Raw genomic sequence first — 72089 nt, 5'->3', positions numbered from 1 at the left:
AGAGCTTCAGCCCCCTGATTCAACTCAGTTCTAGATCAAAGAAACCCTTTTCATTATCACTAATTTGTCAAAAATCACATGAGAATAACAGTCACAATATCTTACCTTGAAATTGCCTCTTGGATACAATAAAAAGTTGAATCCTAATGATTCCCTAGGCCTTCTTATTTATACAACTGAAGCTACCAATAACTTCCTTAAAATTAGGGAAACTTGGCTCCCAAACTCGAGATTGACTTGTCTTCAACTATCACTGACTTGGCTGCCAATGAACTCGGTGGGCATGGCTTCTTGTAACTCCAAGATGATGAGATCTGGTGGATGAATCTTCGAGTGATTGAGGAGTTAAGGGTAGAGACCCAATCTCCTAAAATCCCTCTTGATTTTCTACTTCAAGTCTCTACACTTAAATTAGCCCAAAACTGCTCCAAATCCTGAAATTTGTGCACATTAGGCCACATGACATAACATCTCACCTTTACCCTTCTCACTAAGCAAAATATAATAAAATATGTAAATAAATGTGAGAAAATTTGATTTTAATAAACTAGAGAGTGGCATTAGGGCCCATATAATTTTCCTATTTATGAGCCTCATCACCAGGAATTGATTTTGGTGATATTTTTTCTCTTGTTGCCAAGGTAGCTTCTATTAAATTACTTTTATCTATTGTTGTTGCTTTTTATTTTGAGGTAGAACAAATGGATGTGAAGACAATATTTCTTCAAGGGGATCTGGAAGAAGAGATCTACATGAAGCAACCTAAAATCTTTATGGTGAAGGGTAAGAAAGAATTGGTATGTAGGTTAAAAAAAGTATCTATATGGGTTAAAACAGTCACCAACGATGTGATATCAGAAATTTGATACATGTATATGGGGACTTGGCTTCACTAGAAATAAACGAAATCACTGTGTATATTTTAAATTAATTGATGACTGTGTTATTTATTTGGTCTTGTATGTGGATGATATGTTACTAATTGGAAATAACAAAGAAATTATCCAAGATCTGAAGACCTAATTGTCCTCAAAATTCGACATGAAAGATCTTGGTGTTGCAAACTATAGTTTAGGCATGGAAATTAAATGAGATTGGGCAAAGAGGAAAATCTGGTTAAACCAGAGGAAGTATGTGAAGACACTACTACAGAGGTTTAATATGCAGGATAGTAAACTAGTGAAGGTTCCTATTCCTGTAGATATAAATTTATCTGTTGAACAGTGTCCCAAGACACAAGAAGAGGAAGAGGACATGTCTCGTGTTCCATATGCAAGTGCATTCGATAGCTTGATGTATGCAATGGTCTGTACTAGACCAGGCATTGCACATGCAATGGGAGTATTGAGCAGTTTTATGTCAAAACCATGGAAGGAGCATTGGACAGTAGTGAAGCAGGTTTTCAGGTATTTGCGTGGCACTAGTGATTATGGTTTGTGCTACCAAGGAAGACTAATATTGGATAGATTTTTGGACATTCATGGCTTTGCTAGTGTAGACTGGGCTAGAGATTTGGATCTGAGAAGATATACAAGTGGGTATGTGTTTAACGTATTTGGAGGTGCAGTTAGTTGGATGAGTAAGAGATAGTTTGTAGTGGCATGTTCAACTACAAAGGCATAATACATTACAGCCACTCATGCAAGCAAGGAAGCAGTTTGGTTGCAGAGATTGTGTTCAAGTATGGGGTTAGTACAATGAGCTATAAGGATATACTGTAAAAACCAAAGTGCAATTTCATTGGCAAAGAACCCTGCTTATCATTCAAATTCAAAGCACATTGATTTTCATTATCACTTTGTAAGGGATATGGTTTAGGACAAAAAGATATTGCTCGTAAAGGAGGAAACTTTGAAGAATACTACAAATGTATTGACAAAGTCTGTGAGCACTGAGAAGTTCTCTTGGTGTAGAGAAACAATGGACATTGCAGGGCTAGACCAATGACTAAGCTCTCTTGTGGCCCCCTGTGGAAAGAAACAAGAAGTGGGAGTAGTTGGGTGTGTGTTATATTCTTTTCATGACTAGCCCTAGGGAGAATCTTGGACCCTATATTAGGTGGGTGGACCTACCTATGGTTTTGTGCATGGATTTTGCACATGGGTTTGGGCATGATGGTTTTCTTCCCATCGTATTTTGTAGATCTGGTCAAGAGAACTACAGTTATGTTCTAATCCAGGGTTAATTAATTGGGGTTTATAGATGCTTTGGCATGTATTTATATTTATTGTAACATTGAAAGGAATATAATAATAAATCAATATGGTATTCCCGGTTTTGGGATCCAAGGGAAAATATTTATGTATATATGTTTATTTTTTATGCTCTCGCCATTATTTATTTTCTGTTTTTAAGAATTCATTTGCAGGTAATTTTTGCATAGGGTTAAAACCTACAGGTGGAGAGTGTTAAAATTCAAATTGAAACCATTAACTACAGATTTGATAATATCGCGAGAGTTACTCAACATTACCTAAGAAGAAAAAACTTGTTTACCTATTGAAGAGTGCGATGAGAGTCCCTGGATAATTAGTTCTCATTGACCCATCATCTTTGTGAGCTCAAAGATTGAAATGTTGGCCCGAGCTCTTTTAATATCATTGACAATGTTGTAATCGATACTTTCCATTTTAATGGATTGTGTTGATGGATCAGGTGGTGTAGCTTGATTCAACACTTCAAGAGTGGTGAACTTGTTCTAATTGTTGGTGGAAGTGTTCTTGGAAGAAGGAGCACTTACAAATTTGTTATGTAATTTTGATCTAGATTGGAAGGTTGTTAGCTTGTTGGGACCTGACCCAGGTTCAGAAGTGATTTATCCAAACAAATCCCGAAACTACCGGCCCTTTCGGCAATAGTCCACGGTGCGCGGACTGAGGTCTCACCCGAGGTAGTATGGGAGGGTGTTGGAACCAGGTTTTTGCACCTTAGGGATGTCTTGATGAAGACCGGGAAGTTCGCGAACCGATCTTGTGTGCTTGCGCTACTTTGCGCAACTGTCTGACCTTCGTGTAGCTCTATAAAGAGTGCAAAGAGCCACAGTATATATCCCTTGTTCTTTCTGCATTATTATTATAGATCTTAACTCAATTTTGTGGGCCCAATATTCTTATCAATCATTCAACGTTCATAACAGGTGCACGCAATCATAAACTGTAAAGAGATGCATAAGACTATAACAGAAGCATAAACATACAGATCTATGAATAGATGCACAATATTCCAAAATCAACTTAGCTTTTATTAAACTTCTATTCCGTTATAATCCCAACTCCACCCTGCGCACTCAGCTGTAGGGGTCCACGCACACAGCTGCGGACTCTTCCAGGCCTCTGCGCATACAGCTGTAAAGCCTCTTCCTACTACTACAACCCAAGACTCGGACTTATAGACTTAGAGCGAATATCACATTCAACAACCCATATCACTTAATATCAATCCGAAAAACTGCCTTCTACACTTTGAACCTTGCTCTATTTATACATTCCATCGTCCGCGGACCATGGGTAGGCTGACATATTCTGTATTAAATTACAATATTTTAGGGCGGATAACCCTAAACACTCACGCTCCGCGCCCACATTTTGCGGGGTCTTACATTACATTTGACCAAAATTCGGGCTACAAGCCCCAAAAACCCACTATGGGGGATCCGCTACCCAAAAGGCCCCCAACACAATCATCGTGACTCGTCCCTAATCACTCGGCTGGTGCGGTGATCTTCGCGCGATGTTCATCCAGCAACCTCTGCGCTTCGCTTACGTCCGCAGCACATTCTTTCGTTTTCCGCTGTACTCGTTGTGCGCGTATCTCTGATGCATCGTTGTCAGGTGCAATTCCTTTACCTGAGTGCATACACACCCTGCATCTATGCCAGCTTTCCCTCGATCTTGGCGGTGACCGTGAATGCTTCCTCGAGCCAAGGCTGTATGAATTCTTTAAGCACTGCTGCTTTCTTATTTGCGGCGTCCACCTGTGCCTTGAGAGCTTGGGCCTCCATCATCTTGGCCAGTCACTGAGCAAGGGCAACCATCTACGCTGTCCCCCAAACATTGTCATAGGCCTACTGCAACTCTCGCGCTTCTGTCTCTAACCGTTGTAACGTTGGGTCTTCCTGCAGGGAAGTGAGGGTGATGAGTGACTGATCTAACAAGCCTATGCAATCTTGTATGGCACGCTCTATTGCTTCCAATCCTAATTGGATGGCGCAGTGCCGCTGCTCTCTGACCTCCAGCGGTGTAGAGGGCTATGCCTTCAGCCTCAACTCTGCGATCTACAAGTTGAGTTCCAACTAGATCCTTGTTTCTTCCTCCTTTGCCTCATGGAATCCACTAGCCAATTTGTGGATCCGTATACCTACAAGTAAGTCTGTTGCACTCTCTAGCTCAGGGACACGACGACATGCTTCCTCGATGATTTTCTCCAATTGCTGAGTCTGTGTTATCGCTTCATCGCATTGGAGGATCAGCTGCTCGATGTTGATTCACTGTTCACTGAGCATCTATACTACGCGTCCTTTCCTAGTGCGGAGCTCTGTCATTGATCCATCCTACAGCTGGTATAATATCTCTCACGGAAGGGCAGCCAAGTTTAGGCCAAGTCCCTTAAGTCATCCTACCGCGGCTCTGTCCTCCGTGTTGTCCGCTATCAGTGCTCCTTCTGGCAGCGCGACGGTATTTTCTATTTTGGCCTACAACAATTTCTCATTTGCTGAAGTACCTGTAGCCCCGTAGGCGACTACCATTCCCTGCTGTGGGGGGCGCACCTGAAGTTCTTGAAGTTGCTTCCTGAGTGCCCCCAACACATTCTGCTACTTCGTCATTGCTTCCTGGAGTGCCTCCCTGGTGACTTCGTGAACTATGTTGCCGATGTCATATAGGTCACCCTCGGTCAGTGTAATAGGCTCCCCATCCAACTTAGAAGCCTTGGTCTTCTTCCGTGGCCTTGCTCATTCCATCCTGCGCGGCTGTTTTAATTGTGTAAAGGTGATACTTAGGGCTGCACCTTCTGTCGTATCATCTGTCCCATGCCCTGTGGTCAAGTTTGGGCCTCTTTCTTCCTATTTCGTAGAGGTCCCTTCCTGCTGCTACCTTTTCTGCGGTGGCCTTTGTTACCTCCCGGGATGCCCATACTTCTTCAGCTAGCTGTTTGTTCCGCTTCTGTTGTGCTAGCAGCTTAGCAAAAGCCTTCTATCTTTGAATCTCCGTCTCATTGTGCACCACCAAATCTGGTGCGTGCCATTTTGGTGGCCATGTGTCGAGCACCGCGAAAACAACGTCATCTATTGCGATGAAGGGGAGTGTGGTCCACTTCTACTCTGGATCCTTTCGTGCCCTGATATACACATTGTGCATATCTGCTTTAAAGTCTGCAAAGTTCTTCAGACTGTCGTATACCGAGGTAGATAGGTGTGGCTGTTTGTTGATCCACAGTCGTATGCTCACCTCCATCGGTACCCAGAAGATCTTGGTTTCTCGGATTCACATGGCATCCTTCGTCACCCATAGCGACACGTATTTTTCTACCTCTGGCCATTCCTAGTCAAGGGGAGGAAACTGACTATCCTCAGGCAATTCACCTTTAACCAACAGTATGGATAAGAGCAACCACACGTAGTGGAAGGTCTTACCCTGCTCTTGGGCCTCCCTACAGTTCATCAGGAACTCGTCACAGAGGAACTGCGCCCAGTTGAACCGTACCCCTTCTGCGCATTGCTCGGCCAGCGTGATGACCGTTACTGGTACCTCATTGCCCCAGCATTTTCTCATCACTTTTCCTGCCAACAACTGGGTAACAACGCGGACCCCTTTGTTATGAATACTAGTAATAATGTAACCCCTCTACTTTTTCTCCAACTTATATTTCTTTTTCATGGCCTCCGCAATCGCCAAGTCTCCACTTGTGTTAGCTATTTCCGTGGGGTCCCTTCCCGTACAAGGAAGCCGAGAAATATTATGAATGAGCTCCGTCGTGATGGGAATGGGCTCCTCCAGTGACAAGTACCCATCGTGCACCAAGTAAAGCAGTTTCCTGATGACAATATTTTGATTTGGGCCCGGTGAATGTGTGGAATCAATAGGAGGTGGAGTAGCCCGGCCTCCTCCACCCTGCGCAGCCATGTTCGTGGTTGCAGTGTTGTAACTGCCCCCTCTGTGCTTTGTTCCATCAGCTGGCTAGTTTCAAAATGAGGGAACTTCTCGCTATCCACGAGGTCCCAGTCTTCAAACTTCATAGTGGGTACGTGGCCCAAAACTGAACCTTCAAACAGAACCCCCTCAGGGAGGAACGAGGTGTTGAGTGTGCTTTTAACGGCATCCAAATCTTTAGATACCTTTACCCTCCCTTTCTACAGAGGGACATACTTGGGCAGCTTTGTCGTGGCGTGTATTGGCTGGATGTCTTCTTCCATCTCTTCCTCTGGTTCCATCTCTTCTACAAAGGTCTGAGGATCCTCCTCCTCATCATCGCTCTCAATATTAACCATTTTGCCCTTTTCTTCCATCGATAGTTTGCCAAACCGCGGATTTCGCGGAGACATACGGACCGATCCTGCTGCCTGTGGGTCCTTTTTGGGCCTTAGCATCTGGGGAGATTTAGGGATTTCTGGTGCATCCCCTACTAGTGGCGTAGAACTCTACATGGATCCCTTGGTTGTTGACATTATTCTAATCAGGGAATCCTATGTCTCCTTTGGTAATGCTTCAAACCACAAACTTGCTCTAACAACCTCCAAACTCGTCAGGTTCATGCCCACTTGATAACGCAACAACTGAATTCGCAAAATGCCAAGGGTTGTTCAGTGGAGGGCCACCTGTGATTTATAGGCCCTTTTGAATTCAAATTCGACCATTCCCCCAGATTCGGCTCATTAATGCAAGGCTGGCGGCAGATAGTCCCAAATCTAGTTCTGACTTTGTGTCTTAATTACCCGTCGTCCACTCCTCGTTGTCTTAAATTGGCCATCTTGTCATGAACAGTGACACCAACGGTCACTTTCCAGCCTGTCTGCACGGCAGCGTAGTCCCTTGTGCGCAACCACGATCCCTGTGACATACTGGCCCTGCCCGGAACCTCCTTCCCATGCAGCTCTCCTGCAGACTCATTTATAGTCTCGTGCCTTCTTTCAACTGCTTGGAGTGTTGAGACTGTGCTTCCTATAGATAGTCAGGTGGTTGCACCCCCAGTGTGAGGCTTCACTTTTCCTGCTAGCCTGGGCCTCAGGCACCCTTCAAATACCCTTGCATCGCATTCTTCTTTGTATACGCTCCCCTGTTTAGTAAGATGTGGTCGCAGCCATGGTATCAGGCTCGAAACTCCTTCTAATGCAGTAGTAGGGCTGGCTAGACTTGGTCCCATCATGCTTAGTTTCTCATGGCCTGCTTGCACGACCTCGGTTTCCAGTTCGTTGATTTCTTCGTCCAATGTAACGCTTTTCTTCCTCAGCCGTGCCCAATATTCATCGAGTTCATGATGTTTCAAGCTCCCTCATTGAATGGTTTCCTGTAACTGCCTAATTCCTTTACCCAGGTCCTCGTGTCATGTCCCAACTGTGGGAGCTTTGGTCCAGGGATTCTTCTCTGTTCTCCTAGTTTCATCTCTTCTTGTCAATATTGGGGTCATTTCCGCGCTCTAATTTTTGCTTATGGTCCTATAGGCCCATCGAACCGCTGGTATGTGTAGGTCCCAATCAATTTGTCTCGCCTGGTGAGCTTTGTTCATGACTCTACATAGCTTCTTGAATGCTCCATCGCGGACTGTTTGTGGAGTGCGTCGCCTGCCCTGCTGCCGCATCGGGTTTCGATTCTCGATCCTTAGTCTAGGAGGTGTTTGCACAGCACACATCTACACCCATCAACACCGGTGGGCACACAAACTGCTTCGTTCTAGCTACCCAGCTCGCATTTGTCGCTGTGGACTTCCAAATCGTAAGCGCATATGTCTTCTACATTCGCGCCAGTTTCCAATATTCTTCTGGTGTGTATTCCACCATCGTGCGGGTGTCACGCGCAACGCCCATTCCAGCGCACCGTACCATTGCTATTCCGGTACTGTACTTTCAAATTTGTCTAAGAATTCATCTACTCCTGTTACCCCATCATATGTTGGCAGTTCCCTTGCTTCGGTCATCACGCACTGCAGTGATCTAATCATCATGTTGCAATTCAGCATTGTCACTTCGTGCAACCGGTTCTGCCAGCATTTTATCTCTTCATTTGAATCTGAAGTACAGGAACTGTTGCACTCCCATGAGATTCTCCCATCTGTAGTCGGGTTCACCCGATCCTGGTTTTGCACCGCTATCTGCTAAATGAAATCCAGCTCATCGTGGTTGTCATCGTCATGCATAGGTTCCGTGTAGTGCGCTCCTTTGTCTGGGTCTAGCGAAACTACTACGTGTAGGGACTTTTTTTTCGAATATCATCTTCTGCTTCTTTAGATTGATGACTCCATTCATATCAGTGGCCCAGTCTATTCCTAGCAATGCATGGTAGGGGTTATTGTCATCCATAATCTCTATCACCTCAAAGTCCATCTGGGTGCTCGCGCCTTCAATGTCCACTGTTACCCCTTGCAACCTTCCCATGGGCAAGATCTTTTGTTGGTTCGCCATCCGTAATTGAATCGGGGACCACTGTAATGCAGGTCTTCCCATGCGTTCCCATGTCTGCTTTGGTAACACATTTGTGTCCAAACCTAGGTCTAGGATTACATGATCCATTTCATATTCACCAATCTATGTCATTAATCTCATTTCCCTCCCTGTGTGTAATGTATGCTTTCCTAATTTCTGGACTATGCGTGGTTCACCTGACCCTGCGCACCTAGTTATCAGCTCCTATAGTCCTTTAACTGCCTTATTATCACGCAACAGTTTCATGCATGTCTCTAAAAAGGTAGTTAGCATAGAAGGATCCATCCCTGTCTCTGGTTGATCCTTACTACCTGAAGTAGAGACCTCCACGAAGCTCTTCTTAGCTTCCATAAACGTCTCCTTTGCGCGTTCCAAGTCAAACTCAGGTTCCTTTGTAGGAGCCTTGCGAACCCATGTATCTTCCTTGGGCTACTTCCCTTTGTATTCCCCTGTGGTTGCACCACTTCTAAGCACCATATTCACATTTGGGTCTTCTTCGCGCGGTTCGAACGTCATCATTTGGATATTCTGAGTCGGAGTAGGCTGTAGTACCCCTTTCTCATGCATTTGTGCGATCAGCGTAGGACAATCTATCATTTCATGATCAAACTGCTCATAGTACGAACAAGATATTCTCTTTGGGTTGGTACAATCGCAAGCATAATGCCCTGGTCCTCCACAACTGTAACAGATTAGCTGTCTGCGGCCTCTTCCGGCCCCATTCCTCCTCGTCCTCGACCTCACCCTTGAAATCCAGCACGCGCCATCCCCGCAGCTGGGTCAAGGCCTCGCGTTTTCATCTGCATTCTATATGCTGGGGTCCGCTCCATCATTAACTCGTAGCTGCGACAAGTACGCTCATCATTGGCCACCAATCTACAAAAATTGCAAAACAGCTGCTGGGGAGTCTGTGTATACTTCTGCAACAAATGATAGTTGTCCATCATGTGCTTTCCTCCCACTTGACAAATCACGCACCAGAGCACAGGTGCTGCACTTGGCCCTGCCTATGCCTCTGGTCTCAATGGCATTGGTCCTCCCCCCTGCCAAGTAGTTCGCGAATACTGGACAGTGGTCTTTGTCATGGCCCTAGCCTTTTCATTTTATGCACCACACTTCTTCGCGCACCTCTGGTCGTGGCACCCTATCCTGCTTCAAACTTTACACCTCCAAGCATAGGTTCTGTAGTTTCACGTGGATTTGTTGGACTCCCAACCCCGGATCCTGTATCAGTGTTTCATGCAACCTCATCGCCATTTCCAATGCTTCGGCCTGGGTTGAAAGCTTCTATTGTGACAGCGTCGTCCTCAGGTGTGGTGTCAAAGACACCACAAACCACGCACGGTGTTGCACATCCGTTAGCATCATATTAGCCTCGCGGATCGTACTCTTCAGTCTCTGATCCAGATCCTAGGGGGTCTCACCTGGAAGCATCACGATCTCTTTAAATCCGATGATTGACTGTGTCTCTGATTTTGGCTGGCTAAATTCTCTGTTTAGCGCATTCTGGATCTCCGCTATTCCTGCATTTGGGTGATCATTCGAGTGCTTGATATACCATGTCAACGCGCGATCCTGCAGTGCACTTACCAATGTGGCCTTCTTAATGTTGTCATCTGTGACCCCTTGTGATTCCCACACTGCTCTCACCACGAACCAGAACTAGCCTGGATCCTCATTCCCTACTCCTCTGAATACAAGTAGCTTGATCGTGCTCACCATGCTGAACTGTGGGGGTGGTGGAGGTGGGGTGGATGAAGATGGACATGAAATAGGTGAAACGAGTGAAGGTGTAAGTGGAGGTGATAACTGCGGAATGCGCTGCCTTATCAAACTGACCGCACTTCTCAGGGAAACCCGAGCGCGCTCTTCCTCGCCCACTCGCGAAGGTGAAATTAAAAGACAATTTCCTAACTCTTCGATCCCTTTGTAGATCTTTCCGCTCCGCGTCGTTCCAATCATTAATGTATTTGCATAACCCGCTTTTCACATAACAGCATATTAATACATGTATTCATGGATTTGATGTACCTACCTCATGGTCCCTTGAGAAAACGTCGTTCTGCTTCACTATAGCTCATGGTTGTGTCTATCACGAACTCAGTGATAAACCCCCCTATTATCCGGTCGAGCCAATGGTCCACGACCCGCGCGATCTTATCTTCTGATGCCTCTAGTCTACGCACTAATTCCAGAGTCCACACTATCAGTTGATCGAGCTTGTACCTTCCCTGGCTGTCGGCTAACCTCGCAATCCAATCATACAGCTCTGAAGAGAAGGACGCGAAGAAGATCTCGTGGATTTTCGTATATACGTAGCGATCTAGCCACCTCTTCTCAGATATCTGCGGAGTTCTGTTTTCCTGTGTCACGAACTCGTGAAGCTTCTGATCCAACCAATCTTCAATTTCCTTCTTCGTAGGGTTCCAGTGTTCCGACATCAGACATCCCTTAGGCAGATCCCAGTCCCGGCAATGGAACCATTTGTTGGCTTGTTGGGGCCTAACCCAGGTTCAGAAGTGATTTAGCCAAACAAATCTCGAAACTATCGGCCCTTTCGGCAACAGTCCGTGGTGTGTGAACTGAGGTCTCAACCAAGGTAGTATGGGAGGGTGCTGGAACCAGGTTTCCACACCCTAGGGATGTCTTGATGAAGGCTGGGAAGTTCATAAACCGATCCTGTGCGCTTGCGCTGCTCCGTGCAGCTGTCTGACCTTCGTGTAGCTCTGTAAAGAGCGCAAAGAGGCACAGTCTAGATCCCTTGTTCTTACTACGTTATTATTATAGATCTTAACTTAATTTTGTGGGCCCAATATTCTTATCAATCATTCAACATTCATAACAAGTGCGCGCAATCATAAACTATAAAGAGATGCATAAGACTATAACAGAAGCATAAACATACAGATCTACAAATAGATGCACAATATTCCAAAATCAACTTAGCTTTTATTAAACTTCTGTTCCATTACAATCCCAACTCTGCCCTGCGCACTCAGCTGCAGGGGTCTGCACACACAACTGCGGACTCTTCCAGGCCTCTGCGCACACAGCTGCAAAGCCTCTTCCTACTACTACGACCTAAGACTTGGACTTGCAGACTCAGAGCGAATATCGCATTCAACAACCCATATCACTTAAGATCAATCCGAAAAACTACCTTCTACACTTAGAGCCTCACTCTATTTATACATTCCCATGGTCCGCGGACCATGGGTAGGCTGACACATTGTATATTAAATTACAATATTTTAGGGCGTACAACCCTAGACTCTCGTGCTCCGCGCCCGCATTTTGCAGGGTCTTACAGTACATTTGACCAAAATTCGGGCTACAAGCCCCAAAAACCCGCTATGGGGGGATCCGCTGCCCAACAAAGGTGGTAGAATTCTACACAATAACTGCTTCTTAAGTTCCTACTCAAGAATAGGTCCCTTTCTCCTCTAATTGTAATGGCTAGCTAGCTATTGGGGAGAATCTTCACTCACTAATGGTTCATCAGCACTCTCCTTATCAACATTGTATATAACATTAAACATATTCACTAAGTGTCCAACACCCAAACTTTCCTCAATCACAGCAGGTTCATTTTCTTCTTCACTCTGCCCAAGTTGTTATTTTCCTAACAAGGTATCAACCACGTTAGCCATCACTGTGTTCATATTTTGATTTCACTATGGGAATGACTTTTTTGAATGTTTCCCTTGCTGAAAAGTGAAAAAGTTATTCGTGCCCAAACTTTCAGCTTTGAGTATATTTTTTCAGTTAAGAGTTATTTTTCTTTTTAAAGAACAACAACCTAAAATACTTCTTGTTGGTAGTGGATTCCTCACTTGACCTTCTCTTTAACTCTAACACTCCATTTGTGAGCAGCTTCAAAGACTTGGTCAAACTTTTCATATCGAAAGAGTCTTTCTCCTTAGCTTTGCTGGAAGTGGCTTGGGTTTTCTTACCAATTTCCTTGGAGTGTTTAGGATCATCAGTGTCTTCAATGAATCCAATAGAACACAAATATTTTTCAATAGCAAGAGCTTCTGCAAAGTTTAAGGAAAAATTACTTTGTATCTCTTTTGACAAACACAGAAATGTTAGTTGGAAATGAAACTATATAATAATCTTTAGTAATGTCATCATGCAGTTATACATCAGTGGGGAAATTGTTCAACAAACGAGTAAATCTTTGGTTAAAATATTTAACCCTTTCTTTGTCCCACATTTTTAGGTTGCCAAATTCTTTTAATAACATGGCAGGAGTTTTATTGTCAGCAAATTTTTCCAAAAATAACATCTTAAACTCCCTTCATCTATGGATTGAATTGCCTGAAAGAATATGATACCATACAAATTCTCTACCTTCTAAAGTGTATGAAAAGAGTCTACAAGAAACATTGTCAAATACCTCAAGCATCTGTAAATAGAAGTAGATATCTTCAATATGGTCTAATTTGGTCTTCTTATCGGGATCAAAATTTGACAACAACTTTTCCAGATGTTTTGGCATCTTATGAAGATTATCTGGAAGAGTGAGTGGGCCATCCAATCCAAGTCTGCATCATCCATGTCTCTGTCTCCTTCCTCCTCCTCTTCCTCTGAGTTTAAAGAGGCTTCTCCTTCACCATTAAATTATGTGTTATAATGAGAATGTTCCTTGCCAGAAAACTAAAAAATATTCCCCTTCACTATCCAAATTCTCCTCAACATGTGGAAGTTCCCTTTGGTGATTCGTTCTTTTTGTAGGATCAACTAACTCCTCAAGGGTTGCAATAACCAAATCTTCCATGGAAGAAACCAATATGTCTTTGGGATTTGTTTCCTTATTTACATGCTTATGAGGTAGAATAACAACAACATGGAGTAAACCAATATCTCTCACAAACTAACGAGTAATGGGTCGGATGGTCCAGAGCTGATCGTAAGTAACCTCAAATGCATGTCTTGGAATAGGTTGAGAAATCTCCTCTTTCTCATGAGTATGATTTGGAGTGGAAATGGGAATGTTACTGCCATGTGTGGAAGTCTACTTGTTAGGATGTGGTGAGTTATCAGCCATAAAATGGTGGTTTCCCTCCTTCTAGCACAAAAATGTTGACGATTCTAGATACCACCAACATGCAAGGTGGTCTCCCCGATGAAAAGTCCCAATTAGACTTCACATTGTTTGGTGTAGGAGCTCTTCCATAAATAAGGTCTGATTTACATTTTCCTTAGAGATTTTCCTTCTCTATGATGGTCATCACAAGAGAGTACTATATGAGTACTTTTGAATGAACAAGTGACTATGCCTTGTGGAATGTTGAGTTGCAGAATGTATCAAGGTTCTTTTATCGATGGGGAAATAAAAGTGGGTCTTTAAAAGAAGAGTAATAGTACTAATCTAATAAAGACACATGTATATATATATATATATATATATATAATCAACTAGAGAAATAGTTCATATAGAAGTAACGATCATTAAAACGAATACAACACACCTTCAAAAAGATAAGCACCAAAGCCACAAAAATAGTTCAATTTCTTTAGTACAGATGAAAATAAAATATATCACAAACATTCAAAGAATAGTCTTACAACATTTACAACACATGCACGAAAGTGTGTTGTATCAATGAGATTCAAGTATGAAGAAAACTTTCCAATATACATCAGTAAAATGAACACCACTAGCTCCAATAGTGGAGCGTTAGAGCTACCACTAGCTCCAATAGTGGAGCGTTAGAGCTTCCACTTGATTCTCCAAAAGAAGTATCTTACTCTCTGATGCCTAGTGGGAGGAGCCAAGGTGAAAATTCCCTTGCTTGAGTATGAGGGTGTATATATAACAAATGAGGTGACTCTCCACCCCCCTTGTGACTCTTGGATTTCCCTGATGACTCTTTGACTTCCATATAACCTCTTGACTTGTTCATGACTTTTCAAATTCTATAGGTGACTCTTGGACTTCCACTTTACATTACATTTCTCGCATACTAAAAATGACATAATCATATACACAAATTATGTGGAAAATGATGGCTCATATGATACCTTGACATAACACCTTGATAAGACAGGACATGAGATTGACAACATGGACTCAATGATGATGTGGAAATTTCAAGCCATTATTTCTATTGTTGTCTTCGTGTCTTCTTGAAAGATGATACATGCTCTTCTTCTTTCTCCTCCATAAGTCTTGAAGGTAGGGAGTCTTCACTATGTCTTTTTCTTCAGCTACTGTCGCAATCTAGTGTCCCTTCATCTTCTCATTTAATGAGCAACTTGTCTTTGCAGCTTCATAAGTGTCTTCTAATATAGTTTCCTTCTCCTTCTTTTCAATAATCATCTTGTCATGTGAAAATATAGTACCTGCAACTAGAAAACACTCATGACAAGACAACATCAGTTTGAAAATATCGTAGCCTAACATGCTTCATGAAAATCACTAGTTGAGATGGAACTGGGTGTTCGACTGAGAAGCAGATTCAGGGATTACATAGTGCATAGTTCTAGAGGTCAGGAGTGATGGACTGAAGCTTGAGACTATGCACTGCATGGGCAAGATGACTTTGTAGTTGGGGAGCTTAGTAAGGAAGTCTTAAGCCTTGAATTTTTCCAATGCACATTACAGGAGAGAGAGGCCTAGGGATTGCACAATTGCACAACTTAGGGAGGAAAGATGATAGCTTGAGGCTTGCCACTAAGAAATGTGCAGAAGGAGGTTGACTGGGAGGATGAATTGCATAGTTGTGGACGTCAAGGGGCCAGGATTAAGCAATGAGACTACAAAATACGTAGTCCTTGGAGGCAAGAACTGCACATTGTGCAATTCTAGGATGCAAGAGACCGGCTTGAGGGTTGACACTGCACAGTGCCTAGTTCCAGGGTACCTAGTGAGGTCAAGTTGATCGGGTAAGAAATTTCCAGAATTCGACTAAGTGTGGGATTAGTGAGGTAGAAGTGAAACTAGGATTGAACTTATGAATGATCACACACACTCAGAACATTTCACAACACAAGATTGAACACTCAGTACACAAGAAAAACATGATCCCCGGCAATGCGACAACAATACAACAACCTCCTCCAATTGCGACACGACAGTGATGACACTTGTGTGACAATGCACAAAACTTTGGAAATAGGTCTAATACATGTTTATATAATAAATATGACCCATCGACATCAAATTTTCCTCTTGAAATAGACCAAAACATTGCTTTTGTGATGTGTAACACTTCCCAAGCCAAAAAGACGACACTTGAGTTTTCTTCCAAGAGGAACTAGAAAACTTAGAGAATATACATGGAATGGCTCTTACTACTAGAAACAAAATCATGTAAGGTGAAAGTAGGCTCCAAAATTTGAATGTAAGCCAAAATTTTGGAGAATGTTGTAGCGATGACAACGCACTCATAGATCTTTAGGTACACTTCGTTGAATTTTCGATCTCCCAAAATTCTTTTTATACAACCAAATACTTTTTTTAATCCATATAATACTTTATTATATTAATAAAAATCATTTACTAAAGCTTAAAAAACAAAAACGAAAAAGATATATTATATACTTTATTTTCATTTGCATTGAAAACATTATGGTCATTTCAAATTGGAATCATTTGAAATGATTTTGTGCCACATTGTTTATAAATATTAACTTGTTATGAATCCAAACGAATGTCACACAAGAGGAAATTTACCAATGTCACTAGAGGATAAATTTTTTTAGCTGCAAGATGATAGAGTATGAAGTTACGATGGATTACGATTCCTTACCAAAAATTAATTTTCTTTTCATCTTTTAACATATAAATAGTTTAAAGAATTAAAATTATTTTAATGAAAATTCATTTAGAAGGTAAGCTAGATTATTTTAGTTAATGGGAAGTGTTACCAGAAATATTAATGTTTTTAATTTAAAAGGAGTATCATAAGGATAAGTAAATTTTATAAAATAAAAAACTTTCACATTGATTGAGAAGTACGGTATTAGTAATTTTTAATTAACTTAATTTGGGATGAGAAATAAAGTTGAAATTTAAAGAAGATGATGAATATGGTTTTGAAGATTAAATTTCCTTTTTTTTCCCCAAAATTTTTTTAGGAAAAGACTTAGAAGGATGAAATTTCTTATAATTTTTTAATTCTAGATTTTTTTAATTTTTTTGGGATAAAAATTGATAATTTATTCAAAAAAAATCATGAAAAAATATTTATAATTAAATGAAACAATTGAATTTAATGAAAAAAAGATAATATCGTAAACAACTTTGTCATGAAAATCCTCTTCTCATAGAATATGTCAAAGACATAATACATTAAAACATCCTCTTTAGTGAAACAGAACGAAGAAGATCAACCCAATAAAAACAATTTCATAATTTTAAATCCAATTCATATGATTAATAGAGTGATTTGAGAAAGTGATAAAAACTATTTCATTTAATCCAATCCAATTTATATGATTAAGAAAGTAATTTAAGAAAACATTACGAAATATATTGAAAAGGGAGAGGGCATGTACCAACAAGGAAAAAAAATTATAGACATTAGATTTTATTTATATTAATATATTTTTTTCATGAATAATATTATATTCTAATATAAAATTGTCACTTTTATATACAAAATTCATTATTTTATTGATATAAATAGATTTTTTCACACTCTCATATATATTCCAGAAGGGTTTCGAGTCCTGGTCAGAGAACTGAACCTCGAACAGGGTTTGGGTAGGCAGCCGGGACCTGACGCCATGCACAGATGCCGACGCGGGAGAATACCTTTCAGCTATTGCAACTGGCAGATGGAGGTTAAACCGTGTTTTGGCATATACTTTTGTTTGGTAATGTAAAACCTTATCATTGACATCAGTTTGTTTTTCCGTTCACTTGGTCTGTCGGTTGTCGTGTTACATTGGAAAGGCTCAACCATGGTTAAACCCGCCGAGTTTTTAGCCCTGGACCCAGATGTTGAAGATATTCTCTCCATGTGGGGGAAGGATATCACTTCTCAGAACGTGGATTACTATTTTGGGTCTGTAGAAATACCAAGTCCGGAGGCTGTATCGCAGGTGGAAACCCCTCAGGTTTTATTCCAAGGCAAGGGGTTGGACAGAGTGGTTCAGAATGTTGGTTCAGCGGACGGCCATAAACAATCAGAGAAAGGGTCTGAACCGAGAGGGGTGAGTGTGGCCAGTTTACCCACGGACCCAAAAGGCAAAACACAGAAAACTCGGTTTACAAACCCTAAGGGGCTAGAAGAAATAACCCATTTAGGGTTTCCTGCAGGCATTGAACAGCCTTGGACACCAGGAGTTACGACCTCGCTTACGAGGATTACACTTCCAAGAGAACCCCAAGTCCAACTTGGGTCTTCAGCAAGCGAGCTCGGAGTTTCTTTAGCAGGGGGACAGGCAGGTAATGATGGACTGGAGGCTGATTTCTTGTTCTCTGGGAATGACGATATGGGACTTTCAGGTCAGATCCCGCCATTGTTGGAATCAGAAACCCTATTGGGCTCAGCACAGATAACCTCAGAAAATAACGAGGATCGTGAAGGTATAAGACCGGCGGTGGAAAGTTTAAGGAATAAAGGAGCGACAAGGAAACAGAAAAGACCCATTGGAACACAGGTGATAGCAGACAATCTGATCCTGGGGATGGAGGTGTCCATGATAGAAGCCCTAGCGGTTGCGGACTGTACTTTGGTCGGCAGGGTTAGAGGTAAGCTATATACATCAGATTTTCTTCAAGGCTGGGGTGAAAAATGTTTCACGGCAGATAGACCTTTACAGTTCGAAGCCCTAGTATTAGCTAAAGGTTGGTTCAAGCTCAGATTTGCAGACAGAGAATCGGCGGATTGGGTCCTTCAGCGAATCTGGCACATTGATAACATACCAGTGCTGTTAAAGAAATGGTCTCCTTTATTTGATGCTATCAAGGAGCGCACGGATGTGTTTCCTGTTTGGGTGCGTGCTCCGGGTTTACCTTCATTCCTATGGACCGAGGAAGTTTTCAAAACCATCGGTAATAGGTTGGGGGTGTACATGGATGCGGATATGACTTTCTTGACTACGAAAAATAGGGCAATTGCGCGCATTCTGGTCATGCTCAAACCGAGTGGGGGCCTGGCACAAAAGATTAATCTACAATTCAATGAATATGTATATGAGCAGATACTAGACTACGAACATCTGCCATTTAGATGCCATTGGTGCCACGAGTATGGGCACATGGCAAAAGATTGTCCACATAAGAGAAGAAGGAGACATTTCCGAAGGACAACAGCTCACAGAGAAAATGCTCAAGAAGATGTTCAGATGACGATGGAGCAGGATTTGCCGGAGTCGCAAGAACCAATGAATCTGGTGGCTGAGGAGACAGAGAAGGGACCAGCGGATGAAAGCGAACAATCTAAGGAGACGGCGGTGGAAAATGCCAAAGAACCGGAAGATGTGGAAGGGTTCGTCGAGGAAGTAGCTAAAGAACCAGAAGCCGTGGAAGGGTTCGTAGAGGAAAAAAATGCAAATCAAGCCCAAATCGACGAATCGGAGAAGGGTAAGAGCTCAGGGACTCCTACTTCCTCTTTTATTTCTCATGAGCATCCTTATGTAAAACATAATATTGCTTCCTCATCATATAAAGAGCAAGAAAATAATAATGTTGAAAATTTGGATCACTTAATGTTAAATCCGGATGTGGAAACATTAGCTGAAACCTTACCGCTACTGGACATAAATTGTGAAGAAAAATGGCCTCCTCTCTCTCTCCCTGTGACCCGGCCTCCCTGCCCCTACAACCTGAGATCTTTGGGTGGGAATCAAGAGACTCAGGGGTCTTTAGGCGGTCTGGGAATGATACATTCACAGAACAAATCCAAAAACAAACGAGGACGGAAATCTGATCTGTCCAAGGCGAAACTAAAAGCAAAGATAGATGTTGCAGACGGTAAACAATATTCCATCACGGGGGTTCTTAGAGCAGCTCATCCCCCTGAGGGTGTTATCAAATGATTCTGACATCCTGGAATTGCAGAGGTTTGGCCAGCAAACCTAAAAAACTGGCCTTGAAAGAATGGATATCCAACTCTAAAGCAGATGTTATTTTTCTGCAAGAAACTCTGGGGAAGGCTTATGAGATTGAATCTATGCTAAAGTCCCTTCTGCCTGGGTGGGCATTCAGTGCTATGGATGTCTTTGGACATTCGGGGGGCATTGCAATTGGGTACAAAGAAGGGAGGGTAAAAGTCCTCAATAACTGGGGGATGAAGAATGTTATGGGAATGGAGTTAATATCCCCAGACTTTACTTTTCCCATCACCATAGTAAATATCTATGGGCCATGCCAAGGCAGGGAATCCTTCTGGGATGAATTGATGTCAAAATCTGTTATGAAAGCACCAATGATGATAATGGGAGGTGATTTAAATTTTACTATGGGCAGAGCGGAAGCTTGGGGACCATCGGCGAGAGAAGATCCTCTTACAGATTTTTTCCATAATCTCATCACAGAGAATAATTTTATAGACCCTTCCCCGATCAAGATAAAGCCTACTTGGAGGAATCGAAGGATAGGAGAAGACAGGATTGCCAAAAGATTAGATCGGTTCTTGCTATCGGACTCTTTATCCACCAATGCTCCTTTGATCAGACAGTGGGTTGAGGAAATAGGGAATTCGGATCATTTCCCGATTTTCTTAGATATATCTATTCCTCCTCACAAACCCCCAGCCCCTTACAAATTTAATCCTGCTTGGCTCCATGATCCAACTTTCAGCAACCTGTTTAAAGAAACTTGGATTCACCCTGATCACAATGCAGGCGAGGAGAAAAGCTTTTTGTTCATGGAAAATTTAAAAAGATTGAAATCAGCTACAATTTCCTGGGCAAAGGACAGAAAACTGAAACAAAATGAGGAGTTGATCAGTATAAGGGAGGAGCTGAAACAGATGGAGGACTTGGATTCAGATGGATACTCATCACAAGACTCTAAGGATAGAATTCTTCTCTTGGAGAAGCAGCAAAACAAAATTCTTTTGGAAAGGGAAGAAGAATGGAGAATTAAGAGCAGGGCAATTTGGCTAAAATCTGGGGATGAGAACACTAGATTCTTCCATAATTTTGCAAAAGGAAGGAAATCAATAAATACTATATGGCACCTTAAAGATGAAGAAGGGAGAGATGTTAGGTCCTTTCCAGAGCTTTCTGGTTTAGGGAAAAGACATTTTCAAAACATTTTTGCAGATCAGGGAGAGGCTACTATTGTAGAAGTCTTTAAAACAGTGCAATGTTTTCCTAGATTCATTGAGGAAGACAAAGGTGAAGATCTTATAATTCCGGTCACTAAGGAGGAGATTGAAGCAGCTATGAAGCTTATGGGCAAAGACAAAAGTCCAGGCCCTGATGGTTGGACAATAGAATTCTTTCTCCATTTTTTTGAACAAATTGGAGCCGAGATAACTGAAGTAGTTGAAGAGTCTAGGCTGAAAGGAGAAGTCTATAGACCATTTAACTCAACATTTATTGCTCTCATTCCAAAGAAGGATGAGCCAGAAAGTTTTGAAGACTTCAGACCAATTTCATTGTGTAACTGCATTTACAAGATTATTTCAAAGGTTATTGCTCTCAGATTAGCACCAATCTTGTCAAGAAACATCTCAATGGAACAATTTGGGTTCTTGGATGGCAGACAAATCCATGAAGCCATAGGTGTCGCACAGGAGGTAATCCATAGTGTCAAGCTGAAGAAAAAGAAGGGAGCTGTTATCAAAATTGACCTCTCCAAAGCATATGATAGGATCAGCTGGCTCTATCTACGAATGCTTCTAACTCATGTGGGCTTCAGCTATCCTTTTGTCAGCTGGATCATGGGGTGCATTTCAAATGTCAGCTTTGCAGTTTTGGTCAATGGAGCTGCCTCTTCTTTCTTTAATAGCCAGAGAGGCCTCAGACAAGGGTGTCCTTTGTCCCCTCTCCTGTTCCTCCTTGTGGCTGAAGGGCTTAGTAGACTGATACATAAAGCCAGAAGGGAGGATAAGGTAAAAGGTATTGAGGTAGCAATCAATCTCTACATCACCCACCTTCTTTTCGTTGATGATATATTGATTTTCACTAATGGTAATTACAGCGAATTAAAGGAGATAAAATGTATTTTTGATCTTTTTCTAAAAGCTACTGGAATGCAGATAAATTCTGGGAAATCACAAGTTTGTTTGGCAGATATTGACAGAAGGGAAAGAAATCAAATGTCTGATCTTTTTCCTTTCCCTAGCCAACCTCTGGATGTTCCATTCAAATATCTGGGTTTTTGGTTAAAGCCAGATGCTTACAGAAAAGAAGACTGGAACTGGCTCATAGCAAAAATTGAAGCCAAAATATCTCATTGGAGTTATAGATGGTTGTCCAGAGCTGGTAGGTTGACACTTATTAAATCAGTCTTGTTAGCCATCCCAGTTTACTGGGCTGCCCTAACTTGGATTCCTAAAGGTGTAATGGAGAAAATCAGAAGAATCTGTTGCAGATTTTTATGGGCTGGCTCAAAGGAATCCTCGGGTTTACCATGGGTGGCATGGGACAAAGTGGCCAGACCAAAAGAGTGGGGAGGTTGGGGGATTAAAAGACTCCCTGAGTTCAGCACCTCGTTAGCAGCAAAGTCAGGTTGGCGACTTATAACTATAGAAAACCTGTGGACGAGGGTGGTAAAAAGGAAGTATATAGATCCAATGCCTTTGGAAGATTGGATTCGGAGTCAGAATAAGAAGGCAAAAAACTCTTCAGTTATTTGGAAGGCCACGGTGGATGCTTTCTCAGTGATCGAGCAAGGGTTAGCATGGAAAGTGGGAGATGGCAGACAGATCAGGATTGGAAGAGACCCTTGGGTTGGGTGTAATGAAGCTTTTGCTTTATCACCAGGGCTTCTTCGACATCTTGATTCTAAAGGTATTACATCAATAAATCAGGTGGAAAGAGTTGGACAGTCCACTATCTGGGGACAGGCTTGGAAGGACGATGAAGAGTTAGGGTTAAATGCTAGATGGAAGAATGAATGGGCAGGCTTCATCAAAGAACTAAAACGATCCAATGTCAGGATAAAACAGGAACCTGACCGTTTAATGTGGGCTCACAGCAAAACTGGGGGGTATTCACCAAAAGAGGGATACTCTTTTCTATTAGGAAAGATAGGATGGGGAGCCCCGGATTGGTGGGCCAAAGATATATGGAAACTCAAAAGCCCTGCCAAATCCAAGCTCTTTCTATGGTGTATTCTAAGAAGGAAGGCTCCAACTTGGGAAACACTACAATCTAGGTTTTTAGCTGGTCCAGGGCGATGTCCCTTGTGCAAATCTGATGAGGAAACCACAGATCACCTTTTCACCACCTGCTCTTACTCAAGGAAGATATGGGAGGAGGTCACTGGTTTTCTCAAGGTAAATGCACAGTGGGGACATGATCCGCTGGGAGATGCTTGGAGGAAATGGTGGCAAACTTATTCGGAAGGGAATATGAGGAACCTGCCTATTATCTTCTGTTGGGGCGTGTGGCTTGCTAGAAATAAGAGTTTGTTCCAAGATCAAAACACACCGACTTCTGTTATTGCTACTAATATCACAGCCATTTATTCTGCTCTGCCTCCTCCTGAGGAAAAAAAAAAATCCAGAACCAAACAAAATAATATCATTATACAGGAGGATATCCCTTGTGGTTTCTTTGATGGGGCCTCACAAAACAATAGGGCTGGTGCAGGCTTGTGCATACATTTCAATTCCGAACATTCTCTAAGAGCTTCGGTTGGGTTGGGTGCTGGAACAAATAATTATGCAGAACTTTCTTCCTTACGATTCCTATTATGCTGGCTACATCACAAAAACATCAACTCTATTCAGATATTTGGGGATTCTCTTAATGTTATAAATTGGATCAATGGTTTAGATGCTTGTCAAAATCAAATTTTGATGACAATTGTTGAAGAAATTTTATTCCTGAAGACATTCTTTTACAGGTTCTCACTTTGCCATATCTACAGGGAAAGGAATGAAGAAGCAGATCAGCTATCTAAGGCTGGTCTACAACAGGATCCGGGCAGCTGGGAGATAGAAGAGATTCGTCAGGGGCAGTCTTACAGATCAGATCAGCCCCCATATGATCAGCCATAGTGATCTCAGTATATAGCTTCATTTTTGTCGGCACCATTCACAGATTATCTTTCCACTGTTACACTTTTTGTATATATTTTTCCTTAGTAGTATACTCTTTCGGCAAGTAGATCACAGTTTACAGTCTTCTTATTATAATTTTTGTTACATTACAAAACATTGGAGGTCATACCTTTTTTGACTGTAAGGGGTTGTTTTTCCTTCTCTGAAGGAGACCCCGGGTTTCACATGATACTTTGCTTTTTGGATTTTAATCATCCTCCCGGGAGGAAGACTACTACAGGTTTACAATACAGCAGAAAAGCTCCCTTATGGTTGAGCAGTGAATGAACACATGAGCCCAGCATGGCTTTAGAACAAATGTATGAAAACTTTTTATAAGATCATAATAAAAAGTTTTGCTTTTTTCCCCGGAAAAAAAATATATATTCCATATTTTATTAATAAGAAAATTAATAAAATTATTATTATTAAAGATGTATACATCTATAAGGGTGATAGGAGGGGAGGAATTATTTGTAATTTTGAAAAAAAAATTGTTTCCAAATGCTCTTGGGGCTTAGTACAAAATCCAATGATCAAGTATAAATGTATGGTCTCTTGATGAGTCTATCTCTGGCCCATGAAATGAGAATTTCTAATTTAACAATCTTGGTCAACTCTCTTATCATTATTCAACATCTGATCAATGGTTCTTATCCTAAGTATAATCTCCTTAATCTTCTCCTCAAAAGGATAAATTGTGCTTTGGGTCTCTTTTCCTCTAAATCCCTCTACCATATCCTTAGAAACCGAAAAACAGAGGCTAACTGTTAAGTCAATCTATCATGCCTTCTAGAAATGAGTCAAAAGGGTGTTAATGGTCATAAGGACAGACACATTATTCCCTAATTCCCCTTATGATATCTCCCTATCCTATGTTACCCCTCCCGCACATCCCTTATGTGAATAAGCCAAGACATAATGTACAAATAAAAATCAAACTTTTAAATGCCACTTAGGTTGGCTTTGAGACACATGATGAGAAATTGAAGCATTCATGGTAGGTTATATTAAACCCCCCATGCTTCTCTTGGTCCAATAAAAAGGAATACACCTTGTTATGATCCACCACCCACACTATGATGATTTTAGCAAGCCTGAACATGCATCACCTTAATTATGATTCAATGGGTTCCATGTGGGAGAACAATTCCTCCAAGGTTAAATTGCAAGTTTGGCTCGGATCTTCATCCATCTTCGTTGGCATAGTTTCTCAGCAATCCCCTCTGCCATCTTGCTTCTCTCGAATTTTTGATCTTTGCCTCACTAAGTTTGTCATGGCATTAGTTTCTATGAGTACCAAGAAATTATATAATGAGCCCTAGGTGAATTCAAGCTTCCTTTTCATTCTAGGGACCAGGCCTTGGCTCCAGCATCCCTGTTGTTTAGTCAAGTGGAGGAGATTGCTCACGAGGTCCCTCTCTGAGAAGACCATCAACAAGGCCAACACCAACAATAGCGGAATCAACAACAGTGGCTTGGGTTTCAACTGGGTTAAGTATCTCCAGGTTTTCCTTGAGTTCTTGTGCTCTGGTTTTATTCAACCTCTCTTTCCATATGTTAGGATTCGCTCTGTTCTAGATACCTTCAACGATTTTGGGTCATGTTGGAATCACAACTGACCAACCAAGACCACCCTTTTTTTCTCCCTCCTCTCAGTGGGTCCCTACTACCTAGTTTTCAAATTCTCTGGCATCTCCCTGCTTACTCCTGTCTCCCTGAGCTTGGCTCTTTAGTCCTCTACCAACAAATTCACCACAATTTTATTCCTAGTACCATTATTTTGTCTTTGGCCACCTTTCAGTCCTTTATTGTATCTTGGATCCCTTGTGAAACCTCGGGCATCCTCTCCTTGTGCATTATCTTTGTTTCCCCTTCGACCCCCCCCCCCCCCCCCCCCTCAACGTGTCAATTATGTTGTCGAGTACCGAAAGCTCAGCCTCATTTGAGAGCTCCACTTGCAATGCATGCAGAAGACACTTGGAGGCTTTACAGGTGGAAAATATGGACTTGTAATGAAAAATAAACCAAGAAGATAACTTTCTTATTTTCATCAAGGATGAGCTTCAATCTCTAAAATTCAATCTTTCCTGCTTGGAGGATGAACTCGATTCCATTCAAGGTCATCTTACTAAACTTAGGTTAAATGGCAATGCCCCATGACAACATGACTTAGCTAGTTCAACTCCAAAACATGTTTATGGCAACTAGAACTTTGACTTGAATAGGCTTGTGGATGAGGTTGTCTACCTTCCTTTTTAATGGGTTCTTTTTGCAAGTTTACACTTTTGTTGTCTCAGTTTTGTAGACTTGTCATTGTAATCATGTTCCTTTATAATCAATATGTTTTGATAATCAATTCCTCTGTGAAATACTTTTTGAAACTAGTGCAAATATAATGACTCTCTATTATATTTTGATGTGATTGGAGGCAAAATTAATGCAATCTCTTCTCATTGATATTTACAAAAAAATTTGTCTTCAGCTATTAAGAATAATTCTGAATAAATTTTTTTATATATAGATAACCTTTCATATATCTCACATAAAAAATTAACAAACTTAATTAAATTATTATTATTAAAAAAAAAAGCATTCATTAAACATATTTTTAACTATGATTTTAAATATATAAATATCGATATTTTACAAATATTTATTTATAATTTAATAATTTAAACGTTTTTTTAATGTTAAAGTAATACAAACATAATTAAGTAATATAAAGTAACTTATTTATTTATTCATATGATTACTGCTGCAACTTATTGACATTTTGAATATGAATATATACTAAATGAAAACCGTCCCCTTTTATAAATACATTCGGATACAAATATATTAGGTTTCAATTGAGAACCGTTGTTTTCATCATATTTTACATTGAATTTTAAAGAGGCTGTACTTAAAAAAAATAGCCATATAAGCGATTATACTTAATTTAGTTTTATGCTTAGAACATAGTGAGACACTAATAATTTGCATAAATTATGGTTCTTTTTTATAAGATTTTAGTTTTGGAAAAAAAACAAAAAAAAAAAAAAAATTAAATTAAATTAAATTAAAAGAAGTTATTTTGATTTTTTACTATTTTATTAAAATTAATATCAATTTTTAATATTAGGTCACAAGTTGCATGTAACGAGGAAAATGAAAAAAATAATGGAAAATGAAGAAAATAGAGGTTTCATTAATAAAAAGGCTTTTGAGGATCAGTTCAAAGACTTTTTTCAGTTCAGTTTTGGAGCTCTCTCTCTCGCATACTCTTGGACACTTAGAGTTTTCTTAGAGCACTCTTGGAGGAGTGTGGCATACTTGGAGTTTTGTAGCAAGAAGGCAAAGGAAGAGTAGGAAAGCTCAAGAGGACGTCGGGAACAACAACTACAGTGGGTTTTGCTTGCAGGTACTGAGTTGCATGTATGTTTTCCTCACTAGTTTTGGCATGCATGGCATATGCATGTGGTGTATTGGTCATGATCTGTCATTGGCATGGAAGATTGCCTAGATTGATAGTGGGATTTCCTAGCCTTGCCATTTCCTAGATAGTCATGGTGTTGTGGGTTTATTTCTTTGTTTTTCTAGTTGGTTCTCATGTTTCCTTTAGCTTGAGTTGAGTTACTAGTTCCTAGAAGCCGTAGTTGGACAAATGCTCTGGAAGCCCTGTAACAGCTTAGGTTGAGTTACAAGTCCTGGAAGCCTTGGTTGGACAAACGCTTTGGAAGCCCTTGGTGGGTTGAGTTATTAGTCCTGGAAACCCTGATTGGACAAACGCTTTAGAAGCCCGACGACAACTATGGGTTGAGTTACTAGTCTTGGAAGCCTTTGTTGGAACAAACGCTCTGGAGCCCTAGAAGGCTTGGGTAGAGACCAATTTGATGACAATTTTATGATGTCCGACCATGAGGTGGAATCAGTATTTGATGGGTTGAAGTGGTTTTGCCTCTGGAAGCCCTGAATGGTTTTGATTGATGTGTTCTATGAGATCCCACATTCATGCTTGGAATATGGCACAAGGGCGATTGGCTGAAGAGATATTTGGCTTAGCCATGTCTATGGTTGGGTGGTTCATGGAAGTCCCACAACTAGTTGGCCTTTACATTAGTATTATCAGGTTATTTTTCCTTGTTATTTCATGAGTATTATAATGGTTTATATGTGGATTATATGGTTGTTATTGCCTTGGTATTTCTACTGTTATTATGTTGGTAATGAACATGTATTATAACAGTGCTTATATATGGATCGCATCATGCTTTTACTTGTAAATGAATGAACAATATGTCTATGGCCTAATAGATGGAATTGCTAGTGATTCGCATATGAGTATAAGACCCCTATGCTCAGGTCTATTGTTTAAACCTACAGATTACATATTTGTGACATGTTTGACGAAATGCCAATCATGGCTAGTAGGGGTCCAATCAAGTCTTCATTCAAGTAACTGCATTTGTATCATTGTTCTGTTGTTACCTTTATGTTCTAAAAGTGTCATTTAGTTTTGGGCAAGGACCTGGGCTCGGGGCCTAAAAAAGTGGCTCAAATCCTGAAGATGCGGGCACAACACTGGGCAGAAAATTCCCCATGCACATGCATACCCATGATTTGGGAGCGTATGGAGCCTCCTAGATGCATGCTTGTCCATATCAAGGGAGCGTCCAGGGGTTTAACGGTCTAAAATTCATTGGGACCTAGGGGTTGATTGCCTGAGTGGTTGGGATGGCTCCTGGGAGTTATGTTGCTAACGTGGAAGGTTTATATGGTGTTTTTCTATCGATTCTAATTCCTTAAATGACACATAGGGAGTCAAATCATACCATAGTAACTTCTTGTCACATGTTTACCTCGGTTGGTTGGTTACTTGGGTAGATGTGGGAGGAGGGTGTTACAGAGTGGTATCAGAGCATGGTTCACCCCTCGGACTGGATGGGTGGTGTGTTGGTCATGCATTCATGTCAGTTGCATATGTGTTCCTTATGCTTGTAGTCCATGTGCTTGTTGCATTGGCATGGTGTTGATCATGGTTGTAGCGATACCACCACGTGAAGGTTGATGATGTTGTTGTTGGGATGCTTTAGTCATGAATGCATGCCAATTGTATATGAATTTGTTATGCATGGCAATGTCCATATGTTATTATGCATGCATTTTCATGGTTATGTTTATGCATGCATAATAGGTTAGATATGCATTGTGAGGTCATTGGTGTAGTTATGTCATCATGATGTAGTTATTATGTTATGATTCTAATGTGTTCACTGAGATAGAGCAGGGGATGTAGACCCTCAAAGTGAAGTTGCAACACTGGACCTCGAGGCAAGAGCATGTCATCATAGAGGTTTGTATGTTGGGCATGCAAGTATTTAAGTTAAGGATTGTTATATGCATTGTGGTTATGTGTATTCCTTTCATTTATTGATGTTATGGTTACATGCATGATAGACACTAGTTGATTAGTGTAGCCATATGCACATGTGTCGGATAGTCATGAATGATAGTAACCTGTGGTTGTATGCATTGCTATTGTTGTTTAGGTTAGATAACTTGATGATTATGTTATATGTTGTTGATGAGTATGTTATAGGTTAACTTGTTGTTATTATATGATAGTTAGCTTGATGATTAGGTTATATGTTGTTGATGAGCATGATATATAACTTCTTGTTGTTATATGCTAGTAACTTGATGATTAGGGTTATTAGATTAATATCTTCATGTTATATGTATCATACTAATTTGGATTGGTCAATGCAAATGGTTGGGTTATGAAATTCAAGTATGAGTTAATATGTTGTGATATTATGTCATACTAATCTAGACTGATTGTGCAGATGTGATTATTCTGTATGAGTGATAATTGTTTATGAGTTTATGATGTGAACATGATGGATATCATGACCTTATTTATGTTTGAGTTGATATCTTGTGAACTTACATCGTACTAATCTAGCTTGATTTTGCAGAAAAGACAGCCTCCCCGGAGATATAATAAGGGATGAGTTTTCTTATGTCATCTACTTGGTGCTTGAATGCATGATTATGCCATCTATTTGGTGCTTGAGTGTTTGGTGTCTATTATGTCATCTATTTGTTGTTTGAATGTTTGATTAATTTCACGATATGATTATGTGTCTATAAGATTGCATGAAGAGATGATCTTGTTTTAAGATGATTGTACTAATACATATGTGTTGAGACAATTGATATGTACTTGAGTGTAAGTAGGTGATAGTTGTAGAATTATGTATTATGACTTATGAATGTGAGTTGATTGTTAAATATGACATGGTTGTTAGACTTGGTAAAGGTTGATTTCAAATTAATATACATGATGTCGTGATTTGTGGAATGTGAGACTGATAGGTGTGAGTAGTTGTAAGGAAACATGCTTGGTATTAGCTTGATAAGGTAATAGTTGATGTGTTTATATAACTAACAATTGGGTGATGTGACAGTGCATAGTAAGAATCAATTGTAGCCATGTAAAGGTAAAAAGAAAGGAGTTGGGTTAAAATTCCTTTGGCTAAGGAACTGGGTTAAAATTCCTTTGGCTATGTTTGGAAACCGCAATTCTAAACGAATGAGTGCTTTCCATACAGGAAGTCTTCTTCACCTTGAATTTGTCTGACATTATGAGGATATGTGTTATATTCACAAATACGTATTTGACAGGTATAACAGTTGGTTCTATTTATATATAGATATATCAAGGGAATTGGAGTCCCTTGATACATGGCACAGATGTATTCAGTTACAAGGCAACATGCTTGTCACAACAAGATAAAGTAAGTGTATTGTTATGTTTACTTATGCACTGACAGTTATGTGTTAATGGAAGTATGATGCAAGGGATTGCATGGAAAAAGAGACTGCGACGAAGTCGATAAGAAGGCTCAGCTTGGGCTTTCCCTTGGAGGCTTTGGGAACCATGGGGATTGAGTCATGGTGTTTGTTGCTAGTCTTGTGCTTTTGGTATTTTTTTTATTTGTTTTGCTTGATTGCAGCTTTGTTTACATCTGGAGTATGGCCATACCGTTTTGTTTGCGGTGTCGTATTGTTATTGGTTTTCTCTTGCTTACTTCTTGGTATTTTCTTTTATGTTTTGAGAGTCTTGGGAATTGGTTGGGAAAAGAGGAAAGTTAGTGGAGCTTGGGGAGAGCTGAATGAAATCCAACAGGCAATGTAAGACTCAGATGATGTCGGTGCATGTATAAGGACAGTTGAAGGCAAGAGTATGACAACCAGTTAGATTGGTTGGGTCCATTGGTGTAAATGGATGATAGTAGGATAGCCATGATAAAAGTAATTAAGAAAGGTAAACTGAATGGATGTGAGGCACCTAATTCCTTGGCTATGTTGGGAATGGTTGTTCTCAATTTTGTGCATGTTGTGCATGGATAAAGGGAGTTCTCTTAACCTTGACCTTATGAGATCTAGTAATTGCGTTGTGATCATGATTATGTTGATGTCTATATATGTATGTATGTATGTATGTATGTATGTCATGTATGACAAGGTCATCATGGATCATGATTGTTTTTATGCTAATGTTTATATGTATATATGTATGTATGTATGTCATTGTCTGCCATGACCATGATTGTTTAATGCTAATATTATATGTATATATATGTATGTATGTCATTGTCTGACATGACCATGATTGTTTAATGCTAATATTATATGTATATATATGTATGTATGTATGTTGTTGTCTGACAAGGCCGTTATGAATCATTCTTGTGAAGGAATGATTGCTTATGCAAGTGAATGACATGAATAGGTCTCGGGTTCATGAGGAATCAAATGGGAAGACTAGTTTTGACAAATCTATGAGGTCAGTATCATGTGGATATGAATTGATATTATGTTATTACATTATGTTTATGTTATGGACAAGTTAGGGTGAGGGATATATCAACGAAATGAGCATGGATAAGACAATGGAAGCAAGGTTGTTTGGTAGAAACATTTTGGTTTTGGATGTGTGGTACTACTATTGTGCATATGTTGTATATGTTGTACATGTTTCATCTATGATGTTGTGCACATGTGGTGTTGTGTATGTATAATGTGTGTACATGTTGTTTATGCAATGTTATGTACAGGGTGGTACATATAGTGTTGTGAGAATATTTCATATGTAGTGTTAGGTATAGATGGTGCTATGTACATATTGGATGTGCGGTGATGTGCACATATTGTACTATGCACATGATGGATATGTGGTGTTGTATGCATATGGTGTTGTGCACATGTTGGATATGCAATGTTGTGTACATAGGGTGATATGTACATGTTGTATATGCAGTGTTATGTACATATGGTGTTGTGTGCATGTTGTACATGTGGTGTTATGTACATATGGTGTTGTGTGCATAATTGTACAAGTGGTGATGTGGGCATGTGGTACCGTGTACATGTTGTACATATGGTGTCGTGTGCAGGTGGTGTTATGCACATGTCGTGCATATGGTGCTATGTACATGTGGTGTTGTGTACATGTCATACATGTGGTGTTGTGTATACGTTGTGCAAGTGGTACGATGTACATGTGGCAATGTGTACACGTTGTGCAAGTGGTGTCGTGTACATGTGATGCTCTGCACACATTGCACAGGTGGTACTGTGTACATGTTATACATATGGTACTGGTTTTCATGTGGTATTGTGTGCATGTCATACATGTTGTGTTGTGGGCATGCAGTACTAGGTATGTGCATTATGTAGTCGTGGTATGGTGACCTAGGTATTCATTACGGTTGTACTATGTGTATGTATTGTGTTGTGTTATACATTGGGTGTAGGTGTATGTGTTGTATGTCTAGTGTAGGTGCATATATTGCATGGTGGTGTATTTCGTGTGTATTTGTATGTGTGTGATGAACTGTGTGTGTGTGCACATGGTTGAGGAGAAGGAAATGGGTGTTTTTCGGGTGTGGAAACCGATCTGATGTGCATACAGAATAAGGACAAAGGTAGAAACTAAGGATTGATTAAAGGATAAGTATCAATATTTTATTTCATTTTTATTATGCATGTAATTTATGATTCTCGTCTATGATGATTACATGTGATCTATGATTCTGGTTTATGATGGTTACATGTGATTTATGATTTTGATCTATGATGGTTGTGTTTTGATCTAACCTGATGTGATATGTTTATACATGATGATTTGGTCAAGGATGCTATTTTGACCTGTTGTGATAGGAAGAAAGCATAATTGCAAGTGTACCTTGTTAACGGGCCACCAATGAGGTATGACTTGAAGTTATTTCAATTTATTTTAAATCTAATGGAAGTTATGTGCTTCGTACAGGAAAGCATGGGAAATGCCTGGGTTGGGTGGTCGAAACTGACAGCAAGCATTAGAAGCAACAACAAAATGAATTGGAACAAGAAACAATATGCTAGTAAAGCATTCAGAAGTAGGGTCATTGTGGGACATTGGTACCCAGTAGTGTCCATTGATTGTCATGAGCATGTTTTGAATGGTATGATGGTTTTAAGGTAGGGATATGCCTTAGATCTTGGACCTTCTGATGAGAGGAAGCCTTGCCGAGCGATGGACTGCCCAGGATGGGGGTGCCAATAGAACTTGGAAGGTGTGTGACTGCACAAAAGGGGGTGACCATATTTCCCAAGGGACTGTGTAGCAGAGAAGGGAAGGCCATGGATATATTTTCTTTGGTCATTATCATTTCTAGATGGAATCAAATGCACATTAAGAGTGTGCCTTAGAACAATTAGTCGGTAACTATTCGCTGAGAGGACAAGTGGAGCAAGATTATAACGCTGGACATTGGATTCATATTTGACCTTGCAGTGGATTTTGGACTTCCTGTGAAGGAGGTGAATCCTGGTATTACTTTGGGGGTGGAGTTGTGAGCCTTTGGATTCCCTTATTTCAAATGCAGGAATCATATCCTTTTATTTGTTGGTTGAGAAAATGTGTAAATGTGTATATGTGTGTATTATTGTAAATACTGTATCGAGTTGAATTTATAAATCTCCATACATAGTATGATTATTTTTCTAGGTGAAGCAAATGTGTATAAGAGTATATGTGGTTGTTATTGTAAATACCATAATGAGTTTTGTTATAAAGCTCTAGTAAACGACATGTTTGTCATGTTTTAGTAGATAGTCATTGTAAATATTGCAACGATCTATGTTAAAACTCCATGGGTAGTATGTTCTATTTTCAGCAGTCTTGTTGGTTATAGGTGTCATTGAACACCAAGGATGGTGTTCCCCCAAGGGGGAGGGTTTTGTAATAGCCGTGGGGAAAATTCCATGTAATAAAAGTTAATAAAGGCAAAATAATAACCATGGTTGATGGGACACGTATTCCAAGCTAAATTTTGGGAAAACGCATAGTGATGGGGATCACTAGTGATTGATTAATGGCTAAGGAAATTGGCAAAGGCAATGGCAAAGGTTTTGGAAAGGAAAAATGGCATTTTGGCACATTTATTTATGAAAATAATGGAAATTGGGAGAAAAGGGAGGTGAAAGGTCATAGGTTACATGTGAGGAGTAAAATGAAGGAAAATAATGGAAAATGAAGAAAATAGAGGCCTCATTAATAAAAATGATTCCGAGGACCAGTTCACATACTTTTGTCAGTTCAGTTTTGGATCTCTCTCTCTCTATACTCTCTCACTCATACTCTTGGACACAGAGTTTTCTTGGAGCACTCTTGGAGAGTGTGGCATACTTGGAGTTTTGGAGCAAGAAGGCAAAGGAAGAGTAGGAAAGCACAAGAGGACATCGGGATCAGCAGCTAAAACGAGTTTTTCTTGCAGGTACCGAGTTTCATGTATGTTTTCCTCACTAGTTTTGGCATGCATGACATATGCATGTGGTTTATTGGGCATGATCTATCATTGTCATGGAGGATTGCCTGGATTGACAGTGGGATTGCCTAGGCTTGCCATTTCCTGGATAGCCATGGTGTTGTGGGTTCATTTCTTTGTTTTTCTAGTTGGTTCTCATGTTTCCTTTAGCTTGGGTTGAGTTACTAGTTCCTGGAAGCCCTGGTTGGACAAACGCTCTAGAAGCCCTATAACAACTTGGGTTGAATTACTAGTCCTGGAAGCCTTGGTTGGACAAACACTTTGGAATCCCTTGGTGGGTTGAGTTACTAGTCCTAGAAGCCCTAGTTGGAAAAATGCTATGGAAGCCCAACGACAACTATGGGTTGAGTTACTAGTCTTGAAAGCCTTGGTTGGAACAAACGCTATGGAGCCTTGAAAGGCTTAGGTAGAGACCAATTTAATGATTGTTTTGTGATGTATGACCATGAGGTGGAATCATTTTTTGATTGGTTGAGGTGATTTGGCATGTGGAAGCTTTGGATGGTTTTGATTGATGTGTTCTATGAGATCCCACAATCATGCTTAGAATATGGTAAAGGAGTGACTGGATGAAGGGAGATTTGGCTCAGCCATGTCTACAGTCGGGTGGTTTGTGGAAGTGCCACAACTGGTTGGACTTTACATTAGTATTATAAGGTTATTTCTCCTTGTTATTTCATGAGTATTATACTGGTTTATATGTGGATTATATGGTTGTTATTGCCTTGGTATTTTTTTTGTTATTATGCTGGTTATGAACATGTATTATGACGATGGTTATGTATGGATCACATCATGTTTTTACTTGTAAATGAATGAAAAATGTATCTATGGCTTAATTGATGAAACTGCAGCTAATGTGTTGAGGCATCAATGCTTCTTAGCAATTCTCAGATGAGTACGAGACCCCTATGCTTAGATATGTTGTTTAAACCTGTAGATTACATATTTGTGACATGTTTGACGAAATGCCTGTCATGGCTAGTAGGGGTCCAATCAAGTCCTTGTTCAAGTAATTGAATATGTATCATTGTTCTGTTGTTACCTTTCAGTTATGAAAGTGTCATTTAGTTTTTGGCAAGGACTTGGGCTCGAGGCCTAAAAAAGTGACTCAAATATTAGAGACGCAGGCACAACACGAGGCATAAAAGTCCCTAGAAACATGCATACCCATGATGTGGGAGCGTTTGGAGCCTCCTAGATGCATGCTTGTACATATCAAGGGAACGTCAGGGGGTTTAATGGTCTAAAAACTCAGTGGGACCCAGGGACTGATTACCTCAGTGGTTGGAATGGCTCCTAGGAGTTCTGTTCTTGATGTGGAAGGTCTGTATGGTGTGTTTTCGTCAGTTCCACTTCCTTAACTAACGCATAGGGAGTCGAATCATATCATAGTAACTTATCGTCACATGTTTACCCCGATTGGCCGGTTACTTGGGCAGATGTGGGAGGAGGGTGTTACATGCGCATTCCCAGAATTGGATCAATTCCCACCTTAACAAATGTCCCCGTTCCAATCTCACATTGAATATTTTCCATAATCCAATTTTTTATTTTCAGAATACTATTCTAGATGCATGATCCATTCTTTTTAGACACCATCCCAAACTTCTACCAACCCACAAAAGACTGATTTTTCATGCATTTTTCCTTTATATTAGTCTACCATATCTTTGAACCATAAATGGCCTTCCAAAGATTCTTAGATAGTAGAGCCCAACCAAATATTTTTAAGACTTTTAAACCCCATCCACCACTATCCTTTGACTTAGTAATGTCACCCAGGAATACCAAATAGATATTTTACTGCCCCTTGCCCCAGACCATAGAAAATTGGAAATGATGGCATTGATATTTTTAATGGCCTTATTGGGAAGCATAAATAAATGTATCCAATACACTACAAGGTTCTGCATAACCAACTAAATGAGGATCATACTTCCCTCATCGATAACCATCTGTGTTTCCAAAGTGATAACCTGCACTCAATTTTTTTAATTATCCATTGCCAATCCATAATATGGTAACAATTTGGCTTTAATTTGTGGCCAAGATAGGTGAAACCATTGTCCAAAGATGAGGTCCCAACATCATAGATGTGTGCGATCTCAGATATGACCTCCTATTAATCAGAGGCGTGGATGAGTAATGATTTAGTATTATTCATAAAAAGACCATAAGCATCCCTGGACTTTGAGATGATGAGAATAAGATCTTTCCACTGACTTATGGATACCTGTCCAAAGATAAGTACATCATCAACAAACATTAGATGAGTTATAATTACCTTCTTTCTGACTTGAAGTCCAAAAAACCTTTTGTCGATCTTTGCCATGAAAATTTTCCTGCTCATCCCATTGATGACGAGTAAAAACAAAAGTGGAGAAAGTGCACAATCTTGTCTTAGCCCACTATGAGCCTTGAAGAAATTAGTAGGTAGTCCATTAATCAAAACAACATAATTTATTATTGTGACACATGCCATGATCTAGTCCACAACGCCAATTGATAGGCTGATTTTGTGCAAGATCACCCTTACAAAACACCAATCAACACTATCATTAGCCTTATGCAAATCTAGCTTAAGAACAATTCTCATTTTTTTTTGACCTAATCAAATGAATGTGCTCTTGTGCAATGGCAATGACATCTTGAATCTACCATTCCTTAAAAAGCCAAATTGTTCCATTGATATGAAATCTAATAGCTTCCCTTTCAGATGGTTAGTAATAATTTTGGAGATCATTTTGTATGTGATATTACATAAGGACATAGGCCTATAATCCTTAAAAGAAACTTAGGGATGCGTGCTATGAAAGTGGCATTTATATCGCCTATGATCATTCTTTTACGTCATGATTCTTTTTTTGGATTCATCATATCCTCACCCATAATATCCAAGTGAATGAAGATCTCAATCATCCATCTGTCTGGTCATGGATATCTATCTATCACAAAAGATTTAAGGACATATGTCAACTCCTCCATCATAATAGGTTTGTTAAGCTTCATAACCTCCTTCATCGAGAACATATGAGGAAAGGAATTAATAAACTCCATTTGATTATCTATGTCAACATTTACATTTCTTGAAAAAAAAAAACCCAAAATATATCATAGCCTCCTTGTGAATGTCCCTAGTGCTTATGAATATTTCACCCGATTCAAAGGCAATCTCCCAAATTGTGTTCTTGTCCCTTCGCATTGTTGCAAATTGCTGAAAAAGCATAGTATTTTTGTCACCTGCCTTTAGCCAGACAACACGACTTTTAAGCCTCCATGTCTCTTCCTACAACCAGAGAAAATGTCTCTTATGTTCTTCCAACTCCCGAATCTCATCAATGTGTTCTCGCGATAAAAGACCGCCATCTTTTGCAATGTTTAAACATACCATCAATACCCTTAAGTTCTTTCGGATGTGTAGCCAATTTATCTCATTCCCAAAACTTAACCGCCCTTTTGAGACTATGCAACTTCAAAGATACAACCTCCATCCATGATAGTTCATTTGAAATTGTGAATTAGGACCATATGTTGCAGATTAACCTGCAAAAATCCTGCTCTCCTACCCAAGATTTATTAAACTTGAAAGGTAATCATTTCCATGTCCGATCTCCCTTCAAGAATGATTGGGGCATGGCTCAAAAGCGATGTCAGAGAAACCTAAGATTGCATAAATCCCAACCTATCCAATAGATTTGCATGTACCAAAGATCGATCCAAGTGATTTGCAATGTGTTCGAGACCAACCTGACCATTCATCCAAGTCATTTAAACAAATACCCACAAAAAAAAATTAACTTCAAATAAATTTTAAAAAATAGCCCAATAAATTTATTTTACATCTCTATTCCCAACACTCTTCACCTCATTATGAGATTCAAATCTCTAGCAATAATGAGGAATTCACATACATCCATTTGATCCAAAAAAAATCCCTACGATCCTCGTATGACGCATATATATTGAACAAATGGATACATTATACAAATCCATGAAAAAAGCCAGCGAGCAATATCCCTATAAATCCTATAAAAAAATAATTTAAATTTAAATATTTCTAAACAGAATTATTTTTTACTATTCCATTTTAGAACTTTCGGACCACGCTCAAAGTCTAATGCACTTGGTGGATTAGTTTTATATAAAAAATAAAAATTGAAAAGAAAAAATGAAAGTTGCTTAGCTAGGAAATGTTCGATAACAGTTTGAAAGATGACATCATATTATTTGTTTTTTTTTTCTTCAATTAATAACCTATTTAATTTGGAAAAATATATGTCTATATGTCTTTTCATTTTTCTTTAAACATATAATTCCCTGTATCTGATGTTTAAATTTTAAACCGTAAAAATTTATACATAGGCAAATATGTGTGGTTATATTTGTTATACAAAGGTGGTTGATTGAATAAAACATTGAAACAGGCTTGGGAAGGGGTTGTCCTCTTTAGTAGATTTGCGTACGTGGAACTTATGAAGGTGTTGATTTGGCTTTGTAATGGAACAAAATTTAGTTTTTAATTTATGATCAAGGGAAAAGAAATATTTATAATAGAATAATAAATTCAATTTTTAATGTGCGATTATGGAGGATTTATATTGATTTATTTTACTTTAAAAAATTATTTAATTATTTTTATATTTAAAAATAAATAAATAAATAACCAACTAAATTATTTATATTTTAAAAATTAAATTATTCAATCAATTAATTATTATAATAGTTTCATATTTTTTTTAAATTAAATTATTAAATGAATTAATTATTATAAAAATTATAATAATAAATTATGAATTTTAATATTATAATTTTTTTAGAGAGAGGAGGGGTGTTCTATGGTTTTTAAGAAATTAAAGTTGTAGAGTATTGATGAGGTTAGGATAAATAACAAACTTACTAAGTTAAAGCTTATGACCTCTACCATTAGATTCAATTAGCCAAAGAAAATCAGGTAGCTTCTCTCACTGTTGTGGGAGACTCCCTTTGTATTTAGCATTTGGTGAAAAACTCTTAGGACAAAATATTAAAAATTCTTATGAAAAGAATTAGGAAAGCAACAAAGAGTTATCTTCAATAACATATTTCCATGTTTTTTGTGATGTCAATAAATATGCTCACTTGTGTATTAAAGAAGGTTGTAAATTAAGATTGGGAGATTTAAAAATCAATGGCAGATGATTCCTCTCATGTTCTGTAGAGCTAAATGGATTGACACTACACAATTATTAATGATTGCATTATCAATTAGTAATCATATGGCATGTAAATTAAATTTTATTTTTTGGTGGATTAGTTTTATAGGTATAAGGTATATACCTATAAAACTCTATTTTTTGTTATGAGTTTGAAGTCCCTTAAAAAAAACAGTTTTGCTAAATAAAAGAACTGAAGATGTTTTTTGGAAAATAAAACTATGCACTACTTAATATATTGGTTAGAATCCAAAGCAAACTTACATATAAATACAAACTTCTCATTCTAATTAAAATATCTTATATTCTTTATTTATAATCTAGTTATTAATATATTTAATGACATTTTGTAAATGTAATTTTTATTATTATTTCAGTTTTGTAAGTATTAGTTTGTTTTTGGCCAAAAATATATGACACTTATCTATAGTTTAACATCAGAAATTCGATTTTTATTTATTTGTTATTATTTAAATTTATTTATTTGTAAAGTCACTGGTTGAGGTTTTATAATGAGTTTTTTAGTAACTTCCATTTCTATTAATTACTAATTTTTTATTTCTTTTTTATTTAACTTTTTTAATTTTTTAATTTTTTTATTATTTCTATTTTCATGAATTATAATTTTTTCACAATATTTTCAATTTAAAGTGACTTTTTGTTATATTAAAAATATATTTTAATAAATATAATTATAAACAATTATATGTATTAATAAAAATGCACACACACATATAAATATATGTATGTTAATATAAACAATAATAGTTAATCATATTTTTTAATGGTCATGACATTCAACAATACAATATTCTATTAGTTATTTTATTTTTGCGATAAAATATTTGTCTTTGTTAAATTTTTTGTTTAATTAAACTATGTTTAAACTAAACAACCAATATTAGTTACTATATTACCCTTGTTTATACAATACTAAACTAATCGAAATAAATATATAACATTAAAATAAATTATAAAATAATTTAAAATTCTTCTTTTCAAAATGATATATTATTAAAATTAATATAATTATTAATTACTTTTAAATAAAATTTCCAAGAAGCTAAATTTTATTCGCGAATTTTCGACTCTGGGTTTTTAATTTCTATATTGCAATGAATCATTACTTTTAGTTTTCGTTTTTTAAGAGGAAAATCATTACATTTTGTTTTATTTCTATATGGCAATGAATTATTACATTTAGTTTTCCTTTTTTAAAAGAGGAAAATCATTACATTTAGTTTTCCCATACACGCTCGTATTGCTTCGCGTGAATTTTTTTATGGTGCAAAGTATGTGTTAAGATGAAGGAATAATTGGAAAAGTTTAAGATAATGATAAAATTAATATAATTTTAATTCAACATGTATATGTTAAATAATAAAATGTTGCTATTAAATTAGTTAATTTTTTTAATAATGAAATACATATTTAGGATGAATATTTAATTTTATTTTTTAAAAAAATTGCAATATTGTTATTGTTTTTTTTAAGTTTGGTAAGACTATACATTTATTATGTCTATTATATTAATTTAATTGGGATGGGGAATTAACGAATAACTTCACATTAAAGAGTATTTTAACAGAGCAGAGTCTACTCAAAACTTGTAGACATAATATTAAACCTGGTGACTTCACATCAAAGAATGCCTTAACAAAACATTATCTATCCAAAACCAAATCGACATAATATTAAACCTATTAACTTTACACCAAAAAAAACCTTAACCAAACACTTTCTCTCCAAAATCCATAAACATAATATTGTAAAATTTAAGTATTTATCCATTAATTTATATTTATGATTCAGGATCGTCAAATGATTCTACGTACATTTATTGAACTGTTGAAACTACATAACAACCCAAAATATTATCTCGATAAGATTATAAAGATTCGATGGGAAGCCCTGTCCTCTATTTTTTTTCTGCCCACAGCGCCTGATTTTTCTGAAGCCATAGGGTTTTACGAGGTTGTCCCATGTACAAAATCCAACCAAATACCTAATCCATGATTTAAAAAACAGTATTCAGACGTGATAACTTTAAGAACGCTCTATGACTCATAACAAGAGATCGGGAGATAACAGGGACTGAGCAATGGTGCTTAATTCTGAGCTCAGGTGCGCAACGCTGCAATTCCCGTTTTCAATACTCATAGTTCTAAAGGCACCATGATACTGAACATTTATTGTGTGGCGTAAGCTCTCGAGCTTCTGGCTGAGCTCCACCGCCTCTGAGCTCAACAGGCGGTTCTCCTCTGTAATCTGAGCATAACGCTGTGAAACAATATTAAAATTGTTCATTATCTGCCCGTTTGCTGCTCTCAGATGAGCCACCTGTGCCCTTAGCTCGTCCAAGTGCTGTTGTTTCCGGAGCCGAGACCTCCTTGCAGATTCTCTGTTAGACAACATCCTTCTCTTCTTCCTCACGTTTATTGCTTGCTGGTCATCTGCTTCATCCGAAGCTGAATTGCTCTGGGAATTTGAGATGGCCTCCCAATTGCTTCCAAGAGAATGGAATGAATCCTGAATTGGGTACCTTTTGTCCACAGAAATAGGCATTGATCTCTTTGTGGACACTGCAGTTTTCGCCCCAGAAGCATCCAGATTGGCAGAAAAATTCATATTGTTGTATTGGGTACTTCCCATATCACATATTTCTCTGCTGCATTCTGCTGGATGGATTGGGTCTGCAGAGTCTTTGAGGATGCTCATTTGGTTTGAATGAGAAATAAGCATCTGATTTGACTGCAGCCATGTTAAAGAGGGAAAATCTTGGACAAACCTTTCAGATTCTGTCTCAATATTCATTCTGTCAGATCCAAAATATGAAAATGCTGCTTCTGCTGCAATTTCTGACTCCATGGCAGATCCTTTTGCTGCCTTCAAAGAATCAATTTGGATTGCAGACAGCACAATATGTCCAATTGACCAGCTAAGGTATTAAGACCTGAAATAATCTCAGAGACAAAGTTTGAGAGTTTTGACAGGGAAATCCAAAAGATACAGTCCTATAGTAACTAGCAACAAGGTTGAAAATTTAAAAAAGGCTTGTACCACAGAGCCAAAAGCATATACAGCAATGGAATAGAAGAACTACGTGGAAGAACTTCAGTAGGATGGTGAACATAGGTAGAATATTTGGCTGCCCAACAGAAAAGCTATTCTGAACAACTACTGAAATGATAGTATTCACATAACTCTCCTATATTTGACTATCAAACAGAACTAAACCAACCCTGCTGAAGAGCCTTGAATGCTGTAGCTAGTAGGTGGTGCAGACCTCCAAAAATTGCCCAATCATGGAGCTTTGATTAACCTCAAAATTTGTCTCAAAATACATGATCAAAATGAGCCTTGAATGCTGGAGCTAGTAGGTGGTGCAGACCTCTAAAATCTGCTCAATCATGGAGCTTTGATTAACCTCAAAAGTTGTCCAACTCAAAATAAAAGATCAAAATATAATTCAAAGTCCACAACTCAAAATAAAAGATCAAAATGTAATTCAAAGTCCATAAACAGACCAAATGCTTACAGAGAGAAACACAACCAGGGCATGGACAGCATAAAACCCCAGAGCAACAAGTAGCCAAGAAAAGCTTGAAGAAGAGAATAGTATATTGGATAAAAGCAGATCATGTATTTATGGCGGTTTATCAGTGGAATGTCACCATGTGAAAGAGCGAAAGGCCAGACAATCACAGAAAAGGCATAAGCATCAATTTTTCCCAATGGGACCCACATAAAAGAGGAAGTCTCAAAAGGGGGGACAAATGGATAATCCACAGAGCTCTAGACATCGAAAAAGAGGACAGTGCACATGAATAGTGCAGCAGGAGTATTTTATTTATGCAGGACCTATATCTTTCCTGCAAGTGTAAGAAAATTATTTATAATCTTCAATTTTTTAATCATTTATACCAACAAAAATTTATGTTCGTTTTCAATTTTGTATTATTTCGAACTATGTGAAAAAATGCCCAAGTGAAGAATATTGGCCACCAAAATATTCCTTAATCAATCACTGCCATTGATGGCTCTGGGATGAGTCATAAAGCACTGCCCACTTAAAAAAATTGTCTCTTTTATATTTGGTTAATGAAGTTGTGGTTCCAGAAGCAGGCTTTATTACCTTTTGTTATTGAAAAGACAAGGCTTGTGAATGTAAAGAATTGCCCTTGGGTGCATGTATTTACAGTACATGAAAAGACAAGGCTTGTGAATGTAAAGAATTGCCCTTGGGTGCATGTATTTACAGTACATGTGTGGGTAAGTTCCCTAGAGAGGAAGGGCACATATAATATAAATATGTCTGTCAAACTGTTGTGCAGGCCATTTTGTTGGAGGTGCTCCTAGTTGTTGCTTGCACGTGATAAGCGAGTTGAAGAAAGTATACGAAACATATTATTGAATTACTAGCTCATACAACCAACCATTTGGATGATATATATATATATATATATATATTCTTAAGCAGGTATATATATATATATATATATATATATAATATAATGTGTCCAGAGGCAGGCAAATTCAAAGGAATAGACGTGCACTATATACTGTAATGGAGTGGAAGAATTTCATTTGCAGTGAGAGCCGAGACAAAACAAGAAGGAATAATTAATTAATTTATTTGTTAATGGAATGCAAATGTCAGTGGTATAAACACTGAACTATACTCTTAATTATAATTTAGTGTCAGTCACATCCTGGACGACTTTGTGAAGAAAATATATATATATTGTGTGTATATATACGTAGGCAATCATGAAAGTCGATAATTTACAAACAGTATGGATATTATGATCCTCGCCATCTTATCCGGGACCAAAAAAATTAATCAGCCATTATGACACAGGAATCAAGGCGCGAAAAACTTTACGTTTACTGGTTATTATTGTGGCGGTTATAGTGAAATGTATTCCAGCGGTTTGTTGCTAATTTAAAAGTTTACTTTTTATATAAAGGTCAAAATGTTCCATTATGAACACAAACTACTTTATAATAAAAATATTTTTTTTTCAGAGAGAAAAATCAGTATGGATTATATTAAGGATATATAAAGATCAAGATATACATATGTGTTCAAAACCTCAGCCATAATAGAGAAATCATAGTGAAAAGGGAATAACTGATTCCCCAAATAGGTTCTGTAGAAAACTGTCCAAAAATGTAACGAAATATAACAGTTCTGAGGGAGCTCATTCAGATAGAGCGCAAAGATTTTACATATTGGAGCGCATTGCTGGAGCATAAAAAGATAATAGGGCTTATAGGAGAGCCCGCTTAGTCCAGAGAAAGCATGAACCCCAAAATTGTAGTCAAGATGGAGATAAGAGGCAGACAACAGCCTTGGAAAATACGACCATTCCGCCACTTCCAGAGATGCCAGCAGGTGAGAATGAAAAGAGCATGCCAGGAGGGACATTGGGCGCTCCACCATAAGAAACCATCCTGTACAGAAGCAAAAGATCGGTGAGGAAAACCATAAGTCAGAGAGAGGTCATACCAGATTGCAGTGGAGGCGGTACAGTCGAAGAACATATGATAATTTGATTCTGCCGCAGCTGAGCATAGCTGACACCTGCTAGGACCGTGCCAACCTTTTTTTTGAAGGACCTCCCAGGTGAGGTTCTTGTTGGAGAAAAGAAGCCATGAGAAAAGGATGGACTTGAGAGGGCAGTGGGCTTTCCAGAGCTTGGCAGGGAAGGTAGGGGAGGAAGGCGGAGAGTGAGGGGAAAGGGTTGTGTAGAGGTTCCTGACAGAAATGGGATGGATTGATTTCCCAGTTGACCAAATCAATTCATCCATTGTCCCCATTTGAGTGATTTCGCTGTGAGTGAATCGGTTGGTAAAAGAGAGCCATAGGGGGCGGAGGGGGGGGGGTAAGGCCAATTGGAGGTCGTTTTTCCAGATAGGCTCCTGAGAGGACCATGTGAGAATGAGCTTGTCCCAGGTAAAAAGACCCCTTGAATGGAAAAAGGAGAGTAATGGCGGTGGGATCATGGATTCTAGGTTGTGCAGGGTAGGGTCAATACCAATGAAGACACTTGTGCCAGAAAAGATAGTCCATTTTAGATTCATCATAAAAAAGGATTGAATTTTCCTGAAGCAAAGCCAAATGGAGGAACCTGATCTGATGCCGAGAGTGGACCTTCTGTACCAGTATGCTATATTTCGGCCTTTGAGATACTTCTGATTGATGAGAGTACTCCACGGACTGCTACCAAAGATGCCTCTGTGAAGGGATTTGCAGATGAGCGCTTTTCCAAAGCATTTCATGTCAAGAAGGCCCCATCCACCTGCCTTTTTTGGCCTTGAGATAGAGTCCATGCTCACAAGGTGAAATTTTGACTGGTATGCTCGGCCGCCCCATAAGAAGTTTAAGTTTACTTAGTTACTTCTGGAACTGAATATGCCACAAAATATATATAAAAAAATAATAATTTCCAATGCCTTCTTAATCTGGTGATTTAAAAACATGATTTTTCAAACCTCTTTTTTAAAATGGTAAATATTATTATTAAAATTGCATAATTTAAATGAATTAAACAAATGTCAATCATATACTCTATTGAATTTATTTATTATTCAAAATTTATTTTACAATTTTCACTAATTATATCATTAAATTTAGATTTTTTTTAAATTCATAAAATTAAATATTTAAATTTATTAATTCTTTTAAATAAAAATTTAAAGAATTTATAAGAAAATTAAGATTATATCTTAATATCATAATTAACTAAAAGTAATAATCGCATTGAATGCGTGTGCTGCGTACGTATGAGACACGTTTATAACTTTCTTCCTAGAGGGATTTATGCTTTGTTTATAATTATATGGTTGAATGTTTAGGTTTGAGGTTGAGATAATATTTTATTAATAACTATTAAAATAAAATAATTATGCTTTGTTTATAATTGGTTTTATTTAGTTGAATGTTTAGGTTTAAGGTTGAGGTAATATATTATTAATAAGTATTAAAATAAAATAATTAATAAATAAATTGATGTTGTTTTAATTTTTAAAAATTATATAATAATTGTGTTTTATATAAATTAATTTTATAGTGGTGATAATAAAATTATTAATTTCTGTATTCAAGTTTTTGTGATCCTCCATAATAGCAGGAGTAACTCAACAAGGATTCCCTGAAGAAGATTTCCAAAAGTGTGGCTCTTGTTATAAAGGCTAGTAGCTCGGTCAGCGCGTTCAATCATAAGCTTATTGAAAGTTGCCCTCTTACCCCCAGAATCTATGGTCTGCCAAAGATTCATAAGGAATGGGCTCCTCTGAGACCCATTGTCAACACGATAGGAGGGCCAACTTATCTTCTTGCTAAGCATTTAGCCCAAAAGCTTAAGCCCCTTGTTGGCCATACAAAATCCTTCGTCAAGGACTCTGCATCGTTTGTTAATGAGTTACAGAGTTTCAAGCTTGATGCAGATGACAAGCTTGTGAGCTTTGATGTGGTCTCTCTCTACACTAATATCTCTATCAACGAGGCCATCGAAGTCATCAAGTGTATCACAGATCCTGATACGGCTTATTTAGTTGGTATTTGTCTTACTTCTACTTTCTTTTCATTCGATGGGGAATTATATGAGCAAACTTGTGGTGTCGCCGTGGGTTCCCCCCTCTCCCCTGTGGTAGCTAATCTATTCATGGAGGATTTCGAATCAAAGGCCTTAGCTTCTTCTCGTCTTCTGCCTAAGATGTGGAAGAGGTTTGTGAATGACACGTGTGTCAACTGGTCCCATGGTAAAGAAAAGTTGGAACTGTTTTTCCTCCATCTTAACAATCAATCTAGTTCTATAAAGTTCACCATGTAATTTGAATGTAATGGTAGTCTGCCCTTCCTTGACGTCCTCCTCTCAAGGAATGATGATGACTCTTTCTCTCATCAGGTATTTCGTAAGAAAACTCATACGAAGCAATATCTTCATGCTGATTCTCATTATTTCCCACCTCAAAATATTGGTGTTCTCAACACCTTAGCGACTAGAGCTTTAAGATTTTCTTATGAGAACCATCTCAATGAAGAGAAAGCACATCTCCTAAGTGTTTTCTTAAATAATGGGTATAGTAGACACCAATGTACTAAGGCTTTCCTCAGAGCTGAAAAAGGTCCTAGTGCTAAGAAAGATACCAAGGATCGATTTTCTTGTGTTCATCTTCCTTTTATCCAAGGGACCACTGACAAGATTGCGATCCTAAGGGTGGCTTGAACCTTTAAGCCTTTAAATACCATCTGGAGCTCCCTTAGATCTGTAAAAGACCCAGTGGACCCCAGGAATATGAACGGTGCTTACGTTATCCCATCCTCTTGTGGGACTCCCTACATTGGTGAGATTGGTTGCTCGATTAATCAAAGAATTTGTGAGCATGGTGCTAACATCAAGCATGGTAGGACCCACTCCTCTGCTTTGGCGGAGCATGCAGATAAATCTAAGCATCACATCTCCATTGAGGAGGCCCAAGTCGTTGCTAGGGTTAGTCATTTCCATCATCGTAAATTGAGGGAGGCCCTAGAAATTGAAAAAAGACCCAATAATTTGAATAGAGACGATGGATAGAATAGTAGTAGAAGTTGGGTCCGTGTCTTGTCCTCCTAGTTCTTTAGGCTTATTTTTGAGATTCATTTTGTTTGTTTGTTTATCTATGTAGGTATTGGCATCCCTTTTATAGTATTTGTTGTTAATTTATTTTTCATTAGAGTTTATTTTCTTGATCCTTCGTATTTTTTATGTATTGTATCATCCTATTCGCTCTCAACTCCTTTTAGTATTTTTGTTATTTGTTTAATGGGGCTCAACCCCATATTTATTGATTACTTTTCTTTGGATATATATATATATATATCTTTTGACTTGTGCATATTTTTGTTTTATTTTATTTATTTTTCCATTAATTATTTTTAATTCAGTTTATTTTATTCCCAATAATTATTTTATTTATCAAATGATTTTGTCTAGATTAGGGTCTTGACTTGTTTTTATAATTTTTGACTTCCCTCTTTTAGAGTTTGACTTTGTTTTGTTTTTTTTAATAAATTAATTTAAATATTATTTCTCAAAAAATAGTTGTTTAATATAGTGGTTACTTATTAATATTTGTTTTTAGTAAAATAATATCATAATTTAAATATTATTTTTCAAAAACTAGTCGTTTAGTATAGCCTTAATATTTTTAATAAATTGATGAAATAATATCATTATTTAAATATATTTTTTTCAAAAACTAGCCGTTTGCTTTTAATATATTAATAAATTAATATCATAATTTAAATATTATTGTTCAAATATAGCCGTTACTTGAAATTATGTCTCTACATTGCTCTCTATTTAAGCCTTTGTCATGGTCTGTGATGAACCACACTTATTGGTCAAAACACATGGACCAAAAATTTCTCTTATGTGATTTCTACCGAAAGACTTTGCTTAAAAAATGATTAATGGTCATTAAAATTGATATGGTTTACCAAGGTAAAAAATTTACTTGATTTTTTTAACATTTTATTTTTGTATTTGACCAACTTAGATCTATCTTAACCCCAGATCTATCAAGTAACTTCAGACCTATCCAGTGCCGACCGGGATCAAAACTCTTGAGGTGAAAACCTTTTTTTAGAGCAAAACTTGAGTAAAGGTGTGTTTGCACTTGGAGGGATTTGATCCCTCTAGGCGCTAGATCCAGGGTTAAGATGGATCTAGGTTGGTTATATAATATCTATATTTGTATCTATGTGTCTCTTTCTTATTCCTCTCTCTATCTCATCCCCCAAACATACACATACTCTCTCTCCATATCTATCTATATCTCTCCCTCCCTCTTCCTCTCCCTCTCTCTCTTTTCCCCTTCTCTTCCTCTCTATTTTCCCCTTCTCTGACTCTTTGTTCCCTCTCGCTCTCCTCTCTCCCTCTATGTCTCCATCTCTCCTCTTTTCACCCCCTCTCTCTCTCCCCTTCTTTCTCTTAAGTCCTCTCTCTTCCTTCCTCTCTCTAACTCTCTCTCCCACATCCCTCTATCTCTCCCACATTTTCTCTCTCTCTCTCCAACTCTATCACTATCTCCCTCCCTCTCTTATGTTCTCTCTCTCTCACATCCATCTTTGTGTCATTGTCTCTCTCTCTTCCCCTTCTCTCCCTATCTCTCTCCACTCCTCTTCTCTATCTTCCATCCTCTCCTCTCTCCCTCACTCTCTCTCCATCTCTCCCTTGTCACTTCCTCTCTCTATCCAACTCTATCTCTCTATGTCTTTGTTCTTTCCTCCCTCTCTCTCCCCTCCTCCGTCTCTTCCTTCCTCTCTCCCCTCCTCTGTCTCTTCCTTCCTCTCTCCCCCTCTTTCTCCCCCATCACACACTCTCTCTCTTTCTCTCTCTCTCTCTCCAACCTCCAACTCTGTCACTATTTCCCTCCCTCTCTCTCTCCACCCGCTCCCCCTCCCCCCCCCCCCCTCCTAAATTTGATCCCATTGTATCGTGTTTAAGAAAGTGTCTAGATTAAAAAAAATGCAGTTGGTTGTAAAATATTAAACCTATATTTTGGATCAATCATGTCAAAGAAAATATAATAATGAAAGACTTCAAAGAATCATGCATTATCTTTCCTCTATTATTATTAGTCACTTTGCTTGCTCTCAACGCTTGGATCCTTACTTAAGATGGTCCTTACTTAAGATGGATCTATGCTAGTTCTTAATAATATTATTTATATTATATAAATTTCACATCTTTATCTATAAAGGTATTCTCATTTTAATTTATTAAAACCCTTAATCTTATTTTAATTTTATTAAAACCCTTATTTAATTTCTATGGAAATATTTTTACTAGTCGTGGTGATAAGGATTTAGATATATCTCAAAAGTAATTATAACCATTTTCTTTTGGATTTAATTAAAAAAATGGTATGTAATTAAATTAAAATAAAATATTTAAAAAACATTTTGATTGTGAAATAAGTTATGGTTTGTGGGCATGTGGTAATGATAAGCCATGATTGGCCCATTCTATTGTAACAAAGTCTTTTTACAAATTAATAATATCCATGGTAAAGTGGGTGAATATCCATGGTTAAGAATCTTGTAATATTGTTATAAAATATTTTAATTGTGAAATAAGTTATGATTTTTGGGTATGTGGTATTAATAAGCCATGGCATTGTCCCATGGTATTGTAACAAAGACTATTCACATTTTCATAATATCAATGACAAAGTGAGGGTGAATGTTCATAGTTAAGAATATTTTCATATTGTTATAAAATATTTTGGCTGTGAAATGAGTTATGTTTTTTTGTCATGTGGTATTGATAAGCCATGGTATTAGCCCATGGTATTGTAACAAAGCCTATTTACAAGTTAATAATATCCACAATAAAGTACGGGTGAATATCCATGGTTAAGAATCTTTTCATATTGATATAAAATATTTTGATTGTTAAATAAGGGTGGGTTTTTGGGCATGTGGTATTGATAAGCCATTGTATTGGTTCATGGTATTGTAACAAATCTTATTCCCAAGTTAATAACAAAATCAAAATATAACAAATTATATATTATACTTTTAACTTTTTAATATTTATTGAGCCAACATTTAAATGTTTACACTCATCAAAATTTATATTACTTTTAACTTTTTGTTTAGCCAACATTTAACTTTTTATTTTTTTTTAATTCAGCCAACATTTAAAATTGTTTACATACATACATTACACCTACACATCTACCTTACACTGGGCTATAGGCGCAATGCCCAATAAAAATTAAGAGAAGCTAAATAATTTTGGTAAAATATTTTGAAAATTAAAAAAAAATGTGAATATAAGATGAACAATCTAAAAGAAAATATGGTTCATCTTCAATTTACTTTCATTTCATGATGTTTTGGAAATTAACTAACATCCAATTTCACTACAAAACTTAAATTTATTGTTAATTTATCAATATTTATTTTTTCCTCGCATTAATAAAAAAATACTTTTAATTTTTGAAATCAAAATTAATTACACTTTATAATAACTTATTTTATTTATAAAAATAAAGATATCTTAATTTTATATTTTTTAAAGTATTATTTCTATTTTATTTTTACATTCAATAATTAAATTAGAATAAATTTATTTTTTCTTAAATTATTATAAAGTTAATATTCATCTAGATTTTTATTATAAATTAAAAAATTAACGAACTTTTAATAAAATCCATAAAATCTTAAAAAATAAAATACTTTATAACTCTTTAAAAAATAATTATAAAAAAATAGAAAATTTGATCCTCATAATAAAAATAAAATTCTGTAAAATATTCCATACATTCCTTTTCACATGTCTTTTTACATATGCATAGCTATAGACTTTTCATAGTTCATTGATGCTCATAATCATTTTTTTTTAACGCAGTGTATTGAGCCCCATGTCGCTTAGTTGTTACCTTTGGCCCATATATTTTAATTCTTGCCTCGCCCACTTTTGTAGCACCTCCTTGCATGAGTTGTGCGGCTTGTCATTTTCCACTTTACAAAGTGGATACCGGAGTAAAAATGATAAATAGTATTGCCCACTTAGTAAGGATAAAAGTCACTCACTACATAACACATCAAAAATATTGAATGCGAGTTTTGGGAGAATTATGTAGTGTTAGCCCTAGAGTAAAGATAAAATTCACCCAAAACACAATACATAAAGAAGAGGGATTGGGTAATACCCAAAAATTACATGAATCACATATAAAGATGAGAGATTGGGTAATATAGTAAAGGAGAAACTATCCTTTAAGAATTTTAACCTAATAAAAGAGAAAAGTCTCATAATTTTTTTCTTTTTCTTTTTGGATTATATTAGATGGTTTATAATATTAGATTTACGTCAGTGTAATTTTATTTGAGACTTGTTTATTAAGTTGTTTTTAGTGTGATTTTTTGGAAGTTTTTTTGATAGGTTTTTTCCGATCTAATTTCTATTTTTTTCAGTCTAATTTCTCTAAAATTTGGTAGGAATGTATTGAAATCACAAACTTGATGGGTAAGCCCTGCATAATCAAAGTGCCCTAGGGGTTTTTCAGGTTGCTAAATCCATATATACAGTAAAAAAAACCACTTTAAATAACACAAATCAAAATTTCACCTCAAATTTTTCTATCGGATTCCAGCAACGGAGAGTCCAAAAAGTCATACTAAAGAAAATTCCCTTGTTTATATGGTCTTTTCTCTCATCGTGATTTCATTATGATATCACGTCTTTTCTCTCATCGTGATTTCATTATGATATCATTGGTGACTACATTAGTTTGGGAATTTTATAGTGTTTTCTTTATTTGAGGACTTTATCATGATATTATATATTCTTGGTTTGAGATTTTTTTGGTATTTTAATAATAATTGTTATCAATTGTATTATATAGTTAATATTATAGTGTATGGATTTTGTATTTATTATATCTATACACTCAATAATCAAACATGATTATAAAATTTTCCATTATTTTTAAATAAATTACTTATATTAGTAGTCTTTTAATGGTTAGTCCTTTACTTAAGTGTAGGTATATGATTTTGGTAGTCGTTCATTGGTTAGCTCTTTACTTAAGTATAGGTATATGATTTTGTTCTCTACATTTGATGTTTAATGCCTAAGTAAGGTCTCCATTGTTTTATTTCTTTAATCATACTTTATTTATGTTTGTCCCTCAATGGAATATTTAGTTGGACAATACCTCCTTACCTTTCATAAACCTTCACATTTGTGGTTGATTTAGTTTACTAAGGTTAGCTCTATATGCCATTAGGTTCCTAATGTCCTCATATTTGCTTTACACACACACAAAGTTTGATAAGGTTATATGATCTCCCCCTTTTTTAGTTTCTTGATAGTGCGTGATCCATGGTGTGTACAACTCATCCACATTGTCTTCCTTGAACAAATTGAACAAAGACCCTCTTTTAAAGTGAAAAATCCATGAATCGGTAGAAAACCAATACTTTGTCCAACTAAACCTATGGATTGGTAGCTCAAAGGGTCAATTTCGCTTCATGGATATTTTTCATTCCATTAAATTTCCTATGTGTCTATCTTATCTATAAATATCCTTGATTTTATATTTTATATTTTATATCTTGGTTCTCATTCAAAAACATGTTAATGCTATGCCAAATTTTTGTTGTGATGTCTCTCTCTCCTACCCCTCAAGAAGTTGGACTTCCTAGAATAGTATATACCTCCATCAACCCTCTAAGGACATGGACTTGTCCTATATTACTCATTCTTAGCTTTTATTCTTCTTTTTTCCCTTTGTTTGGTTGGATATAGGATTTTCTCTTGCATGTTCTTTTGGATGCTTTCAAGCCCTATTTAATAGGATAATTAGCACTGCTATTATAGGAAGAGAACCTCGTGAATGAGGGAAAATATAATCTACCCATGTTTGGTAATATTGTTCAATTTATTAATTTTATAGATTTAGCATGTTTGTATTTATAATCCACATAGTTTAGATATTTCCTAGGTACAATACAAGATGGATGCCAATACTTTGGAGTGTGGTGGTATGCTCAAATGTTCCTAATTTCAACAATTAGTTCAAGATCTTATTCACATAAGTATGTTCATTTCATATCTTCTTGATTGTACTTTAGGTTTCATATTTCTAGCTAAATCACCTAGACAAATTAGAAGGTCAACCAATTTGCTTTACTTTCTATCTTATTTTACATTTCCCAAATATAAGGAAACCATTGAGACCTAATCAAAGTACCCTAAACAAGCCAAACCATAGGTGAATATTTTGAACCATTTTTTAATAAGTAACCTATTGGATTCTCCTCTTCCTCCCATTTCCCCATTAATTTCCATCTTATCATCAAAAATTAGGTGACAACTCCATTCCCTTCAGATCTAAAATGGATTGAAGTAAAAAGAAATGGTTCTGAGACTTAGTAATTATAGTCAATTAAAAAATAATGAAGTTTTAAGAAAAATAAAAAGACAACACATACTTTAAAAAGTAAATGAAAGATAATGATGATGAAAAATATTAAATGAGGAAGAAAAGTAAAATTAGGAGAGATGAGAGCTAGGAAGGGGGATTTAAGGTCAAGTCTTTTGGTTTTCCCACTACCCCCTATCTCTACTTATATCTTCTTGTAATTACACTCAAAAAGGGTTTGTTGTGGCTTAATAGGTGAGGATGCACAAATTCTTACCTATATAAATGTTGAAGGTCATAGATCCATGAGTTAAATTATAAGCTAAGATTGCAAAAATGAACACTAATGAACCACCCGAGGTTGCTTTTCCTACTTGGGATTCTGTAGTAAATGTGGTTTCCATTAAGATTTGATTTATTTTGATAATTTTTTATGGTTGTGGTGTAATGTTCTATGTGTCAGATTATTGTAACTTCCTTATGATTAACTGTTGTCACTAGTTGCATTGTAGTTATAATGAAGAGCCCCATAATATTGTATTTTTTTTTTAATTTCACTTCGAAAATAGTCTCTATTCACAAACTCTAAATTGTGAATAACAATAGCTTTAGAATGAAAACCATCTACTCCACTCTAAATTCAAGGATCAATAGCTAACATATTTTGACCACTACAAGTATTTAGCTACATTTCTAGTTCTAGCCTTGAAGTGTGGAAATTCAAAAAATAGTGAGGCTAATGCTAAGTGAAGATAATACATACTTAATAATTACATGATCCCTAAGGTTGTACACACCTCTAGTAGATAACTTATAAGATGCAGGTGCTAGTGATGGCTATTGGTGCCTTTATGGGCCATACAAAGGTTGTACCACTTAGTAGGTGACCTCTTTATGTGAAAATCATGGGATATCTCCTTGATGGTTCTGTTGATTCGTAGATGTAGCTAGGCAAAGAATATGAAATTAAACTTTGAATAGTGTACCTTTACCACTCCATGTAGCCTTTGTTAAAACACTTCACTACTTATGACTACTTTATATTCATCAATTAAGGTAACTACTAAATAATAAAATACATACGTACAAGTTTCCATATTAGGTCATTGTATTGGTTGGATTGAGACCACTAAGAACATGAGAGTATGGACACTTTAATTGTATTTAGTTCTAAATAGAAGAATGAGGAGAACAAAGAAGGATAATATGAATGAGTGGTATGTAAGGCTATCTTTGCAGTTGAATGTAAAATGAAATTTCTTATTCTTTGAGCCATGAAAGAAACACATATTTATTGAAATCAAAGCCATTCATTCATGCTATTGAATAACTTTGTCACAAATACAATTTTACTCTAGGACACATTGAATTTATTGTGGATATAAAATGGTGATAATTGAGCCAAGATATCTATAACCATCAATGCTTAGTAATTAATTTCTAATTGGCTTCAACATTACAAGAAAGGAACCTAAGCATTGAGCCAATTTACAAAAAAAACTTTTCTACCCATTCCTACAGGGAGGTGAAGCAATTCTTTGTATGTATATAGGTGATTGATGAAAGTGGATCTTAAACTCATAAGCATGATTGTCATTTCATTGTTAACTAGTTTCTTATTTTCAATTTACTTAGAGAATTGAGCCATATAATAAATCCTAAGAAAGTATTGCAAAGAACACATTTCATTTCCAGAGGAGATCCATGTTGGTGAAGCATGAGGGATATAAATCATATTTTTATGGATCATATTATTATCAGAGCAGTTGGATCCTTGACCATGATGAAAATCCCATTACCTTGAAGATAACATACTCAACATGAGTAAATCACTAAAGAGAGAAAGAGCAGAAGACATAAGGGATAGTAATGTGTATGCCCAAGAGGAGAAGTGACACTTGAAGGATAAGTTGTATAGGTTTAACCAAAGGGTGTCATAGTTGGAAAAATACCTTAATACCTCTACAACTATACTAACATTTCTAAATAAGCACTTTTTTGAAAACCATGATTCATAAATTGTTGTGGATATTCCACTAGAAAATTTCTCATAACAAATATGATAAACATGTAATAAAATATGAAAATATATATTGTGAAGATTAATTTTCCTTAGAATTTTTGGATTTATTAAATTAGTATTTCTACTTATGCATGAAATATATAAAATGTTGAAATTAGAGAAAAAAAAATAGAACAATCACTCAAAAAAACCACAATAACACAATATATGACCCAAGAAACCCTTTTGAGAGAAAAACTCGCTGGAAGATGTCGATACTCCACTCTCTTTTTCTCTGAATGGAAATGATGCAAATACAAAGGAGTGAGACCTATGGCGTGTGGGATATTATAAAACACAAATCATCTCTATTCTTCCCTCTCTATCAACTCTTAGTTACCCTACTCTACTATGGAGCAAAATGCACTAAAATAGAATTGAACTCCTTTTTCTTTTAGCGTCCAAATTATCACATAATCTAATAGCCAACTAAGGTTTAATTTTTACACATTCAACCCACAAAGTGAGCTACAACTTGACTCTTGTAGATTCTTCTTCATCATGGTCACATGGCTAACCCATTTTCCATGAGTAATGGGGTTGATGTGGAATCCTCTTGAATCATGGTGAACAAAACAAGAAGGTCAACTTCTCGGTAACATAAATTTTACATACGGACTTTTTTTGAGGTCTTTCTTACACCATTGGAAATATATTTCAGTGTAGAATTGTAACACCCTCTTCCCACATCTACGCAAGTAACTGTCCAGTCGAGATAAACATGCGACGAGAGGCCACTATGATATGATTCGTCCTCCTAAGTCAAGTTAAGGAAGTGGAACCAACAGAAGCACTCCATACAGACAATCAACATCATCATTAGGACCCTCATGAACCAATCCAACCTTTTTGGTAACCCGCCCCTAGGTCCCACTGAGATTTTGGACAACTTGACCTCTAGATGCTCTCATGCTATGGGCATGCCAGCGTTTAGGGACCTCTGGATGCTCTCACAAGCCTGCAAGCCAGTGTTCAGGGACTCTTTTTGTCAGTGTTATGCTAGTGTCCCCGAGATTTGAGCCACTTTTCCAAGCCCAGCCCAAAATTGAATCACATCTTTAGAACAGTAAAACAACATGGAAATGACAGTATAAATTAAATCACTTGAATGAGACCTTGACTAGACCCCTACTAGCCATGATAGGCATTTCATCAAACATATCACAAATATGTAATCTACAGGTGTAAATAACAAATCTGAGCATAAGGGTCTCATACTTAGCTGAGAATCACTAAGAGACATTAATGCATCAACATATTAACTTCCATTTCATCCATTAGGTCATAAATGCATAGATCATTCATTTACAAGTAAAAACATGATGAGAGTCATACATAGCTACTGTCATAAAACACATATATAACCAGCATAATAGCAGTAGAAATACTAATGAAATCACAGCCATATAAACCACATATAATCCAGTATAATACTCATATAAATACAAGGATAAATAACCTCATATTGATTATGCAAAATCCAAACCCGAGATGGGACTTCCATGTTACACTCGACTGTAGAATGGCTGAGCCAAATCTCTCTTCAGCCATTCACCCTTGTGCCATATTCCAAGCATGAATGTGGGATCTCATAGAACACATCAATCCAAAAACCATCTAGGGATTCCATAGGCCATCCAACTCAACCCATAAAACAATGATTCAACCTCACGGTTGGACATCACAAAACCATCATCATATTGGTCTCTATCCCAACCATCTAGGGCTCTAGATCATTCGTTCCAACCAAGGCTCCAAGACTAGTAACTCAACCCACATCTGTCGTCGAGCTCTAGAGCGTTTATCCAACCAAGGCTCTAGGACTAGTAACTTAACCAACCAAGGGCTCCAGAGCATTTTCCCAACCAATGATATGGGACTAGTAACTCAACCCAAGCTGTTACAGGGCTCTAGTGCGTTTTTCCAACCAAGGCTCCAAGAAATAGTAACTAAACCCAAGCTAAGGAAACATGAGAACCAACAAAAAACAAACAAGGAAATAAACCCACAATATCCATGGCTATCCAGGAAATGGAAAGGCTAGGCAATCCACTGTCAATCCAGGAAATCCTCCATGCCAGTGACATATCATTACCAATAATCCACATGCATATGCATGCATGCCAAAAAAAGTGAGGAAAACATACATGCGACTCAGTACTTGCAAGCAAAATCCGATGTATCTAATGATCCTGATGTCCTCTTGCACTTTCCTACTCTTCCTTTTCCTTCTTGCTCCAAGAATCCAAGGATGCCACACCCTCCAAGAGTGCTCCAAGAAAAATCTAAGTCTCCAAGAATATGAGAGAGAGAGAGAGATAATAATGAGAGAGCTCCAAAAATGAACTGACAAAAGGTCACCAACTGATCCTTAGAATCCTTTTTATGAATGAGGCCTCTATTTTCTTCATTTTCCATTATTTTCCTTCATTTTCCTCCTCACATGCAACCTGTGGTATTTCACCTCCCTTTTCTCCTAATTTCTATTATTTTCATAAATAAATGTGCCAAAAATGTCATTTTTCTTTTCCAAAGCCTTAGCCATTTTCTTTACCAATTTCCTTAGTCATTAAACAATCACAAGTGATCCCCATCACTAGGATTTTTCCCAACATTCAGCTTGGAATAAGTGTCCCATCAACCGTGGTTATTATTTTTCCTTTATTAACTTTTATTACATGGAATTTTCACCAGGGCTGTTATAGAACCCTCCCCCTTGGGGAACACCGTCCTTGGTGTTCAACAACACCTATAACCACAAAAATGTTGTAAGAAAAACATACTACCAATGGAGCTTTATAACTTAGCTCGTTGCAATATTTACAATGATCATCCTGTTGAGAAGCAAACCAACATGAAAACATAACAAACATAACATCATAATGACATGACACCCATATCGCTTATTGGAGCTTTATAACATAGCTCATGGTGGTATTTACATCCATATACATATGTACATATAGCAACATCACCAAAACCAAGATATAGGCCAAAACATCACACCAAAATTGCTTTGCCTCAATTGGTAAACAAGGAAGGATACATAGCTCGCATCTGATCCACCATCTCCCATGTAGCTTCGTCAGGCCCAAAGTGCTTCCATTACACTTTAACTTGCTCGATTTCTCAGTTTCGGAGCATGAGCACCTTTTTCTGCAATATACATTGAGGCTCCGGCTGGAATTCTCCATCTGGTTCCAGCTACAATAGATACCAATCAATCACATGACCAACATATTTAACATCTTAAGAAATTGCACATGGAAAACATCATGGAATTTCATTGTCGGAGGCAGTGCAAGTTGATAAGCTATTGGCCCAATCCTCTCAATAATATTGAAGGGTCCACAAAATCATGGTACCAGCTTGACACATGATCCAATCTGTAAGGAGCTCTTCTTTAGTTTGATGCGCAAGTACATATGTTCCCCAACCTGGAACTCCTTGAACAACTTGTTCTGATCTGCATAGCTCTTCTTCCTATCCTGTGTTTCCTTTAGATTCTTCTTGATCGCTTGCATTTCCTATTCCATGTCTGCTAACATGTCTAGTCCAATCAACAGCTTGTTAACTGGATCACTCCAGCTGATAGGAGTATTGCAACTCTGCTCATACAATGCCTCAAACAGACTCATCTTCAGAGATTCATGATACCTATTATTGTAAGCGAACTTTACTAGTGGAAGATACTCTTCCCACTTTCGTTGTTGATGCATCACATACATCCTCAACATGTCCTCCAATATCCCGTTGACCCTCTCTGTTAGTACATCAATCTACGGATGATAAGCTATACTTAAGGCCACTCTATGCTCAAACCTACAAACAACTCCTTCAAAATATGGAAGTGAACTTCACATCCCTATCTGACACAATATTTTTCAAAACACCATGCAATCTGACCACATATTTGATTACACTTGTGCTACATCGCTAGCTGAGAATGTAGACTTCACTGGGATGAAGTGTGCAATCTTTTTCGACATGTCCACAACAACCATGATGGAACCATGTTGTCTCACTATCCTCGGCAACCCTATGATGAAGTCCATGGAAATGGCCTCCCATTTCCATTATGGAATCACAATCAGTTGTAGTAGTCCTCCTAGATGTTTACACTTTGCCTTCACACGTTGACAATAAAAAAACCTAGCCACAAACGATGCTACATCCCTCATCGGGTTTGGACAATAATAAAATATCTTCACTGCGGTCAGTGTCTTCTGATAGCCTGGGTGACCCGAATATGGTTTCACATGAGACTCTCTCAAGATCAGCTTCTTGAGCTCACTACTGTCTGACACATATATCTTGTCTCTAAATCTAACCAATCCATTTGAAGTAAGGAAATAGTCCACATCTTGTGCACATACACTTGTACCTGTACTGTCACATGTACCTATACCTGTACTACCACCTGTACCTGTACCTGTACTCTGCTGCAACCTGTTCATAATCTCCATATAATTGACATCCCGCTAACTTACCTGCAAGATCCTATCATGTAAGTCTATCCCATAGGATCTCATAGCTTCTAAGTGATTTACCTGTATCCACCTACTAAGAGCATCTGCCACTCTATTCTCTTTGCCTTTGATGTACCTGATCTTGAAATTGAACTCACTGATTGTAGCCAACCACCGAGCTTGCCTACCATTTAGATTTAGTTGGTCAAATAGATACAACAAACCATTATGATCACTCATCAATGTAAACCTCCTACCCAGAAGATAGTGTCTCCACATCTTCAATGCATGTATAGTCGTTGCTAACTCAAGATCATGTGTGGGGTAGTTATGCTCATTGCTCATTCAATTTTCGTGACTCATAACATACCACCTGTCCATTCTGCATAAGGACTCCAACGAGTCCTTTCTTGCAAGAATTTGCGCATACTACAAACTCTTTGTCTGAATATGCAATCTTTAACATTGGTGCATGTGTCAACAACTGCTTAAGATGCTTAAAACTAGCCTCACACTCCTCTGTCCATTCAAACTTCTTACCTTTCCTCTGCAATGATGTGATAGGATAAGAAATTTATGAGAAGTTCCTTATGAACCTATTATAATAGCATGCCAACCCCATAAAATATCTCACCTCATCTACATTCTTAGGAGCTACCCACTCCATGTTGGCCCTTATCTTGTCTGGATCTACTGCAATGCCCTCCTTGGAGACAACATGCCCCAAGTAGTGTACCTCAGTCTGAAAGAAACTACACTTGATGAGCTTAGCATACAACTAATGCTCTCTCAACAACCTCAATAATGCTGCTAAATGCTCGACATGCTCTTCCTCATTTTTAGAATATACCAATATGTCATCAATGAACATAATAAAAAACTTATCCAAATACGAACGCAACACACTATTCATTAAGCACATAAATGTAGTTGGAGCATTAGTCAAACCGAATGGAACAACAATAAACTCATAATGCCCATACTTGGTTCGGAAAGTTGTCTTGTAAATGTCCTCCTCTTTGATGCATATCTTATGATATCTGAATCTCATATCAATCTTCGAGAACACTGCTGCTCCCTTCCACTGATCGAACAAGTCATCAATCCTCGGCAACGGATACCTGTTCTTGATGGTCACTTTGTTTAACTACCTGTAGTCAATGCATAATTTGAGAGTACCATCTTTCTTATTCACAAACAATACCGATGTGCCCCATGGTGATACAATTGGCCTAATGTATCCCTTGTCCAACATTTCCTTCTACTACAACTTCAACTCTACCAACTCAGGTGTGCTCATATTGTGAGGTTCTTTTGATGCTAGAGTTGCCCCTGACACCAACTCAATAGAAAAGTCTACCTCCCTGTGAGGTAGTAACTTTGTAATATCCTCAGGAAATGCATCATTGAACTGCTGTAAAACTAGGTACCTGCTCTAAACATTTGCATCCTCAACTTCCTTACCTTTGTCACTAGAAATGTGCACTACGAATAACACACACCCTTTTTTGCAGTTGTGCTTTGCTTTCATAGTTGTTACCATCCTAACTGATGTGGTTTTCTTCTTTCCCTAGAAGACTCTTGGTTACCCATTGTCATCCACACATTCAATTTCTTTGTCATAACAATCTACCTTGGTTCTGTGAAGGTACAACCAATCCATGCCCAACAACATATTGTATAATCCCAACGGTAATACATTCAAATGTGTTGTGGTAGGCATACCATTCAAATCAAATGCACAAGCTCTTACCCAATGATGAACTCGCTTCTTTGTACCTGTAGCCAACTACACTAAACAAGATTGCGCATGCAATTCCTTACTCAAACCACACTTATCCACCAAATCAGGACTAACATAGCTGTAATTAGATCCAGGGTCAATCAACATAGAAATAACTTGATCACAAAACTTACTGTCCATCTCAATGATAGATGCCTGATGGTCTACCTATTTGTGTTGCAATGATGCATAAATACGAGGAACACTTTGACCAACATCCCCAACAGTCTGTGTGTCCTGTGCACTATATATCCGAGGCCTACCACCCTGATATTGTGGACAATCTCTCCTATGATGATCCCCTCCATAAGTCCAACACCACACGGGCTCCTTATTCTGCTCCTCAGATCGATGTCATTGTCCTCTATCTAATGCATTGTTCTTAGATGGTGCAAGATTCTCTTTATTATCTGTACCCTGAGGTCTTGCTCATTTCTTGTCCCATTTTCCTTTGTTCTTTGCATTACCTTTCCAATCTAGCTTAGTCTTAGATTTGCGCTTCGATTGTTCATAGCAATGCCTTAGATTTCAAATGGTCTCCCCCAATGATTTAGGCTCATCGAACTAGCGAAATAATTCGTATAGAAGTAATGACTGTTAAAACAATAGTTCATATGGAAGTAATTTAAAAAAATTATATAATAATTATGTTTTATGTAAATTAATTTTATAGTGGTGATAATAAAATTATTAATGTCTATTAAAATTTATATGGCTTACCAATTTTAAGAAGGTAAAAAAATTATTTGAAATTTTTTAACATTTTATTTTTATATTTGATAAGAATTAAGAGAAACATTTTAAAATTAGCATAATTTTGATAAAGTCAAGAAGATTGGTAGTGTGACAGATATTTTGAAAATTAATAAGAATTTGATTATAAGATGAACAATTTGAGTGAAAGTATTTTTCATCTTCAACCCTCTTTCATTTCTTGGTGTTTTGAGAATTAACTGATATCCAATTTCAATTTGAAACTAGTGAAAATTTATTGCTAATTTATCAATATTCATTTTCTTCTTAACATTACTTAAAAAAAGATACTTTTAATTTTTGAAATTAAAACTAATTACACTTTATAATATCTTATTTTATTTATATAAAAAAAAAATCTTAATTTATTTAAAAAAATAAAAATATCTTATTTTATATTTTTAAAAGTATTATTTTTTTGTTTTTATATTCAACAATTAAATTAATATAAATTTATCTTTCTCTTAAATTATTATAAAGTTAATATTCATCTAAATTTTTATGTTATAAATTAAAAATTAACTAACTTTTTATAAAATCCATAAAATCTAGAAAAGAAAAAAATAGTTTATAACTCTTTTAAAAAATAATGAAAAAAAAATAATAGAAAATTTGATCCTAGTGATAAGAATAAGATTATGATTATGTAGATTATTCCCTACATAGCTATAGACTTTTCATGGTTCATTGATGCTCATAATCATTAATTTTGTTTACGCAGTGTATCGAGCCCCATGTCCTTTAGTTGTTACCTTTGGCCACCAGAATTATACTTCCTTGTATGCGTCGGCCCATAGATTTTAATTCTGGCCTCGCCCACTTTTGTAGCACCTCCTTGCATGGGTTGTGCAGCTTGTCATTTTCCACTTTACAAAGTGGATACTAGAGTAGAAATGATACATAGTATTGCCGGCTTAGTAAGGATAAAAATCACTCAGAACACAACACATCAAAAATACTGGATACGAGTGTTGGGAGAATTATGTAGCGTTAGCCATAGAGTAAAGATAATTTTTTTCATTATTTTTGGATAAATTATTTATATTGGTAGTCTTTCAATGGTTAGTCTTTTACTTAAGTGTACATATATGATTTTGGTATGTACATATATGATTTTGGTAGTCGTTCATTGGTTAGCCCCTTATTTAAGTGTAGGTATATGATTTTGTTTTTCTATATTTGATATTTAATGCTTAAGGTCTCCATGGTTTTATTTCTTCAATGATACTTTATTTATGTTTGTCTCTCAGTGGAATATTTAGTTGGAAAATACCTCCTTACTTTTCATAAACCTTCACATTTGTGGTTGATTTAGTTTACTAAGGTTAGATCTATATGCCATGAGGTTCCTAATGTCCCCATACTTGTTTTGCACACACAAAGTTTGATAGGGTTATATGGTGTCCCCCTTTTTCAGTTTCTTGATAGTGTGCGATCCATGGTGTGTACAACTCATCCACATTATCTCCCTTGAACCCATTGAACAAAGACCCTCTTTTAGAGTGAAAAAACCATGAATTGGTAGAAAACCAATACTTTGTCCAACTAAACCTATGGATCGACAGCTCAAAGGGTCATTTTCGCTTCATGGATATTTTTTATTCTATCAAATTTCCTATGTGTCTATCTTATCTATAAATATCCTTGATTTTGTATTTTTCAAAATCTTGGTTCTCATTCAAAAAAGTGTTAACACTATGCCAAATGTTTGTTGTGATATATGTCTCTCCTTCCCCTCAAGAACCTGGACTACCTAGAATAGTATATACCTCCATCAACTCTCTCACGACATGGATTTGTCCTATATTACTCATTTATGAGCTTTTATTATTCTTTTTTCTCCCTTTGGTTGGTTGGATATAGGATTTTCTCTTGCATGTTCCTTTGGATGCTTTCAAGCCCTATTTAATAGGATCATTAGCACTGCTATTGTAGGAAGAGAACCTCATAAATGAGGGAAAATATCATCTACCCATGTTTGGTAATATTGTTCTATTTATTGATTTTATAGATTTAGCATGCTTGTATGTATAATCCATATAGTTTATATATCTCCTAGGTACAATACAAGATGGATGCCAATACTTTGGAGTGTGGTTGTATGCTCAAATGTTCCCAATTTCAACAATTAGTTCAAGATCTTATTCACATAAGTATGTTCATTTCATATCTTATTGATTGTACATTAGGTTTCATATTTCTAGCTAAACCACCTAGACAAATTAGAAGGTAAACCAACTTGCTTTACTTTCTATCTTATTTTACATTTCCCAAATATAAGGAAACCATTGAGACCTAATCAAAATACCCTAAACAGGCCAAACCATAGGTGAAGATTTTGAACCATCTTTTAATAAGTAACCTATTGGATTCTCCTCTTCCTCCCATTTCCCCATTAATTTCCATCTTATCATCAAAATCTAGGTGACAACTCCATTCCCTTTGGATCTAAAATGGATTGAACCAAAAATAAATGGTTATGAGACTTAATAATTATAGTCAATTAAAAACAATGAAGTTTTAAGAAAAATAAAAAGACAACAGATACTTTAAAAAGTAAATGAAAGGTAATGATGATAAAAAATATTAAATGAGAAAGAAAAGTAAAATTAGGAGAGATGAGAGCTAGGAAGGGGGAATTTAAGGTCAAGTCTTTTGGTTTTCCCACCACCCCCTATATCTACTTATATCTTCTTGTAATTACACTCAGAAAGGGTTTGTTGTGGCTTAATAGGTGAGGATGCACAATTATTACCTATATAAATGTTGAAGGCCATAGATCCATGAATTAATTTGTAAGCTAAGATTGCAAAATTGAACATTAAGGAACCACTCGAGGTTGCTTTCCCTACTTGGTATTCTGTAGTAAATGTGGTTTCCATTTAGATTTGATTTATTTTGATAATTCTTTATGGTTGTGGTGTAATGTTCTATGTGTCAAATTGTTGTAGCTTCCTTATGGTTAATTGTTGTCACTAGTTGCATTGTAGTTATAATGAAGGGCCCCATAATATTGTATTTTTTTTTAAATTTCACTCAGAAAATAGTCTCCATTCACAAACTCTAAATTGTGAATAAAATAAGTTTTAGAATGAAAACCATCTACTCCACTTTGAATTCAAGGATCAATAACTAACATATTTTGACTACTACAAGTATTTAGCTACATTTCTAGTTCTAGCCTTGAAGTGTGGAAATTCAACAAATAGTGAGGCTAATGTTAAGTGAAGACAATACATACTTGACAATTACATAATCCCTAAGGTTGTACACACCTCTAGTAGATAAATTATAACATTTAGGTACTAGTGATGGCTATTGGTGCCTTTATGGGCCATACAAAGGTTGTACCACTTAGTAGGTGACCTCTCTATGTGAAAACCATGGGATATCTCCTTGATTGTTGTGTTGATTGGTTAGTTGTAGCTAGGCATATAATATGAAATAAAACTTTGAATAATGTACCTTTACCACTCCATGTAGCCTTTGTTAAAACAATTCACTACTTATGACTACTTTATATTCATTAATTAATGTAACTACTAAATAATAACATACATACATACAAGTTGCCATACTAGGTCATTGTATTGGTTGGATTGAGACCACTAAGAACATGAGAGTATGGACACTTTAATTGTATTTAGTTCTAACTAGAAGATTGTGGAGAATAAAGAAGGACAATATGAATGAGTGGTATGTAAGGCTATCTCTACAATTAAATGTAAAATGGAATTTCTTATTTTTTGAGCCATGAAAGAAACACCTATTTATTGAAATCAAAGCCAGTCATTCATGCTAATGAATAGCTTTGTCACAAATCCAATTTTACTCTAGGACACATTGAAGTTATTGTGGATAGACAATGGTGATAATTGACCCAAGATATCTATAACCATTCATGCTTAGCAATTAATTTATAATTGGCTTCAACATTACAAGAAAGAAACCCAAACATTGAGTCAATTTACAAAAAAATATTTTCTACCCATTCCTACAGGGAGGTGAAGCAATTTTTGGTATGGTTATAGGTGATTGATGAAAGTGGATCTTAAACTCATAAGCATGATTGTAATTTCATTGTTAACTAGTTTCTTATTTGCAATTTACTTAGAGAATGAAGCCATATAATCAATCCTACGAAAATATTGCAAAGAACACATTTCATTTCTAGAGGGGATCCATGTTGGTGAAGCATGAGGGATATAAATCATATGTTTATGGATCATATTATTATTAGAGCAGTTGAATCCTTGACCATGATGCAACTCCCATTACCTTGAATATAACATACTCAACATGAGTAAATCACTAAAGAGAGAAAGATCAAAAGACCTAAGATATAGTAATGTGTATGCCCAAGAGGAGAAGCGAAATTTGAAGGATAAGTTGTATAGATTTGAAAAAAGGGTGTCATAGTTGGAAAAATACCTTAATACCTCTACAACTATACTAACATTTCTAAATAAGCACTTTTTTGAAAACCATGATTCATAAATTGTTGTGGATATTCCACTAGACAATTTCTCATAACAAATATGATAAAATGTACTAAAATATGAAAATATATACTGTGAAGATTAATTTTCCTTTGAATTTTTGGATTTATTAAATTAGTATTTTTACTTATGCATGCAATATATAAAATGTGAAAATTAGACAAAAAATAGAACAATCACTCAAAACAAAAACACAATAACACAAGATATGACCCAAGAAACCCTTTTGAGAGAAAACCTAGCTAGAAGATGCCGCTACTCCACTCTCTCTTTCTTTGAATGGAAATGATGCAAATATAGAGTGAGACCTATGGTGTGTGGGATATTATAAAACTCAAATCATCTATATTCTTCCCTCTCTATCAACTCTCAGTTACTCTACTCGACTATGGAACAAAATGCACTAAAATAGAATTGAACTCCTTTTTCTCCTAGTGTCCAAGTTATAACATAATCTAATAGCCAACTAAGGTTTAAGTTTTACACATTCAACCCACAAAGTGAGCTACAACTTGACTCTTCTAGATTCTTCTTCATCATAGTCACATGGATAACCCATTTTCCATGAGTAATGTGGTTGATGTGGAATCCTCTTAAATCATGGTGAACAAAACAGGAAGGTCAACTTCTTGGCAACATAAATTTTATATACGAAATTTGTTTGATGTCTTTGTTACACCATTGGAAACATATTTCAGTGTAGAATTGTAACACCCTCCTCCCACATCTACCCAAGCGACTGACCAGTCGGGGTAAACATGCGAAAAGAGGCAACTATGATATGATTTGACCTCCTAAGTCACGTTGAGGAAGTGGAACCGATGGAAACACTCCACACAGAAATTCAATGTCAGCATTAGGATCCTCAGGAACTAATCCAACCTTTCTGCCAACCAACCCCTGGGTCCCACTGAGCTTTTGGACAATTTAACCTCTGTATTCTCTCATTATATGGGTATGCTATTGTCTAGGGACCTTTGTATGCTCTCACAGGCCTACAAGCCAATGTCCAGGGACCTTTTTTATCAGTGTTGTACCAACGTCCTCGGGATTTAAGACACTTTTCAGGCCCACAGCCTAGGTCACTACCCATAATTGAATCACATCTTCAAAACAATAAAATAACAAGGAAATGACCATATAAATGTGCTCACTTGAATGAGACCTTGACTGGACCCCTACTAGCCATGACAAGCATTTCGTCAAACATATCACGAATATGTAATGTACAAGTGTAAATAATAGATATGAGTATAGGGGTCTCATACTTAGTAGAGAATTGCTAAGAGACATTGATGTCTCAACACATTAACTGCCATTTCATCCATTAGGTCATAGATACATAGATCATTAATTTACAAGTAAAAAGATGATGAGATCCATACATAACTACTATCATAAAACACATATATAACCATCATAATAACAACATAAATACCAATCAAATCATAGCCATATAAACCACATATAATACAGTATAAGCCTCATATAAATACAAGGAGAAATAACCTCATATTGATGATGCAAAATCCAAGCCTGGGAGGGGACTTCCATGTTTCACCTGACTGTAGAATGGCTGAGCCAAATCTCTCTTCAACCATTCACCCTTGTACCATATTCCAAACATGAATGTGGGATCTCATAGAACACATTAATCCAAAAACCATCTAGGGCTTCCAGAGGCCATCCACCTCAAACCATTAAACAGTGATTCCACCTCACGGTCGGACATCACAAAACCATCATTAGATTGGTCTTTATCCCAGCCATCCAGGGCTCAAGAGAGTTTGTTCCGACCAAGGCTCAAGGACTTGTAACTCAAATCACAACTATCGCTAGGCTCCAGAGTGTTTGTCCAACCAAGGCTCCAGGACTAGTAGCTCAACCCACCAAGGGTTCCAGAGCATTTGTCCAACCAAGTCTACGGGACTAGTAACTCAACCTAATTTGTTATAGGGCTCCAAAAATTTGTCCAAATAAGGCTCCAAGAACTAGTAACTCAACCCAAGCTACGGAAACATGAGAACCAACAAAAAAAAACAAGGAAATAAACCCACAATTTCTATGGCTATCCAGGAAATGGCAAGGCTAGGAAATTCACTGTCAATCTAGGCAATCCTCCATGACAGTGACAGATCATGACCAATAATACACATGCATATTCCATACATGACAAAACTAGTGAGGAAAACATACATGCAACTTAGTACATGCAAGAAAAATCTAATGTAGTTGTTGATCCCGATGTCCTCTTGCACTTTCCTGCTCTTCCTTTGCCTTCTTGATCCAAGAATCCAAGTATGCCACACCCTTCAAGAGTGCTCCAAGAAAACTATAAGTCTCCAAGAATATGAGAGAGAGAGAATAATGAGAGAGCTCCAAAACTGAACTGAAAAAAGGTTACCAACTGATCCTCAGAATCCTTTTTATGAACGGGGCCTCTATTTTCTTCATTTTCCATTATTTTCCTTCATTTTCCTCCTCACATGAAACTTGTGGCCTTTCACCTCCCTTTTCTCCTAATTTCCATTATTTTCATAAATAAATGTGCCAAAAATTCCATTTTGCCTTTCCAAAGCCTTAGCCACTCCCTTTTCCAATTTCCTTAGCCATTAAACAATCACAAGTGATCCCCATCACTAGGATTTGTCCAACATTCATCTTCGAATAAGTGTCCCATCAACCGTGGTTATTATTTTTCCTTTATTAAATTTTATTACATGGATTTTTCACTACAAATATTACAACCCCCCCCCCCCTTGGGGGAACACCGTCCTCGGTGTTCAACAACACCTATAACCAAAAAATTGTTGTCAGCAAAAAAAAACTTCCGATGGAGCTTTATAACTTAGCTCGTTGAAATATTTACAATGATCACCCTACTGAGAAGCAAACCAACATGAAAACATAACAAACATAACATCATAATGACATGACACCCATACTGCTTATTGGAGATTTATAACATAGCTCATGGCAGTATTTACATCCATATACATATGTACATATGACAACATCACCAAAATATATACCAAAACATATACCAAGACATATGCCAAAACAACAAACTAAAACTGCTTTGCCTCAATTGACAAACAATGAAGGATACATAGCCCACATCTGATCCACCATCTCCCATGTAGCTTCATTGGGCCCAAAGTGCTTCCATTGCACTTTAACTTGCTCGATTGCTCGGTTCCAGAGCATGAGCACCTTTTTCTGCAATATACACTGAGGCTCCAACTGGAATTCTCCATCTGGTTCCACCTACAATACAAACTAGTCAATCACATGATGAACATATTTAACATACTTCTTAAGCAATGACACATGGAAAACATCATGGAATTTCATTATTGAAGGAAGTGCAAGTCGATAGTATACTGGCCCAATCCTCCCAATAACACTGAAGGGTCCACAAAAGCGTGGTACCATCTTGGCACATGATCCAATCTCTAAGGAGCTCTTATTTAGTTTGATGCGCAAGTACACCTGTTCCCCAACCAGGAACTCATTGAACAACATGTTCCGATTTGCATAGCTCTTCTGCATATCCTATGCTACCTTTAGATTCTTCTTGATCACCTGCATTTCTTGTTCCATGTCTGATCCAATCAACACCCTGTTAACTGAATCACTCCAACTGACAGGAGTATTGCAACTCCACCCATACAATGCCTCAAACAGACTCATCTTCAAAGATTCACAATACCCATTATTGTAAGAAAACTCT

The 72089-nt window shown here is 37.1% G+C and overlaps 2 protein-coding genes across 3 annotated transcripts; one reads left to right on the top strand and one right to left on the bottom strand.

The window, feature by feature from the left end:
* The first annotated feature begins 19623 nt into the window (after positions 1-19623).
* LOC149178375 (uncharacterized) lies at positions 19624-23766 on the top strand. Its single transcript, XM_089422065.1, has 3 exons — positions 19624-21228; positions 21799-22024; positions 22262-23766. Exons 1-3 carry the CDS (start codon positions 19624-19626, stop codon positions 23764-23766), a joined length of 3336 nt encoding a protein of 1111 aa, XP_089278191.1.
* Positions 23767-41636: 17870 nt separating this feature from the next.
* LOC149178374 (uncharacterized) lies at positions 41637-43512 on the bottom strand. 2 transcript variants are annotated; one of them, XM_089423639.1, is made up of 2 exons: positions 43401-43512; positions 41637-43262 (listed from the first exon to the last, which is right to left on the bottom strand). In XM_089423639.1, exon 2 carries the CDS (start codon positions 42728-42730, stop codon positions 41927-41929), a length of 804 nt encoding a protein of 267 aa, XP_089279765.1. In that variant the 5' UTR covers positions 42731-43262; positions 43401-43512; the 3' UTR covers positions 41637-41926. The 2 variants fall into 2 exon arrangements, with proteins under 2 accessions (XP_089279765.1, XP_089279766.1); XM_089423640.1 differs by having other exon boundaries at positions 43390-43510.
* Between the last annotated feature and the right edge of the window lie 28577 nt (positions 43513-72089).

The sequence above is a fragment of the Pinus tabuliformis genome, chromosome 4_1 (assembly GCF_031772625.1).
Source record: "Pinus tabuliformis cultivar Carrire ecotype Pingquan chromosome 4_1, CPIR1, whole genome shotgun sequence".
Classification (NCBI taxonomy): Eukaryota; Viridiplantae; Streptophyta; class Pinopsida; order Pinales; family Pinaceae; genus Pinus; species Pinus tabuliformis.
The sequence above is the reverse complement of the archived record's forward strand: the minus strand, read 5'-3'. Positions and strand labels throughout refer to the sequence as shown.

What these genes read in the sequence shown, in the direction of transcription:
- LOC149178374 (XM_089423639.1), bottom strand. Translation starts at nt 42,730, where the DNA reads ATGGAGTCAGAAATTGCAGCAGAAGCAGCATTTTCATATTTTGGATCT.
- LOC149178375 (XM_089422065.1), top strand. Translation starts at nt 19,624, where the DNA reads ATGATTCTGACATCCTGGAATTGCAGAGGTTTGGCCAGCAAACCTAAA. An exon ending in TTTACAAGATTATTTCAAAG is followed by an intron (nt 21,229 to 21,798) that starts GTTATTGCTCTC and finishes ACTGGAATGCAG; the next exon opens with ATAAATTCTGGGAAATCACA. An exon ending in TAGATGGTTGTCCAGAGCTG is followed by an intron (nt 22,025 to 22,261) that starts GTAGGTTGACAC and finishes CCTCGTTAGCAG; the next exon opens with CAAAGTCAGGTTGGCGACTT.